This window comes from Mauremys mutica, chromosome 9 (assembly GCF_020497125.1).
Source record: "Mauremys mutica isolate MM-2020 ecotype Southern chromosome 9, ASM2049712v1, whole genome shotgun sequence".
In the NCBI taxonomy this organism is placed as follows: domain Eukaryota; kingdom Metazoa; phylum Chordata; order Testudines; family Geoemydidae; genus Mauremys; species Mauremys mutica.
In genome coordinates this window covers 8,530,959-8,603,047 of record NC_059080.1, presented here as the reverse complement: position 1 = coordinate 8,603,047, position 72,089 = coordinate 8,530,959, and the positions used below count along the sequence as shown (strand labels likewise).

The 72,089-nt window shown below is 41.4% G+C and overlaps 1 long non-coding RNA gene across 1 annotated transcript; it reads right to left on the bottom strand.

Annotated features, from left to right (window-relative positions):
• Window positions 1–37,558: 37,558 nt before the first annotated feature.
• LOC123376872 lies at window positions 37,559–55,072 on the bottom strand. Its single transcript, XR_006581977.1, has 3 exons — window positions 54,644–55,072; window positions 52,817–52,903; window positions 37,559–37,660 (listed from the first exon to the last, which is right to left on the bottom strand). It is a non-coding gene; the product is annotated as an uncharacterized LOC123376872 (long non-coding RNA).
• Between the last annotated feature and the right edge of the window lie 17,017 nt (window positions 55,073–72,089).

Sequence of the window (72,089 nt, the reverse complement as noted above, 5' to 3'; positions counted from 1 at the left end):
GCTAGCTAATATTATCTCAAGTTAAGCAATCATGTCATGAGCATCAGATAATTTTTAAATTGTGTTTAAATGAAGACTGAACAGAGATGAAAAAAAATTAAGAATCGGTAAATGAGGAAACTCAGAACTTTTTTTTAGAAAAACATAACAGATTAAAATTGTTGCTTTTTAAAGCATCATAGGACCTAACCACATCAGCCACACCATCAGGGCTTGTTCACCTGCACATCTACCAATGTGATATATGCCATCATGTGCCAGCAATGCCCCTCTGCCATGTACATTGGACAAACCAGACATACGAATAAATGGCCAAAATCAGACATCAAGAAATTGTAACATTCAAAAAACAGTAGGAGAGCACTTCAATCTCCCTGGATACTCAATAACAGATTTAAAAGTGGCAATTCTTCAACAAAAAAAACTTCAAAAACAGACTTCAATGAGAAACTGCAGAACTGGAATTAATTTGCAAACTTTACACCATCAAATTAGGCCTGAATAAAGACTGGAAGTGGTTGGGTCACTACAAAAAATAATTTCCCCTCTATTGATACTTACGCTTTCTTGTCAACTGTTGAAAATGGAACACATGCACCCTAACTGAATTTGCTTCGTTAGCACTGAGCCCCCACTCGGTAAGGCAACTCCCATCTTTTCATGTTCTGTGTATTTATACCTGCCTACTGTATTTTCCACTCCAGGCATCTGATGAAGTGGGTTTTAGCCCACAAAAGCTTATGCCCAAATTAATTTGTTAGTCTCTAAGGTGCCACAAGGACTTCTCGTTATTTTTGCTTTTTTAAAGAAGTATTTTACAATCGGTTGTTTTCCAGTAATTCAGTATACAGTCTTTTAAATAACTACCATATGTGAGTCCACCTTTATTCTTTTGAATCCCAGTAAGCCAAAACTCTCTCTCTCTCTCTCTATATATATATATATATCTCACCTGGATCGATCAGTCTTCAGTTGTTGTTAAGACTGTGCCGATCACAACACGTCCGCCATTCTTCTGGCATTCTTGCCTTTCTTCTCCATGTTCATCCAAAAACATTTTACAATGTCATCTTCCCATCTTCTTGGAGGCCGACCAGGTTGTCTTTTCTGTTCTCGCAAGTACCACTCAGTAATGATTACGGTCCACCTATTGTCCATGAACCATGCTATGTGGCCCACCCATAGTGTGTATATATACATTATATTTATATATATATATAAATATAATGGACCATTTAAGAATATTAGCTAAACATAAATCAACATGCAGTTCATTTGAATATACTGCATGTTGACTGAAAAGACATTCTAACAAAAAACACTGAAATATAGCAGTGTTGCCTGATAAATGCATTAAAAATTGGAACACACTTGGCCTTCTTGTGTGTCAAGCTAATAAATACACATCCCTATTCATGTTCTAAGACTGCTGCTATTATCAAGATTTTAAAAGTTACAAACGAACCCTATCATATGATTTGAGACTAGGCAGGCTGTGGAGACAGCAGACTGCATTGGTAGGGCACCCAAACCAGATGCCTGACCGAGCTGTTGGACCAACAGAAGGAGAGATATTCATGTGAATCCAGGTGTCACACTGAGCCCAGGGAATGTTGGAATAGGAGTTTGGGAATGATAGCCAGTTTAGGGATGTTAATACTATGCAGACTAGAGCAGTTTTTCTCTACACCCCAACAGTTCTCTTCCTAGGGGGCTTCTTTCTTTATAGGGTTTTTTGAAAATTGGGTGCAGCGGTCCTGCCTCTTTCCCTTGGAAGCTCCTCTTGGTTCTAGCTTCTAACTTCCAGGGCAGATGTTGTCTCCCTTTGTTAAGGAACCTGGAACTTAGGGAAATTAAGACCAGTATGGCCAGTGCCAACCATTTTCCATTCCATTCAATTCAGAACCCCTCCTGAGGGTCAGGTTCATTACATAGATTGCTTGGCTGCTTCACAACTTTCTGACTAGGGCTGATCAAATTACATATGAATTTATTCTATAGAAGTTTTTATTCTGTGCTTATCGCCATAATATCTAAGTGCCTTTCACTAGTGCATTAAGTGATGTGACTATCATCAGTCACGTGTTGTTTGTTCTTTCATCCTATCCCCACAGGGGAGAGGCATGTGCAGTAGAGTGCCTTGTTTTGGTAGAGCAAAGAGACAAAGTGGCTTCATTATTCAAACAGTTCGACATGAACCCATTCCATTACCTGTGAATGGATTTGCTAAGTAGTTTCTGGGAACACATTTCAGGCACTGCAGTCTTTGTGACTTGTCTGTGTGTTAGTTATTTGTCACGTCTTTTTTTTTTTAATATACCAGAAAAGGCAAACATTTGAAGTTGAATAGGATCAGGGGAGGAAAATTAGTCTCCATTGACGAAAGTAAGTAGCCAGAATGACCATGTCTTGGCTGAGATTCCCTTCAGTCCTACAGAAATCATTTCCAGTGGACAAGTGAGTGTTACTGGTACTTTACCATGCATGGAAAATCAGCACCACCGGGGAGCTCAAAACTACTTTCTTTTAGGGGTAAGAGGGAAAGAGTGTAACACTCTAAGTAAATTTAAGAGTCCACTGCTGTGCTTGCCTCCTTGTCCACTTGACCATAGTTCCTGGACCAGGTTCTACAAGCTACACTCTCACCCAGAGTTGCTGCAACTATGCACCAGTTTGGCCTGGTTTCCTCTCTGTGCTGTGACTGTGGGGCAGCTTTATAGACAATAACTCATGTGGTAGAAGAGTGCCCAACTCGACATATGGAGAGTGATTTACAACACCTAGTCTTCCCTTGACACTAACACAATGGTACTTGGACACTGAACTCCGACATCTGCCTACAAGGAGGAGGGAAGGAAAAACTGAAGGGAATGTGGGTTGCTTTTTGCAACCAATGAAACCTTTTTTTCTTCTTCTTCCTGGTTTTCCAGGATATTCTTCATGATGACATAGAAGAGAATAAAACTAGTCTCAAATTATTTTTGAGACTGAGCTAGCAAAATAAACACAGATAATACCACAGCTTTCTATATATCAGTGAGCAACTGTGACTGATTTCACAGAATCACAGAAATGTAAGGTTGGAAGAGACCTCAGGAGGTCATCTAGTCTATCCCCCTGCACTGAGGAAGGACCCACTATACCTAGACCATCCCTGATAATGTTTTTTCTAATCTGTACTTAAAAGCCTCCAGTGATGGGAATTCCACAACCTGTCTTGGTAACCCTCTTTTTCACTTGCCTTTTACTTTGAAAGCTTTTCCTGATATCTAACCTAAGTCTCCCTTACTGCTGAATAAGTCCATTACTTCTTGTCCTACCATCCCTTTAGCCCTTAATATGTCTGAAGATCATCAGGTCTCCCCTCAATCTTTTTTTCTTTGCTGGGCTTCTAACATGGCTGAGGTGGTAGAGCTTCCCTTTTATCTCTGATCTGGTAGTAGATGTAATGAAAAAGAGTACATCTCTTGCAAATGAAAACCTTTTATTGAGACCAGAGATAGGAGGTCTTTAGATACTGTTGCACTGTAGACCTGAGGTCAGGAGCAGCTAAGGGATTCTCCCTGTTTGTAGCACCAATAAATAGATTAACAGCTGCCTAAAGGGATATAGTTTCCATTACATTTTGTCCCAAAGTCCCTCAAAACAGGCCCGTGACCGAGCAGGAGAGGGAGCAGGTTCCACAGTTGGGGATCATCAGCTACAAATGTCCAAACTCCAAACTCCAGGCATTGAAATCTAGCAACTGATTTCAATTGATCTCATCTCCTTTATTTAGTTTGGTTTCCAGAGAGAAGCTTGGATTGCAGTGAGGTATGCAGAGGTAGAATCCAGCCTTTAATCTCTGGGAAGACTACTACAGTGAAAACAAATCCATTATCCTAAAGGATCAGAGCTAAAAAACAATAAATACAGTGCCATGATGCAACTCCAAGAAAGGCAGCACAAACTTCTGTTTCTGCCTCCAGGTTCATATCACATACAATGAATGACCCCCAAGTTATGATCAATGGAAAGTATTTGCAGGACCAGCTACCTAACAGCAGAGTCATTCAGACACAATTTCCCACGACAGCTCATACTCAAGTATTAACCTAAAACTACTGAATTACATCTCTTTAATTCTTTAGAACGTCACCATGTACTTCTTCCTGTTCTCACTTTCCCTTGTGCCCTTGCATCCATTATTGTAGGTCAACATTGTGTTGTTGTTGTTTGTTTACTGCTTATTCACACTGCTCAATTGACACTCTGCATATCAAATGTCATTTCCGGGGGGTGTCTCTTAATGAAAAATACGGTTGTCTCTGCATTTCTTGTTTGTTTTTACCTGTCAAGCAAGGTTTATTTTAACTTGCTTTTACTTTATTCTAAAGTCCTAGAGTTTAAGGTCAAAGGGACTACCAGATCATCAAGTCTGATCTCCTGTATATCACGGGCTACTACCACCACCCAGCCCCTGCACCCTAAACCCAACAACTTAAATTAGACCAAGATATCACAGCCCACAGGAGATATCTGTGCAACAGGGAAAGAACAGGAGGGACCAAGTGCACCAGTTCTTGAGACTCCCACAAATGCAGGGAAATTATTAAGTGAAATATACTCAGCTAATCCTGGCCAGTGACCTGCACCCACACTGCAGAGAATGGTGAAAAAAACCCCAAGATCACTGCCAGTCTGACCTGGGGGAAAACTTCTGAACCCCACATATGGTGAACAGTTAGACCCACAGCACATGAGCAAGAACCAGCAAGCCAAGCACTTGAGCGAGAGAATGTTCAGTGCCACCTCACAGCACTGTCCTGCCCCATCCATAGTCCCATTTCCAATCATGGCCACCGCAATGACTCCAAGGAAGGAGACCAAAACCAAAATCACCAGAATACCAGGAAGTGGTGGTGAAGGAATCCCTTCCTGACCCCAAACTGCTAGCATATATTGCTTTACGTAACTTTCATAAAAGGTTGAGAGGACTGAATATTTTTCCTTCCTGTGCAGGAAAAAAGCATGAAGAAAAATGACAGCACTCAAGATTACTTTCCTGTTGCTATACTGTATGTCCGCTGGAATTTGGTTTCGTTTCCCCCACCCCCACACACTTAATTTTTCTTTTGAATTTGATGTGGTCAGCACTCAATAAAAAAACAAACAAACAACCTGCTGGCATATGCAACATTTCCAACCTCAGAAGCAAAATTTTAGTGGGGTAATCTGAGACTACATTTACCTAACTAGAAGAAAACAATTCATTGTTATATTCACCTTTGACTGCAGGGGGCAATACATAATAAGAAATGTCTAGTCTCTCTCATTTCCCCCTAACACTATCATAAAAGTTGAGAGAAACTAATGGATTTTACAATGTCAACTAGCCCAGTATGTCAGTTATGTCATCGATTGTAGATCTTTATATGTGAGCCAAGATGCTACTTCTGTTCCTAATCTAAAACAAACTAAATAAATACCTTGATTTTCCCAAATGCTTCAGATTTCCCTTAATGAATGTTCATGTTTTACCCTTTTATCTCAATACATCACTTTCTATAATGCCCAACAGATGTAATTATGGACACTGTGTATATGTATATAAATTCCACATATATATAAATAAGAGACTGCTATTTGCACACTAAAAGAGCACATCATGAAGATTGTACAATACATGCATTACACATTAATTGTCAGAAAATCCTGCACACGTGAGGGGGTGAGAGTGGGCTGCATTATGAAGACCTTCTGGTCCCATACCAAGCAGTTCACTTGCCCCACAGATATCAACAGTTCCTTTTCTAGTCAGCAGGGATTCCTAAATAACTCCTACAAATTTTCCAGGCTTATCCCTCTTCTCCTCTGTGTTATTCTCACGGCACACACAGTTAGATAAAAGCATAAAATACTCTTTCTGGAAAATTGCCATGTAACACTACTTTATTTCTTAGAATTCAGAACCCTAACACACAAGAACTCAGAGACAGAGAAAGACACAAGAACTCAGAGACAGAGAAAGCAGGTTGCTCATTAAGGCAAAGAAACAACTTGTTCCCGCTTACTCTAGACTAGCTCTCTGTTGAGTTAATGCTGAAACACCCAGATTGCTCACTCCCCTACAGAGCCCAGTAGCCTAACAAGACTAGGCAAAACTACTGAGAATTTAAAGTGATAGTTTTTAATTTTAACACAGTTTTCATTATACCACACTGTAGTTACCAGGGTACTTTGCATCCATCTTTCCAGGGTCTGTACCTAATATAACCTTTTAGCCCCAGCCCTGAAACTCCTTTTATCTATTGGTGCAAAGATCTTCACAGCTCTCTTTTTAGAAGTTGTGCTGAATTCTGGCAAGCTTCCCTCAGTCACACTCTGCCAGAAGATCAACTTCATGTTTACTTACAAGTGTGTGTGTGTGTGTGTGTGTGTGTGTGTGTGTGTGTGTGAGAGAGAGAGAGAGAGAGAGAGAGAGAGAGAGAGGGAGCTGGAAGCCCATCTTACACAGGATGTGCCACCCTCAGTCACTTAGACACAGGCACTGGCCACAGTTTAGAGCCTTACCCCTTACATCCCCAGCTCAAATAGTGACAGAAAGATGAGTGACGACTTGCAGAGGTACATAAAAGATTATGATTTCTGCCATATTTAAGGCAGAATAATAGTATGAAACACCTAAACACCTACCTCTAGCCAATTCACTGTTCTACATGCTCCCAAGGTGGACAAAAACAATACAGTGCAACAATAACTAAACAGAACTCCTTGAGTGGGAACTAGAAGGGCCATCTCCATAGAAAAAAAATCACTTAGGTAATTTTTTGGCATGTGTTAGCAATATCTTTTCCTCTACCATGAGGACTGTACATCTGGACTCATGGTAAGGAGCTTGGCTTTACAAGTGAAGAGATGCAAAATAAATAAATAAATAATGTCCTTACACAAATGTTTTAAAATTAAAAAATGTTTCTAAGCTAGTGGTTTGGTTTATTTCCTCTTCCTCCTGTAAGATACATGGCATTTGCAAAATCCATGAGAGTATGGCACGAGGTTAATTGGCATTAACAATTCACCACACGCAGTTGTTCCATGCAGGCCTCTCAAATAATGCTAATGACACCTTTATGCAAACACTCCACACACACGTTCTCTCTCATGTGTGACTATATAGAATCACACATTTATTGAATAGATATTCAATTTCGTGAATGCTCCCACTGATTTCAGCTGGAGCTGCAAATGCTAGGCATCCTGAAAATTAAGCACATTAACCTTTGTTAAAAGCATATGGATGTCTATTACTAATATATATACACACACACACACGTATAGCTATCCACACGTCTGACAAATACTCACATACAATGTAGTTTGAAAAGTGTCTTATATTAAAGAAAATATATTGTTGTATGGAAGCATTTTGTATTGAAATATCATCTGACACACGTTAGCACAGAGTTCCTGTCAGAAATCTGTGCTATTTCATTCCTAACTTTGCTCTTCCGCATGACCCAGGCAGAACCCAAAAAAGTGAATCATCCTAGATCTTTCTCTAAGTCCTGCTGCATGTAGCCAGGAAGATTTTCTCTTTAATGTTTGTGCCTGACAAATGTACGAATATTACTAGGTGAGAAGAGAAAATGAAATTCAGCGCAAGGTTTCTTTATTGGTTTTGATTGTCCCACTTGAAAGTACAAAATCCATATATGTAACTATTATAAATAACGGCAAGTTAAAAGTCTATTACTGAATTGTAGTAGGGGAAAAGATATGTGCTAGGTCCATGAATTGAAACATCAGAAGTGACTTCAATTCCCACTCATGCACAATGGTGTCCTCAAGCACAGGGAGATTGTGTTGCTAAATTCACAAGGTTGAGAAGGGTTGTGCATAGGTTTCCAAAGAATATATTTTGATTTAGATTGTACTACTCCTCAAAGGCTACTTTGTGTCATGTAAGATCAGATTTCACTGCGTAACATGGGTGGCAATATTTCTCTGTAGAGTTTCTAATGCCAGGATGTGCCTCAGAAAATCATTTATATAGTTTCTCGTCTCTCCCTAAATTTAGTATCTGCCTTTGTAAGGAAGCTGCTCTTTCCTCAGGAGAACAAAAATATATTCTTAAGTAGTCATAGGAATCACTGCATTTGTGTACCCATAAATCCCTATACCCCAATTGTACTTGACATGATGGGTTACAAAAGTCTACACATGTGAGCAAGGTGTCCCAAAAACCTACTCTGTTGCCAAATATTTTCAAAGTGCTGTATTCTGAAGTTTAAAATAAAGAAACTTTATTTAAAAAGGGCTTTTCAAAAAACCCATTAAGGCTTTTTATTTTTTTCATTCTGGCCCTAATTTCTCTTAAATTACTATGGTCCACTCTTGTGGTGATTTTTTTCTTTAAATTCTATGATTCTTTGGAAATAAAAATGGCCTTGTGGCATGTTTATGAAAGGTGCTTACATAGTTTACATGAAAATGGAGGAAGAATCATCCAGTGGTTGCAACCAGATTGGTAATTGGGAGACCTGGATTCATTTCCTGGCTCTGCCGCATACTTCCTGTGTGGCTGTGAGCAAGTCATCTAATTATCACCGCTCTCATCTATAATTGGAATAATAATTCCCTATATCACAGGGTGTTTTGAGAATAAAACCTATTAAAGATGCTGAGGTGCTCAGATACTACGGTGATAATGGTCATCTAAGTGACTAAATAGATGGAAAATTAAATGAGACATAGCCAGGTTAAAAAATAACCCATTTGTTTCATACTATACAGTCATATCAACTGGAGACTATTTGGGGTTGTATTTGAAATTTGACTATCCTCATAAGTGTGAAACAGAAACCACTGAGGATAACTGATTTTCACCAACCCAAACCCAGCGAAAGTAAGAGGAGAATCAAGTCCTATGTTTCACAAGGTATGTGATTGAATCCTTTTAAAATGCCAATGATTACTCAAGGACCAGGATTCTCTTCAACTCTTTATACATCATGCAACTCAGGAAATGAATGTTTTCCGTATGTATCACGTTTTAAACCTGTATAGATTAAACAATGGGGCTGAGGTAATATCGTTTATTAGACCCATTTCTCTTATTGAGAGTTGGTCTAATAAAAGATATTACATCACCTACCTGGGACCGACACAGCTACAACAATAATATTTCTCAGCTGAAGAATCACAAAGCTTTACAATCAATAATTAAATAAGACCCTCTTGGGATACAGCTAAGGGGTATCTATATCTATAGATTTAATTTGGCCACCACTAAAGTACAGCTACCTTCTGGAGGCAGACGACTGCTATTTTGCAACACACAGCAACACTTTGAAACAGTTTAGGATAGGAAGTTAAGGGCCATTTAAATTTAGGAAGGCGGAGTTTAGTTACATGGAATCACACATTATTGTTCCCTCACTTACAGAAAGTGTCAGGCAATCCTTAATGATCACAGATAGTCCAATCATGTGACAGATGTCACCTACTAGCATCACATTAGGGTACAGTTTCATTCCTAATACTAAAGGCAAAATGTCACAGACTGAATCAGCAACACCACTTCCCACAGAAAAACCTAAGTGTTCCTTGGGGGGACTCCCATTTAAATATAACTATCAGCTGACCCTTTAAAATCTGAAGGGGTCACAGCATTAGATGGGATAGCTGCTGGCAGAGCTTATCCTGGTTCCTCCTTTGAGCGTTCAGATGGTTAAGGCTGAAGACACTTGTAATCAGCAAGACTGGAGAAAGGAAGTCACACCATTATCGTTCTACTTCAGATCCGATCTCCCATAGATTGGGCTGAGGTGGTTGTCCTGGTTGAAGAGTAGCACTGAAACTAAGCCACAGCAGAGATAACAGCTGCAATTTGTGGCCTTGGTCCAGCAAAGCACTTAACAAGTTAGCTTCAGTGGGGCTACTCACATGCTTAAAGTTAATTTTAAGCATGTGTCTAAGTACATTGCTAGATCAGAGCCTATACTACTGTACACAGCATATTTGAGAAACTGCAAGATATTCATTAAACTTGCTCTATTGTTTAAGCCTGTTGCTTCCCATACTCTGTCAACAAGCCTCTATCTGTTTTTTCCCTTTCTTAATAGACCAGGAATAAGATTATGATACTGACCAAAGTGTTGGAAACATCACAACATATAAATTCTAATCTAGATCCTTCTGATTAAAGCATAAAAATACATGAAACCACCTGTGACGTTGCACTCCATATGCTTTATGGAAATATGCTTATGAATATGACATACCTGGAATATGCTTTACGCTAAATACCCCTTGTATGGTGTCATTAGAAAGGTTGAAATCTACTAAGTGTGTTCATCCTATTTGTTTGCATGTATTATTTCTATATCGGGAGTTAGGAGAAGAAGATATAAACTTGTATCCCTGATATAAACATATTAAGTGGAGGCCATTAAGGGTGCTCCAGAAACAATCAGTTGTAAATGGCCTTAGTTACTTGAAAGCCTTCCTGTGCACTTGTGGGCCAGCCCATGGGGAATGGAGACTAGGAGTCTTACAGTGACATGTGACCATGTCACCTGATAATGAAATCCATCTTAATCCTTGTACTTTTCCATTGATGAGGCAGGGGTGGGGACAAGTACAGACGAAAGATTGACGTCTTGTTAGGGTGACCAGATGTCCCAATTTTATAGGGACAGTCCCAATTTTGGGGTCTTTTTCTTATATAGGCTCCTAGTACTCCCCACCCCGTCCCGATTTTTCACCCTACGCATTGTGCCAAAGCTATAAAAGGGGGAGGAGCAGGACAAAGGGGGCTGCCAGTCATGAGAAAGCCCCTGCTTACCACCCGAGATGTCTGCTGGAACTAACAAGGACGGTTACAGGGGAAAGGATTGGGCCCAGACTAGGAAGGAGTCTAGTCTATGAAAGAAGCTTATTGGAACATCTCTGAGGGTGAGATGTTACCCATAATCTGTTTCTTAATGTATTAGGCTTAGACTTGCATGTTTTTGCTTTCTTTTGCTTGGTGACTTACTTTGTTCTGTTATTACTTGAAACCACTTAAATCCTACTTTTTATACTTAATAAAATCACTTTAGTTTATTAATGAACCAAAAGTAAGTGATTAATACCTGGGGTAGCAAAGAGCTGTGCATATCTCTCCATCAGTGTTATAGAGGGCGGAAAATTTATGAGTTTACCCTGTATAAGCTTTATACAGAATAAAATGGATGTAATTGGGGTTTGGATCCCATTGGGTGTCTTGGTGCTGGAGAGGTAACCTGCTGAATTGTTTTTGGTTCAAGTCTGCAGCTGTGTTGCAGCAGGCTAGCATGCCTGGCTCAATAAGGCAGGGTTCTGGAGGCCCAAGCTGGAAGGGATAATGGGCTCAGCAGTAATTTCAGCACATCAGGTGACAGTCCCAAGGGGGTCTCTCTGACCAAACCCATCACACCACCAAAACAAAACACACAGGAAAATAACTTTGTTCTGTTCCACTAAAATAATTCAGTATTAGCTAATCAAATCTGGGTATGATTTGTTATTCTAAAACTAACAAACCAAAGGGACTTGGCCCAGTCCATTTTGGACCCATCACATCAATCATTTTGATTTCAGATCAGTGGCATGCTTTCATTGGTTTAGGTTTGAGGTTTTTGGTGGGCAACATTCCATTTCCTTTAACAAACAACACCACACAGTTTCTAATTCGAGAGTGCTCTAGTCTCTTGGGGGAAAAGAAAGACACCCTAAGGACTGGAGATCAAGAAGCAAAGACAGTACAGAAGGACTACTTCATGGAGGAGAGTGACAGTAAGAAAGAAATCAACTACTGAATACAACTAACTGGAGAAGAGTTGAGACATCTTAAATCCTAATGTAATGACAGCCTAAAGTTCAGAGGTCTTTGAATCTGGGATTTCAGTTGGTTAATTACACAGGCAAGTGTAGCCGCAAAATATAAATATAGGGCTAAATGTCTTTAAATTTCAGGTGCAATCAGATCCAGGGTTTGGTTCAGGACTATACCTACCTAGAAAGAAAGATCTATGCCCAAACAGAGGCATGGTAAGAAATTTAGTCCTAAAGGCCTAGAGCCAGAGTCATTGATCTAATTTTAGGACCCCACTCTGAGAAGGCTGCCGTCAGATATGGGAGTAGGGACAAAGGACCAGATGTTCAAGGAAAAAAACCATCATAAGGATAAACCCAAACTCTGGTCTTTCTATTCAGGTTACTTTAACTAGCCATCTTTAAGTTGCTCATGTTCCAAGACTGGAGCATTTTCTTCAGTTGTATTTATAAAAATAACTATGTAATAGTTTCTGATGAGGTTTTTTATTTTTTTTTAAATAAAAAAAGCAAACATTCTATCCCTTTTTTCTGCTGCATGTGCTTCAATGCCAACTTTCTAAAAAGACATTTATTCCATATAATAAGTGTAACCCCAGAGATCTGTGTGGATCTTAGCCCTGACAAAATAGAGAGAAAAAAATCAAGTGATGTGCTGTTAGGTTCAGAAAATTGGCACACTTTACATGCTGTACCATGTTGAATCCAGGGCCCAAGCTGCCCATTGTTTGTTTTTCTCAATTTCCCCTCTTGACCGCAATGCTGTGAGGCATCATGTAGTATTTGCTTCTAATAGTGTTCAAGCTTTATGAAATCAAAGGATTACATTGTGTCTAGATTAACTGTGTCAGCCTGCACTTCTCTGTGCAACAAGTATATTGTCAGGAGTAAAGAGAAGTACAAACCATTTAACCTACAGGTGAGATGATGCAGTAAAAGACACATGTAGCTCTGGGAGAACCTTCGTAACATCTTCTTGAAAAGTGAACAAGATGGAAAATGAAGAAGCACTAACCATAGACATTTTGAGACCTTGACCGACTAAAAAGCAGAGGCATCGGACTGAACTATGTGTCTAAAAAAACCCTTGAATCTTGTCAGAGAAATACACGTCCACAGCAAAATTTTAAGAGTCAATCATAAAATGAATCTCTCTAGTTGTGATGTGCCTTGTGGTGATTAACTCACATGCCTTTGATGGTCTTTCACTGAAATGTATGAGTTCTCATTTCCATCAACTTTATTTATCATGACACCAAAGTCAAAGTTTTAATCAGTGCAGTTGGAACTAGAACTGGACTTTTTCCAGAAAACAGGAGGAAGAGGGGAAATCATGACAACTTGTTTATATTTTTTCATCTACAATTATGTTTAAAATAAATTTCCTGACCAGCTCCAGTTGGCACATGTGTGCAGAAGATTTTCTACCAGGACAGTCACATTATTAACAGAAATATTTTGGGCAAAGTTGTGGCGCTGGCAGACCAGGGCCACAGGCCAATTCACTTGAATGTTAGTACAGAGCAAAGTGTTAAATGTGTAAGTGTGTATTCAGATGTTTAAACTTAATGAAAACTAGAGGAATGTTACTGGTACTGTTTTCATGTATCTGTTCCTGTTATAATGTAATAGCAAACATTTATATTGTGTATACCCATGTAACTAAATAACCCATCAAAGAAATCTTGTGAAATGCTAATGAAGGACTTAACGACTAACAGAAAATGGTATGTTCAAAGCAAGTGGCCTTTATGCAAGATCGTTGAAGGTCAAAAGACATGGTGCATTCCTCACTCATCATCAGAGGAAAAGCTCACATGAGTAGAGACACAATCAGTTTGCTTTCTGTGTGAAGATACTATAAATATGGACTCAAAGAAAGATCCTTCATCTCTGAAGGTTTGGACTCTTACAGGGACGTGTATCAGATGGAAGGTGGAGGTCCCCAGAGACAATCTGGGTACCATGAAAAAAAAAACTTTTGGGAAACGGGCAGTTTATTACATCACCATTTGCACAGGAGATTCACAATTTGTAATTTCATATATTTTATCTGCTTCTCAGTAACTCTCATTTCCTTTTCTTAGGTAATAAATCTTTAGTTAGTTTACTAGTGAGTTGGCTGCCAGCACTGGCTTTGGTTAAGATCCAGAGTACCAATTCATCTGGGAGAAGTGACTGGGCTCTTGGGACCGGGAAAAACCTGATGTGGTGTGATTTTTTATTCAAATAACAACCTTTTATCACAAAGTCCAGTGTGTCAAGATGGCAAGTTCGGTTGGAGAGTCTCAGGGGACTGTCTGTGATGCCATGGTAAGACTGGAATGGTAATCCAGTTCACATTTGTTACTGGCTTGGCAAGATCTAATTACAGAACATATCCCCAGTTTGGGGTGTCTGCCCTTGTTTTCTGACAGTCTGCCCCGAAGTGGGCACTCACAGCAGTGAACCACTCCAGACAGTGTGACAAAAAGGAATTGATTTTTGCTCCAGCAGTGTATCGTGAGCCCTTGGGGTGGGCATGAGGCATTGAAAATTTTATCACAGTGTAAAGTAAAGTAAATCTGGCTACCCCACTCCCTGCACAGTTACCCTTCAAGGTCAAGTACTCTGTCAACCTCTCAACCCTCCCCCCCCCAATGATATAGACTTAGCATTGTTATAATTGATACATGGTTATTCTTAAATGGAGGGGGGAGAAGAGTCAAGCACAAAAAACTGTCTTCGAATAAAGGGTTGCCAACACTATGCTATGGTGTTAATTTCAATCACTTCAAAAACCAAACCAAAACAGGGAGTTACTATCCTGCTTTCCATGAACGTGGCATAGGCTTCTAGATGCTATCTTGAAAGTGGCTCCAGAGGTCCCTAGTCTCTGAATGATTATCCCTTCCCCATCCCAGACCAGCCTGGCACCGCCTTCCAGGTACACAGATAGATGAGCAACTGCAGCCTTGGTGCTGAAGCAGCCTCAGGCTGGGGGCACCTCTGCTTCCTGTCTTTGGTGATTGGAACCCCCCCCCTCCTCCACACACACACCTCGCCTCATCATTGCTGCTCACTTTTTTATTCCCCCCTCCCATCTTTCTGTCCAAAGATCTCCGTCCACACGGAGAGCTTGCACAATGGCCCCGGAAGCACTTCAACGGTGATCATTTCCCTTTCTTTTAAGATTTCCATGAATCAAACCTGGCTTTCCCAAACGTGCACGAATGAGGGAATGAAGGGGCTGTGAGCACGAGATTGGCAGGTTCTATAGACGAGCATTCCATTCTCCATGGCAACTACTTGAATCCTCGCTTGGGCCCAGGATTATACTTACAAAAAAACGAGGGTTTCTCATTATAGCTGATCTCTGCTCACCTCAGCTTACCGGCTGCCTTTGTACCACCAGGAAAATACATTTCTCAAAAATAATCATTTAAGATAAACCCCATTATCTCAATTTACCCCTCCTGCTGAAAACACCATTGAGATGGGGGAAAGTATCTTCCCTCAAAGGGAGTAGATTCATCTCAGGGACAGTATGTAGACCAGAAACTGGACACAGCTCTAATCTCTGCAAGAAAACCAGGATTTCACAGCAATAGCATGGGGAGCTAGTCCTTCTGCAGTACTCCCTGGATATCATCTCTTCCCGGTACCATGGTTTCCTAGGCAGCTATATAACCATATTCTTTCCAACTCTGCCACCAGATACACTAGAAATCTAACAGGGGCCATGCAGGGGTTAGTACTGTTTGACACAGCATTACATTTCTGATGGGTTTCCTATTGGAATTCTGCTGTTTTGGGAAGGGAGCATGCCAGACACACAAGGGAACTTCCACACACATATGCAACTTCACACCCAATCCACAAATCCTTAAAAGCCAACTATGCCTGAGTCCTGCCCCAGCCTAGCCAGTGTGTCTTACCCAGCTAGGTTCAGGAAATCTGCCGACTTTTGTTTCTGTAGAAGGAATGTGTATGTGCAACTTCATTAACTTGCCTCCAACTATGTGGCACGAACACAATAATTTGCATGCTGGCCTGTCACTATGGAACATAATCCGTGTGCTGAAAGTGCCTTTCAGTAATATATATATTTGAGCCCTCCCAGATACCAGCTAAAAGACTATTCATTTCACTGGGTTTCTTAATTTCTGGAATTTCTAATTACACTAGCAAGAATAATGTAATCAAGCCACTTTATATTGGCTGTTTAGGTACTACTTGCATCTGCAGGCAGTTAACGCTATCAATACAATTGTTAAAAGAAAGAAATTAATAATACAATAAAGTTATAAAGCCATAGATCCCACCTGGAGTGAATAAAACACTCCACTTAGTTAATGAAAGAGAGAAAAAGAAATCCACATTTGTTTCACACAATATTTTCCCTGCTAAATGGCGAAGAGATACATAGAGCATTCTGATCACACATTATTTTTTCATGAACTATTCCTTAGAGCTCCTGGTCTTTATCAATCAATAGCATCTAAATTACAAAAGATTACAAAACTGAGAAACATATCAATAAATAATGACATGGAAATTATAGTTCCCGTCATTTAAAAACGAAAAAAGAAAACTCCACAATTCTGAAGTGCTAGTGATTTAATAAATAAGTTCCAAATTCCCAAATAGTATTTCCAGTTACTTTATCATCTAAGTACTTGTTCAAAGGATACAGATATAGAGTACCAAGTTCTGCTCTGTTATAACTGTGTATCTGTTAGACAAGATTTTCAAAACTAAATGATTTGAGGCACCTAAATTGAGGCCTGATTTACAAAGGGAGGGTGCTCCACACCTTCTGAAACATCAAGCCTCTTCAAGGTGTCTCAATTTGGGCATCCAAGATCACCCAATCACTCATGAAAACCTTAGCCATTGAAGACAAAAGGGTTTATGGGAATAACTGAAGGCAGAACTGAATCAAACATATGTAAAAATGTACAAACAGAAGGATTCCCATGAGAGCTCTACACAGTATTATATTCTCCATGCACACTCTGGAAATCTGATACATGATTTCATGGGTTTGTAAACTCATCAAGAATACAGACTGTTCAAAACAAAGGGAAATCATACATTTTAAGAACCGAGAAAAAAATCATTTTTATTAGCACAACACTATAATGTGTCTGGCAGTAAGAAAAATATATATGCTTCCAATCCAAGTACCATGTTTCTGGAATCTAACATTACCTTATTATATTACCTTATTCCAGAGGTAATTGTTTCCTAACAAACAGGATTTGATAAAAGTCCTTCTTTGTCATCCTCCCAGAAGTGGGCAGTTGGATTGATTCTGGCCATTGGGCCATGCAGCCCTGACAGAAGGAGCAGCCCAACTAACTCTTACTGAGCCAGGTGGCCACCCTGAATCTGACTGTTGGACCACATGGCCCCAAGAGAGGGTGACCCTATTGATTCTGTCCATTGGGCCATGCAGCACTGAGAGCAGCCCTGAGAGAGGGCAGCCCTACTGACTCTTTCCGCTAGGCCATACTGCCTTACTGAGCCACACTGACTCTGACCACATGGTGATACACCGGCTGAACTGGGAAGCCATTTTGATTTGGGCCATTTGGCTCCATGGGAAGGAGCCATCACCCTGACTCTGGCCATTGGGCCATACAACCTAGCGAGAGAGAGTGACTATATTGATTTACCATTAGTACCCACCACCCTATGACAAAAGGTGGTCCTAAGGATGTGACTGTGGGGAAGGTATTACCCTACTCCACCCCAAAGAGGGGATGGGGGGCAGTTACCCCGTGACAGGCACCATCATTGTATACCATATTCTAGCAGAAGTTGCACCCCGGTGCCAAATACAGGAGGTAAAATAACCGATCCACTCCTACTCGAGATTCCCCTGTTTATACATCCCAGGATTGGTCACAGTGTCATATCGAGAGCTCATGTTCAACTCATTATCCACCATGACCCTCAAAATCCTTTTCAGAGTCACTGCTTCTCAGGAGAGAGTCCCTCATTCTGTAAGTACAACCTTCTTTTTTTTCCACCATGTATACATTTACATTTAACCATATTAAAACACATTGTCTTCTTGTTCCCAGTTAACAAGAGATCCAGATCATTTTGAATCAATGACCTGTCTCCTTCATGATTTACCACTTCAATTTTTATCATCTGAAAACTTGATCAGTGATGATTTTATGTTCTCTTCCAAATCACTGATAAAAATGTTAAACAGCGTAGGGCCAAAAACTGAACCCTGAAGGACCCAGCTGGAAGCCCACCTACCCAAAGACAATTCCCTGTTTACAATTACATTTTGAGACACAGTTTTTAATTCATTTAATGGGTGACATGTTAATTTTGTACTATTCTAGTTTTTTTTAAATCAAACTGTCATGCAGTACCAAGTCAAACTCCTTACAGAATTCTAAGTATATTATGTCAACACTATTATCTTTAGCAATCAAACTTGTAGTCTCATTTAAAAAAGAAAACAAGTTTGACAGGATCTATTTTCCATATTTGCATTATTTACATTACCCTCCTTTAATTCTTTATTAACCAAATCCCATAGCAGCCATCTGTTATTTTGCCCAGTATTGATGTCAGGCTGATAAGCCTAAAATAGCCTGCTTAGTCTTTTTAAATACTGCCATGACACTAGTTTTCTTGAAGTCTTTTGGAGCTTCTCCAATGCTTCAGGACTTTTTGGGGAAAAAAAAAATCAACATTAACAGGCCATCGAGCTCCTCAGCCGACTCTTTCAAAACCCTTGGAAGCAAGTTATCAGAACTTGCTGACTTTAAAATGTCTAACTTTAGCAGTTTCTGTGTAATAACCTCCAGAGATATTAGTGGAATGGAAAGAGTGTTCTTATCAACCTCTGTTGATACTATATCTGTTTGTTTCCCCAAATACTGAACAGAAATATTTATTAAATCCTTCTGCTTTTTCTACTTTTGAAAATTCTACCATTTCCCAATTAGTAATTGACCAACAATATTGGCAGGATTGTTTTGATTCCTAGTATATTTTAAAATCTACCAAATTATGAGAATTATATCACCTCTTCCTTTCTCTCTGTCACTATTGACATCTGGCAGCAAAGCATGGTGAAATAGTGGAGACAAGTTCATGTCCAGTAGGTCTCGCTGAAAGCAGCTTGTTCCAGTTGACCTGTGGATACTGTGCTGCAGTGTGAAGGGACATTAACTGTTTGTCCCATCAGCAGCAATGGGACATAAGTTACAACTTCACTGGCAAAGGTGGAAAATATTTTGCTTTTTTATATTTTACATATACATATCTAACTATAGTCATTAATTCTATCTTGATAGAACAGTGGGACAAGTGATAGGAGAAATGGACATCTCTTCATTTTAACCCCGTATCAAGGTTATATTCTACATGTTCCGACACAGTTTAACAGGTGGCAGTCCTTCAAGGCATGGAGAACAATGACTCAGAGGTGTGTTGCCAAGACACCACTCCTTGCTCAAAGCTGTGGGTGCAGTTTTCAAAAGCACATGTGACTTCTGAAAATTGGAACTGAGAGCCTAAGTCACCAAAGGTCAGATTAAAAAAAAAAAAGTTATTTAGATGCCAAGCAGGATTTTCAAAAGCACCTGAAGTCTCAGTCTAGCCAAAGTGACAGCACAAGTCACCTGCATAATTCCACAGAGGCCTATGGGAAATTTAGTGATTACACCACTAAACAGCTAGTGAAATGATTGTGTCAATAATGGCACTATTGTAGTGTATTCTCCAAAGTGAGGATTTTATTTATATGCACTAATGTGCTTTGTGGGTTCCCAATGTTATAATTCTATTTGGACTGTTTAGCTCTCCTTGAAATGATAATATTTCCAGTAAGACAAAGTGTGATTTTTTTTTTTCTGTTTTGCTCTATGGCTTTTTCATTCCTCCCTATAGAGATAGAAAAGTACAGAATATATATTTTGGCTTCTTCTGCAGAAACATTTTACTCTTGGCAGATATTCCCAACAGTTGTTTTATCAGCTTTGGTGATACTTTTTGATTTTACCTATATATTTACAAACACACTTAAGTGAAAGATTCTCATTGACTTCAATGATTTTTCATTGGCTCCTGTATAATCTCATACCTCTGAATGACTTTTTCCTTCTTCTTTGACCTTCCTTCACAGTCTGTGTATCAGTACTTTGCCATCTTAGACTAATATGAATCATACTCAGAGAAAAACATTAGTGTCTTCCTTTCTAAGAGTGTGTGTGTTGAGCCTATTTCTATTAAGAAGCAAGTATTCTGTACCTCTGGCAATGAATTCTCAAAGTTCAGATTTAATGCAATGATTTCCCACTTATAATTAGTTGGATGCTATCAGTTTCTGTCTTAGCTGCTGTTATTTTTCATTATTTCCTTGGCTGTAACTCCTCTCACATTATATGGGATTTCATTTTCTAATCCAGTTTTTATAATCCCACCCTATACTATGGTTTTACCAGAATCCATCAAAATCCAATCAATTATCTTGTTTTATGTTAATTGGTTGGGCCAATGTTTTCTCTAGCTCCAGTTCTTTAATGTTTGAATGATCAACTTTGCAAGAATAGCATTCAGGAAGTTGTTTTTATCCCTTGTGGGACACAGGTGCCTACGACCCTTTTTAAAAATAAAATAAAATAAAAACCCTTATTCTGTGTGAAGCATCTCTGCTGTATCTCTCTCATATGACTTTCTGATTTCCTTTACAATAGACTGATAGACATAATACAAGTGCCTTTTATATAGCAGTTTTCAGCAGTAGGTCTCAAAGTCCTTTACCAAGGAGATCGGTATTATCCCCAAATGTAAAAACTGGGAAATAGATACGGAAAGTGGAAGTGATGATTTATTAGTTATATCAGAGTCATACCTAGAGGCTCCAAGTCAGATCAAGGCCTCATTGTGCCGAGCTCTGTACAGACATGCAGTAAAGGTACATCTACTAGCATGTAGAGTACAGACAATGCACACCCAGCTAGCATGGGTAAAAATAGGAGTGTAGATAGTAATGCAGAGCTTAGGCAAATGACCTGAGCCCTAAGTACCTGAATCCCCAGGATATATCCCCTACGTGGTCTTTATACACACCCACACAGTGGCTCCCACATCTACATTGCAGTGTATGAAGTGTATAGCTAAATCTGGAGAAAAAGCTACTAAACAAGCCATTTAAAGCTAATGGACAGCATGTCTCAGCGGTCACCATCAAAACAAAAATCATCTCTCCCTTCAAGTAGGGTAAACTGTCCAGTGGTTAGCTCACAGGACTGGATGTTTTGCTTTTCCACAGGGTAACAACAAATATAACCTTTCAGCAAGGATAACTTGCAAAAGGCCTCTCACATAATGGTGAAAGAACAGGTTAAGGACTATTTATAAAAGTTGGACGTGCACAAGTCCATGGGGCCAGATCTAATGCATCCAAAAGGTGCTGAGAGCCACTGGCCATTATCATTGAAAACTTGTGGAGACTGGGGGAGGTCTCTGATGATTAGGAAAAGGCAAATATAGTGCCCATCTTCAAAAAAGGGAAGGAGTAATATCCGGGAAACTACAGACCAGTCAGCCTCACCTCAGTCCCTGAACAAATCATGGAGCAGGTCCTCAAGGAATTCATTTTGGAGGAGAGGAAGGTGATCAGGAACAGTCAACATGGATTCACCAAAGGCAAGTCATTCTTGACCAACCTGATTGCCTTCTATGTAGAGATAACTGGCTCTGTGGATATGGGGAAAGCAATGGACATAATATATTTTGACTTTAGCAAAGCTTTTGATATGGTCTCTCACAGTATTCTTGCCAGCAAGTTTAAAAAGTATGGATTGGATTAATGGACTATAAGGTGGCTAGAAAGCTGGCTAGATCATCAAGCTAAACAGGTAGTGATCAACGGCTCGATGTCTAGTTGGCAGCCGGTATCAAGCGGAGTGCTCCAGGGGTCGGGTCTGGGGCCAGTTTTATTCAACATCTTCATTAATAATCTGGATGATGGTATGGATTGCAAATTCGCAAATTACACTAAGATGGGGGGAGAGGTAGATACGCTGGAGGGTAGGGATAGGATCCAGAGTGACCTAGACAAATTGGAGGATTGGGCCAAAAGAAATCTGATGAGATTCAATAAGGACAAGTGCAGAATCCTTAGGATGGAAGAATCCCATGCACTGCTACAGGCTGGGGACCAACTGACTAAGCAGAAGATCTGCAGAAAAGGACCTGGGGATTACAGTGGGCGAGAAGTTGGATATGAGTCAACAGTGTTCCCTTGTTGCCAAGCAGGCTAACAGCATATTGGGCTGCATTAGTAGGAGCATTGCCAACAGATCGAGGGAAGTGATTATTCCCTTCTATTCAGCAGTGGTGAGGCCAAATCTGGAGCATTGCTTCCAGTTTTGGTCACTCCACTATAGAAAGGCTGTGGACAAATTGGAGAGAGTCCAGCAGAGGGCAATGGAAATGATTAAGGGGCTGGGACACATGACTTATGAGGAGAGACTGAGGAAACTGGGCTTATTTAGTCTGCAGAAGAGAAGAGTGAGGGGGATTTGAAAGTAGCCTTCAACTACCTGAAGGGGGGTTCCAAAGAAGATGGAGCTAGGCTGTTCTCAGTGGTGGCAGATGACTGAACAAGGAGCAATTGTGTCAAGTAGCAGTGAGGGGAAGTCTAGGTTGGATATTAGGAAACTATTTCACTAGGAGAGTGGTGAAGCACCGGAATGGGTTACCTAGGGAGATGGTGGAAACTCCATCATTAGAGGGTTTTAAGGCCTGGTCTGACAAAGCCCTGACTGGGATGATTTATTTGGGGTTGGCCCTGCTTTGAGCAGGGAGTTGGACAAGATGACCTCCTGAGGTCTCTTCCAACCCTGATATTCTGTGATTTTATGACATCCAGGCCATAGAAAATAACACACCCTTATAATTGCATAGAATAGATAGCACACTGGGAGTCAGGAGTTCTGAGGTCCCCCCCACAGTGCTGCCATTTTTGTGCGGCCTTGGTCAATCATGTTACCTCTCGTTAATTCTGCTTCCATCTTTAAAAATAGGAATATTAATGTTCACTGATCTCACACGGATGTCATGAGGCATAATTCCTTAATGCATATTCATCACAGATCTCAGATGAAAGTCCCCATATGCATGATTATTGCACTCAGATGGGTTTTTGGTTACCATCTAAAATCATCAGCAGCAATGATTTTGCCTGTGGAGTAGCTGGGATCTGGCCCCTTTGAAAATGAATAAGAAAATATAATCCAAATAAATTGACATTGACCTCAAATTATGCTTAAGTCACAGCAGTTAAATTAACAGCACAGTGCTTCTGTCTTCCTGATGATGGATCCACACAAAGCCATATCCTGCCGCTCTCTGACTGCATATTCCAGGAGGCAGCAACAGAGCCAACATCTTCATGGCTTTAAGGATGGGCCCAGAAAAATCACCAAACCACTGGACAGCTACAGCAAAGTATTGAGGGACATTTTGAATGTGTCCTTAATTAGGGACTGATTCTGAATGTCATAGGAGTTGGGGGAAGTTTAGCATCTCACTAAATTTCCATTCACTTCAACTGGAATTGTATCAGACCCATCACAACAAACAAGGTCGCAGTCCCTCTTAAAACAGAAGGCATTTATTAACTAAAACAAGGAAACCATCTTCCACACAGCTTGAATTCCAGCTGTCTCATTGTTTAACAGAGACCATATCCACCCTGGAACTCTGACACACAAAGAAATCTAGTAGCTGGACCATATATTTCAAACAAACATACTATTTACAAGGCCCTTAATGAGAACATGTGCCCCAGAAAACACAGACAGATAGATAATCAGTAAGAAACTTTGACTACCATTTTTTCCATGGTGAGTAATTTCCCCTTGAAGACAACCAATAATACAACTATTTTAGCTGCAGTTTTCTGGAGTAGTACTGGATAATGATTTTTTTTTTTTTTTACAAACAGGATATTACCAGGGGAAGCAATCCTACACATTAGAATAATGGCTCTCAGCTAGGGGTATACATACCCCTGGGGGTATGCAGAGGTCTTCCAGAAGGTACATCAGCACATCTAGATATTTGCCTAGTTTTACAACAAACTACATAAAAAGCACTAGCAGAGTCAGTAAAAACTAAAATTTCATACAACAATTTGTTTATACTGCTCTATATACTATACACAGAAATTTAAATACAATATTTATATTCCAATTGATTTATTTTATCATATGGTAAAAATGCAAAAGCAAGCAATTTTCAGTAATAATGTGTTGTGACACTTGTATTTTTATGTCTGATTTTGAAAGCAAGCAATTTTAAGTGAGGTGAAATGAGAGAGTACACAAGACAAAACAGACTCCTGAAAGGGGTAGAGTAGTCTGGAAAGGTTGAGAACCACTGCCTTAGAGGCCATACACAAAATTGGGGTCAGATTTTCAGAAGCGCTCTGTGCTCATTTTCAGAAGTGCTCAGGCAAGCCACTCATACAAGTGGACAGTTTTTCAAAAAGAGTTCAGGATGTTGAGCATTGAGCTCTACTGAAAATCTGACTGAGTCACCACAATGGGAGCTTCTGGGTACTCAGTATTTTCAAAAATCTGGACTTTTTTTAGGTGCCTAAATAGGAGCGGAGTGCTTTTTAAAAATCTGGTGCTGCTTGTAAATTGAATTCTTTAAAATCCAACCTTAGACTCTTTTGAAAAATCTCAGGTGAAATCATGGTGCCATTGAAGTCAATGGGAGATTTGTCAATGGCTTCAAAGAAGCTAATATTTCATCCCTCTTTTTAATACTGCTTCTGAGGACATGGTATCACAATAGAATAGGAACAATTGCACTGTGATTCTTGTCCACCAATACCCAGAGAGCTACAACAGTGACAATTTGTTGTTAGTCTAATAGTACATGTACTTCTGAGGAGTTCCACAGAGGAAGCTCAAACAGCCCCCAGGGAGCACGGTCTATAATTTAAATGTGACGCTTTGGGAATTGAACACACATCACTCATTAACAAGAATGCAAGTTATAGGCTTAATTCCTCTCACCCTCTGTGCTGAAAATGTGCACCTCAATATCATTCTATAACAAAGCGTGTTAGGAGTGTTCAGCCAATCAGATCAATGGAGTGGCTCAACGCTCACGGTAATTATACATTTAATTGGTTATCATGCTGAGGCACTAGCTTCTCTTAGATTGTTTCATTTTAAGAACTGGACTGTCCTCTTAGTGGCAAAAGTAAGATCCTGTTATTTCATCAGTCATTTGTATTTCAAATAGCTGTTCTTCAGGGTGCCCTATTATCCTGATTTAGTCACACCAATTCACACGAGCTGAGGAACGAGCCTTTAAAGACAAAGTCGGAACTGAGATAGCTCAGTAGAAATATGCAGCTTTAGGGCATCAGGTAAATGAAATATATTGATACACTTCCTGTACCACATGTGAGAAACATGTCACCATGATTCGGATGCTAGTCAATTTTTCTTTTCTATATCCCTGTATACTGCACTTTCTATGTTCCAGCAGATACATTCTAAGAGATGTTGGTAGTGATAAAACTTTTAGAGACACCCCGATGTAATCCATCTAAACAAGATTTTTATCTTATTTATGGTTCTGATTATTGACTATGATAATGAAAGCCCGATTAGCTGAGTAGAGATCACTATCAAGCCAAGTCAGTTTATCAAAGTAGTGAAGAGTCTCCGTTAATGAATGAATCACATTAAATTGATTTCACCCAGTCAAAACACTTTGATCCCCTTCTCCTCCCCTCCATACCCCTTCTTTCTATTAAGACATAAGATGAAGAAAATCAGATCATGCATCTTTATTTCACTTAGCCCTGGTCTACACTAAGCTCGGGGGTCGAACTAGGGTACGCGAATTCAGCTACGTGAATAACGTAGCTGAATTCGAACTACCCTAGTTCGACTTACTTACCCGTCCAGACGCCGCGGAAGCGAACTCCGCGGCTCGAAGGTCGACTCCGGCAACTCCTCCTGCCGCGGTGGAGTACCGGAGTTCGAACTAGCGCTTCCGGGGTTCGAACTATCGCGTCTAGATCAGACGCGATAGTTCGAACTCCGAGAAGTCGAACTCGCCGCGTCGACCGTCCTGGTAAGTGTAAACGTGGCCTTAGAGAATATTACACCAACTTGACAGACATGGTTGACCCCCAACCTGTTCAAAGTATTATTCACCATTCTCCAATATTCTAGAAGACACTTGTGACAGGCAAAAATAAACTCTGAATTATTTGATGTAATATTGTTAGGATGCAACTGTCAGGATTGTAATAGGAGAGTGCAGACTACATCCACAGATGGGCAGTGAAGCAGGTAAGGGACATAACTGCGTTCTAGCTTAAGCTTTACGGCAGAAGTCTTGCCACAAACTCCAGCAGGATATTATGTAGTACCACACTGGTCCTACGGACACTCATGTACTGAAAGAGGGGTCAGTTGTGGAGATTGAGACAGCCAGGCTAGTGCACAACTAGAACTGGTTCCACAGGAAATTCCATCATTTAAAAAAAGTTCCAAATGGGAACAAAAAGTTGAAATGTTGAAGTTTCCTGCAAAATGAGATTTTTGGGGGGGAGAAACCCTCATTTGTGGCTAATTGAAATGTTTTGTTGGATAGAGTCAAAATGTTTCATTTTGTTTTGTTTTATTTATATTATACCAAATACATCTCAAAATGAAATGCAGTAAAAAAAAATAAGGGTCCCATTTTCTCAAAACAAAATGTTGTCAGAATTGACGGGCTGCTGTGGGCTATGTGCATTTTGAGAAATAGGCAATGGGGGGAAAAAAAGTGTCCCATTGGGAAATTTTCCATCGGCTTTAATTGCAGCAGCGTAAGTGCTGCATGTTTGTTTTTCTATGGGTTATTTCTTGTTAAGTAAATAAAACCCAACAACTCAATCGTCAGTGAAATACTACAGACTAGGTTCGCTCTTTAGTAATTGTAGAAGAAAAAGGGGGAAGATTGACTCCAAAGAGCTGAACACCACCACAAAACATTTCAATAGGAGAGGGCAGGATGGCAAGACCTAAACTCTTCAGCAAATTACATACATCAACAGGGTTTTGGCAGATTCCCATGGACATAATGCATTTCCAGTGCATCCTTAGGCAGATATTGTTTCCCGAGGTTCCCTTTGAGAATATGTTCTATACCAGACGTATTTCACCAAACTGGGTCCCAGATGCTCGAAAGGTCTGTGAAACTGTACCTTGATGATCCAGTCATCTAGGGCAACACCACTACTGAATACTGGAAATTGCAAGAAGAAACCACCAATCTTAAAATTGAACAAGGAAAAGTATCAGCTTTGAACAACTGAAACTCAGAAATTAACCACAAAACAATCTTGGTTTAATATAGTTCCCATCACTGTAACATCTGTCACCTAGGGGGAATAACAACTGATGATAATTAGAGTGACCAGATGTCCCGATTTTATAGGGACAGTTCTGATTTTTGGGTCTTTTTCTTATATAGGATCCTATTACTCCCCACCCCCTGTCCTGATTTTTCACATATGCTGTCTGGTCACCCTAGATGAGATTAAAGGAATATTTAAAATGCAGATTCTTGAAAAAAAAGGGCATTTTCAGATTGCAAGGTGTGTTGCAATTTGTAGGTAAATTCATATTCAACTATGTGGAAAACTCAGCCTCAGAAAACTCCTTCCCAAATACAGAGAATGGACATGAATGCCAGAACATAAGGGAGGGAAACTTAAAATGAATTCACTTAACTTCTAGGTCTATATTTAGAGACAAACTTAGCTCTCAGTTACACTGATGTAAAATCAGATCAATTATCCTGAAGTTGTGATACAAGTGAAATCACTGGGGTTTCTCCAGATTTACACCACTATGACTGAATGCAAAAATTTTATTCTCTAAGGAAATTTAAGAAGGTGGATGGGAAAGGGAAATTTGAACTTTCCTAGGTGGAATACTTTCCCCTCCCCTGCAATTATTTCAGTATATAATTCTAAAACACTGATTTTATTGACAGCATTTTTTCTTAGTGCCACAAGGCATAATGCAAACCTGTCCTTAAGAGCTGAAAATATTAATTCTTTCTCAAAAGAGTCTAATTTTGTCTATAGGAATCTCCAACCCTTATGACAGGTCTGCACTATGCTTGGTGACAGAAATAAGAGACACAGACTGTAGCATGAGGATTTTTTAAAAATAAAGGCAAATTACAAAAAATGCTCTTCTAAATGAGTTGAGATAGTCTCTTTAAAGAAGAAGGACATTAATTAAGTCGGTAAATATATCATAATAGACCCTGTTACTTTCTGTTTAGATGGGAAATAGGATGAATCAGGGACCCCATAAAGTACTTTCAGGGACTTTCCCATATTGTGAAACAAGCTGTTCTACATTTTGGATGAACTAGGATAAAGTATTTTGGACTTAATCATCCATTTATACTGATTTTACAGTGGTGTAACTCCAGGGAGACAGTAGAATTACATTGGTGTAAGAATGACATAATGATCCTTAACCTTCACCCTAGATTACATGGAGTGGCAAACATTCAGCCAAGTAGGGACAAAAGCCCTATAAAGACAGATACAGCTTGGGACAGTGTTGTCTCCCCATCCACTCCCACATAAAAAAAAGTGGGTGTATTTGTATATTTATGTGTGTGCATGCATATATTTTAAGGTTTTGCAAAAAATCCACTTATGTCAAAAAAAGCTGTTTTTCATTGAAAAAAAAAGTTTCAACTAAAATGTTTGAGCAGTTCTTATGGTAGGGTACTACACAACTCCCATAAAATTAGATCCTGTACCACTGAGGTCAATGGAGTTCTGAAACTGATTTCAGTAGATGCAGAATTTAGCTGTTCGTACATACAGTAGATCCCCAGAAATTTAGCGAGAAAGTGGGTGAGGTAATATTTTTTAATTGGCCCAACTTCTGTTGGTGAGAGAGAAGCTTTACACAGAGGACCCATGTAAGTCAGTGTGTGTGTGTGTGTGTGTGTGTGTGTGTGTGTGTGTGTGTCTCAACAACAGAAGCTAGACCAATAAAAGATATTTCCTCACCCACCTCTTCTGTCTACCATCCTGGGACCAACAAGGCTATTCCACAGCAAACAACAAATTTTTCTAAAATGAGATGCCTTTATTTGCCATGTGATTTATGAGGATTTAAAGAATGTTTAATATTTTAATTGTCATTTATCAGAGGGGTAGCCGTGTTAGTCTGGATCTGTAAAAGCAGCAAAGAGTCCTGTGGCACCTATAGACTAACAGACATTTTGGAGCATGAGCTTTCGTGGGTGAATACTGATATGCATCCGACGAAGTGGGTATTCACCCACGAAAGCTCATGCTCCAAAACGTCTGTTAGTCTATAGGTGCCACAGGATTCTTTGCTGCTTTTAATTGTCATTGTGTGTGTATGTGTTGAGATTATATATACATATATAAATTTTAAATCCTAATATTGAGAAATATATTATATATATATATATATATATATATATATATATATAGATATATATAGATATATATATATATATATAGATATATATATAGATATATATAGATATATAAATCCTAATAAATAGTCTATATCTAAAATATAAATCTAAATAAACATTCTTTAAATCCTAACTATATATTAATATATCTTTTAATATTTGAACTACCCATGAATTACTAATTTGTTTTAATTCATCGTCTGGTGCATTTGTAACAATTATTTCATCATATCATTAGCCAGAATCAGGACCTTTTTTCTTAACAGCACATAGCTTTTACCCAACTACACTATAGTAGAAGAGTGATTCTACTGATTAGGTAAAGGAATAAGACCTTGTACTACCCGGAGCAACAGAAGCTTATTTGTTATGACTCCTCTGTTTTTCTCCATTTTAAAAGTGACAAATTACATCACTGATAATGAAATGTGATGAGCATAGAAAAATATTACTCAGCCATTTAAACATATAGAGCTTTTAAGGTAGATAACAACTTTAATTATTCATACTACCAATGCCTTACCTGAACCAGATGCATGGAGACATATGCGTCTCTATTAATTTTTTTTTTTTAGATAACCGAAGCTTTGATTTTCCTTATGGTTAAAGAAACTCAGGAATATTAACAGCCCTTGATATTGCTTACACCCTACAAACAACCAAAGAGCCCAAATAAGCTGGGCTCATCATCCATAACCACAGAACCACTGAGGAGGGGTGGACTGGCCCCTTTAAGAGGGAATTGTTCCAATCCACTTGTGCCTCATTAACAGCCTTTTGATGGCCTGATAGAGGATAGCTGGTCTGTACAAAGAGACTAACTCAGATTAAGAATGGTCCAGGAGATGGATACATTTATCATAGAATATCAGGGTTGGAAGGGACCTCAGGAGGTCATCTAGTCCAACCCCCTGCTTAAAGCAGGACCAATCCCCAGACAGATTTTTACCCCAGATCCCTAAATGGCCTCCTCAAGGATTGAATTCACAACCCTGGGTTGAGCAGGCCAATGCTCAAATCACTGAGCTATCCCTCCCCCCCCCCAAAGGGGGAAATGTTCCTACGGCCTCTTCTGCAGATGAATGCCATAGAGAAATTGTGACAAATATTTAGTCATCCAAAATATGTCTCATACTGGAATTATTTTCTCATGAAATTCTTCAGTCACAGCAGATTGTGTCATTCCCTAATAAATGAATACCATTATATAGCCGATAGATCCTCAACTGAATCAGCATGGTTGCTATAGTACATATAGTCTGTAATGCAGCCCCAAACACTCAGTCATGCGATTGTTGTAGGTCATATATTACATTAATTCCTTTCTATGACGTAGTGTTTTATCCTTTTAAAGCAGAAAGGAGATTTACAACTTTCCAACATTTTATGAATTCTGGATCTTCCTTTTCTTGGAGGCTCAGGCTAACAACACTTAGAGATAAGGTTCTAAGGGACAGCCGGGTTATCTTAAATGGACTTTGCAGAGCATCGTTTCAGAAAGTCACTTAAGTTATTACTCTGCCACCTCAGAAATAAATCTTATTAATTTGTCCATTTTTTAAACTCTATCCTGGCCATGTGCCAAAGCAAAACCACCGTACCATTCTGTCACAGAGTAAAAAAGTACTCAGAGTTGGATCCTCAGCTAGTGAAAACTTACATAGCTGCATGGTCTTCAATGGCACTGTGCTAATTTATACCAGATGAAAATGACCATTACCGTACTGAGTCATTCATCGACGGCATCAGTAGCTCATTTGATTGTATTTAAATCACTCAGAAGTCATACGGTTTAGTGAATCTGAACATGCATAAATAAACCAATGCCATTTATATGACATTGCTGTGAATGAAGCTAATCTTAAAATTGGGACATCTGAAAAGAATTACAGTAAGTCATGGGCAGAGCTGAGCCTGCTTTATATTCAACTTGTTTAAACAAAGATATCATGGTTCTTGACATGAATATGGAATAATTGCTCTGAATTTCATCAATTCTGGTCATGAAAGCACTTCATGAAATTTGGTAGAAGACATATAAAAGAGGAATAATCGCTTCATCCTCCTTAATCCACTTGAGGCAAGCTGCTGATGTCAGGTTTTTTGAGGGTCTAGATGTAATTGAAAAAAAAAAAAAGATTTTGATCAATATTAGTGGGAGCAGAAAAGTGAGATTTTAAATATAGAAAATATTAGGTCTCCTGCAAAAATGAACTGCTACTGACTGTGCTCTTATCTATGAGCTGAATTTCCCCCTACTTTCCAGAAAGCCAATTTAAAGGATTTATTTCCACAATAAAAATAAAAATCCCACACCATTTATATAATAAATATTGTAAAGCTGAAAGAATTCTCTTAGATACCTGAGAACATGAACATTTTGAATTAACTTAGATATGACATTGTAGATAGAGCACATTAAATATTAAACACTATGCAATAAAGCAACACAAATCAATTCAAATTACTTGGAAGCAGCAGTAGCCCATCAGTTTGTATGTGCAAAAGTTGTAATTTTGTTTGGCTGAAAAGCAAAGGTCATGAGTTGGTGACAGTAATGGGGGAAATGCTGGTTTTATTTAGAGATTATTTAATATTTATAGTACAGCAGTGCCCACAGGTCCTGATTGGGTTCAGGCTCGATTGTGCTAGATACTGTACAAACATTAGCTCAGCCTTGAAGTCCCACCGATTTCTTATCCTTACATGACAGGCATTTCAGAGAAATGGGTCTTTTTCACTGGAAAACAGCAATGATTATGGATGGATTCTTCAAAGGAGAATGTCTGATAGTAGTGCCTACAAAAATTGCATTATAATTCTGAGCTGTGTTTACAATAACAAGACAGATTCTCCGATAATGTCCATCAGTGCCATACAATTGAAGTCAATGGAGTTAACACCAATTGACTCCTGCTGAGGATCTGGCTAGCGCTTCTCAGGCAACAGTTGTCCTTTCCCGGAAAACAAAAATTGAAAAATTGTTCCCATCCTGTACTGGGATGAAAAGGCAAACTCTCAAAGATATACGCAAATGGAATAACCAACATTTAGGGGGATGGGTTGGCTCAATCAAAAAGTTTCACTTTTGATACTGGTCTTTTTAGTCTAATTAGCTTACATTTTGAAACATAAAAGTAATTTTTGTGGTTGGTAGTATATTTAATACCCTGCTATTACTGTGTCCCACTAATTATTCTTCCACCACATTTCTATGATGTCTATTATATTAATATCTTCATTTCTTTCTTATGCTCCAGTTCGCCCATTTTAGTATTTAGACTTGTAGCATTTGTATACAATACTTATAAAATTTGTCAATATTTACTTGTCTGTCTTCATGTGAAGAAATTGAATGGGACTCTTTCATTTGACTGTTTCTCTTCAATTCCTACCTGTACTTTATCAATGTGCAGCCTATTCTCACTAATAAATCCTCCTCTAAGGGATCTCTCTGTCTGGACTGCATGCACATCTGCACCTGTCAGTTTTCCCCCCATGCCCTTAGTTTAAAAAACTCCTCTATGACCTTTTTAATTTTACATGCCAGCAATCTGGTTCTGTTTTGGTTTAGATGGAGCCCATCATTCCTGTATAGACTCTTCCTTTCCTAAAAGGTTCCCCATTTCCTAATAAACCTAAATCCCTCCTCCGAGTACCATCATCCCATCCATGCATTGAGACCCTGCACATGGAACTGGAAGTTTCAAAGAATGCTACACTGGAGGTCCTGGACTTTAATCTCTTACCTAGCAATCTAAATTCCAGAACCTCTCTCCTACCTTATCCCTGTGTCATTGGTACCTATGTATACCACGATCACCAACTCCTCCCCAGCACTGCACGAAAGTCTGACTAGATGTCTCAAGAAGCCTCCAACCTTCGACCTAGCCGGAAATTCACCATGCAGTTCTCCCAGTGATAACACACACAACTATCTATATTTTCTAACAGTCAAATCCCCCATTGCTATTCCTGTCTTTTCCTAATAATGGGTCCCCACCCCTGGAGAGGAATCCTTGGCACGAGAGGATACCATGACTTCACTTGGTACGAGGGTCCCAACTATGGTATTGTTTCTCTTCATTCCATCTTTATGTTCTCCTTCCCCAATATTTTTTCCCCTCCTCAATGCCACAGAGGCTGTCAAACTAGGGGTGGGATCTAGGGGTGTCCTGGAAAGTCTCATCTATGTACCTCTCTTAGCTCAGTTCAGCCACTCTGGTCTCAAAACCCCATACTCTATCTCTGAGTGCCATGAACTTCTTGCACCGAAGGCAGGCCTATGACACCTACTCACTAGGCAGGTAATCACATATGCTACATTCAGTACAATACACTGGATAGCCCACATTCTGCTGCTGGACTTCTGCCTGCATTATTTTCACTCTTGCAGCATTTTTTGTTTGTTTTTCTTTTTCTTGGGGGAAGAGGGATAGAAAATGTTTATTAGGTGTACACAGTGGAGCTCCACTGATTTATACCAATGAAGAGATGGCTGTATATCTCTAAAAGAACAAAAGTCAACCTGCTTCTGTTTGTTAGGATGTTTAAGCATGCTGTAGCATTGGTGATATTAGAATGAATAAGTACACCATGGGAATAGCAGTTTTTAATTAATTATTGCTCCACCTCCATCCAGGGAAACTCAATTTGTTTTTAGTATACTTCCTAAAATTTTTATACACTTAACAAATGCACAGTTATTTTGTGAAACAGACAGTGTCAAATTATACTTTCTGTAGGATGGCGAAATAAAGATAAAATATACAAATGTAAAGGTAGACACAAAAACGGTTGTAACACCAGGCTTCAAGAGCAGATAACAAATAGAAGCAATATAAATAAACATTAAAAATGTGAAAGTAAAATCAAACCACAGAGATTCATCTTTTCACAGAATCAAGGGGGAAATACATGTATCATACACTGGATCAGAACTAGACCAAACTGAGAATTGTTAGATAAAATGTTAGTGGTCAAAACATAGCAATTTGTCAAAACGAAAACTGTGTATGAAACTGGTTTGGTTTCCACAAATTTCCCAGCTACGAAACACACTGAGAAAAACTTTCAAAATTGTCCAAACATCTTGTTTTGATGATTGCAAAACAAAATTCCAGTTATTAGAATTTTTTTAACATGAACAAAGGTGATCCAGTGGATATAGAGTACTTGGACTTTCAGAAAGCTTTCAACAAGGTCCCTCACCAAGGGCTCTTAAAGTAGGCATTCACAGGATAAGAGGGAAGGTCCTCTCATGGATCAGTAACTGGTTAAAGAAGATAGGAAACAAAGGACAGGAATAAATGGTCAGTTTTCACAGTAGTGAGGCGTAAATAGTGGTGCCGTCCAAAAGGATGTGTACAGGGACCAGCATTGTTTGACATATCCATCAATGATCTAGAAAAAAAGGGTAAATCATGAGGTGGCAAAGGTTTCACATGATACAAAATTACTCAAGACAGTCCAAAGCAGACTGGAAAGAGTTACCAGGGTCATCACAAAACTAGGTGACTAGGCAACAAAATGGCAGATGAAATCCAGTGTTGATAAATACAAAGTAATATACATTAGAAAGCATAATCCCAACTATACATGCAAAATGATGGGATCTAAATTAGCTGATACCACTCAAAGAGATCTCGAAGTTGTCATATCTGTTCAATGTGCAGCGACAGTCAAAAAAGCTAACTAAATGTTAGGAAAGGGATAGATAAGACAGAAAATGTCATAATGCTACTATATAAATTCATGGTAAAACCACACCTTGAATACTGTGTGAAGTTTTGGTTGCCTCATCTCAAGGAAAGATAGATTAGAGTTGGAAAAAATACAGAAAAACGATAACAAAAACAATTAGGGACCAGCTTTCCTTTGAGGAGAGCTTGAAAAGATGGACTGTTCATCTTAGAAAGGGGATAACTAGGGAAGGGATATGATAGACATGTATATAAAATCATGGATGGCTTGGTGAAACTGAAAACAGATGTGTTATTTACCCCTTCGCATAACATAAGAACCTGGGGTCACCCAATTAAATGAATACGCAGCAAAACAAACAAACAAGGAACAATTTCTTCAGCAATGCACTGTCAACCTGTGGAACTCATTGTCAAGCGATGTTGTGAAGACCAAAAATATACGTGTTTAAAAAAAATAGACAATTGATGGAGCAAACCGCAGCCACTGGGAGCCGCGGTCGGCCAAACTTGCGGACACAGCAGGTAAACAAACCGGCTCGGCCCGCCAGGGGCTTTCCCTGCACAAGTGGCGGAACAAGTTTGGGAACCAATACCCTACAGAAATGCATCTACTGTATAAAGCATCTTGATACTGCTACAACTGCATCCCAACAAGGAGAGGGTGTACCAGTATAGTTACAGTGGTACAACTTTCTAGCATGTTCAGGGAAAACATCTTACAGCACTGTCTACAAGAAACAGCACAATTAGTGAAAGAGTATTTTCTTTTGTAACCCACAATCATAGAATGAACTAGTTATCAAAATATTTCAAATGATAATAAAATTTGTTTTTAATGTATTTTCATCTTCTTTCATCCAGTTTCTCTTTTATCAGCATGAAGAGAAATTCTAGTCACTTTTGGGAGCAGCACTAACTCCTATAACAACCACTTAAAAAGGTTCATAATCTAGACAGAATGTCTTTCCCCAAAAGCTAGATAACCTTGTATGAAGGCACTGCCCAATGGACTGTTGCAGAGGTTGGAATCATTGGCTAGAAATACTGTTCACCTGAAATATCCACATCCCAGCATATCTGAACAAGGACCAACAGAATTCTGTAGACCTTCCTTGATTCATCAGAGTTCCAGCCATTTGGTAAAGGACAAGAATTACCCTTCAATATAAGCCAAATTCTCATACACTTGCTCTCGCTGAGCATCACCTTTTAGCTAGTCAGTAAGGCTGCCTGCAGAGTAAGGTCTACTACTCCACATGAACAAGAATGTAAGGTCATGTTCTAAGGGTCTATATGCAGGTTTCTGTTCCAAAGATGGTCCTTGGACTATGTTGATTAACTTCATCATCATTCTCTCATTCTCTTCCAGATTCTCAAACACTTTCTCCCTGATGCCCGTAACATTCTTCCAATCAGCTTTCGTTTAGCAAGGGGTAGTGAAACAGAATTATTTGTTGGCCACCAGAGAACTGTTTTCTCTGGTTTGTACAATGGCAGGATTTTATAGGAATAAAGACAGGGTGGAGAAGATACTGTTTTAGTGTAAACATGTTTGACGCCTTAAACAGTGCTAGAGCTACTGCAAGGACCATATTTCCCTATCCTCAGTGAACAGGCACCTCATAAACATGTGGTATAATTGTTCACCAGTATTTTGTCTTTCAATACAATTGGAAACCTGGTAATGAGCATTAGCACTGTTCAGTTCAAGTACCAAGTAATTAATGACTAGGCATACCATTTACTTACTTAAGGAAATCTACAATGATTTGTTATTACCAAGATAACAAAAGTTTGCAATTTCTGTTGACAATTGCCTTGCATTTCCTTCTCTTTTCCTCGTTTGTAAATCTCAGGAGCATTTCATTTTGGTTTTGGATGGGCGATCCTACAGCTGTTGAATAGCCACCATGGGTGCCCCTAACCTCTACTGGTTTCACATCTTTAAGTGTTGTAGGATACATTCTCAAATATATTCTGAGAGATTACTCACAGTATTTGCAGGCAAACTTGTTAATGCTTGAAAACACCTTCAAGCGTGCATTCAAATAGCATTTCCTTGCCTAATAACCTGATTTGCACACGACTTAAATACACAGCTGTACTTACAAGTACACATTTCCCATTTCAAAGCCACGTGGAATCATTTAATGGAGCCCATTAAAAATATGGCCCTTAAAATAGAAGCAAGCTATGGGGAACTTAAATTTCTGCTCCAAAACCTTTAGGGTTATTAGCTTTAAGAAACAGGGATAGAAGACTATGGACATCCAATTCAAGATAGAAAAGAATGACTTTTGGAAAGAAAACTAATTAGAACAAATGTTTTATTAAAAAAATCTGCAGTTTTAATTTAATTTTTGGAACAAGTGCCAGGCACAATATTTTGTCTGAGCATGCATGATTGCTGTAGGAAAAAAAACAAGGCAATTCAGGCAGTTGGATCTTTGAGCAGTATGAATAAGACTTTTCCAGTACACTTATTCATAATCTGGCAGTATGCATTAGATATTTCAAAAGTCCTCTTTTTGGCACTGCGTGACTCGTTTGTTTTGAAGCTGCTTCTTCATTTGCATAACTGGAAGATGCACCTTTATGCCAAAGGAAAACATATTCTTCATATAAAGAGCACTTCACACTTTTTAGCATAAATAAAATGGTTTTTGTTCCTAAGTAACCCAAAATATTTTTTTATGACTAAGGCAGAAAAAACCCTCATCCTCCAAAATGCTAACATTTGTGATTATGAAATTGACAAACACATAGACAAAAGGAAAAAATGGTCACATTCAGGATGATTAAAGAGGCATGATTTATTGTCACCAAGTGGAGTCATTCAGCTGAAGCCTGACAGTGCTTTGCAAGTGTATCCCAGGTTCTCAGATCAGGGGCGGCTCCAGGCCCCAGCACGCCAAGCGCGTGCTTGGGGCGGCATGCCACGGGGGACGCTCTGCCGGTCGCCGGGAGGGCAGCAGGCGGCTCCGGTGGGCCTCCCGCGGCATGCCGCCGTGCTTGGGGTTGGCGAAATGTCTAGAGCCACCCCTGTCTCAGATGAATCTAATTAAACTCCCACTGAAGTCCATTGTAATCTGGGGACTGCTAGTAATTCCCACCAATTTCAAGGGGAATTGGATCATGCCCTAGACCTGTCAGGGGAATTCAAAACAGAATGTTTACTTACCATCGGAAGTGTCACAGCTTTGTTAGTGAACCCCTCACCTGCCCTGGCTGTACCGACAAAGGAAAGACATTTTCCTTAAAGCCTGTGCCATTGTGTGGGAGCAATGATGATTATGTAGTTGATCTTTGGGCTTGGGGCAGCCATTTTGGCACCCTAGTGCTTTTGCATGCAAAAACACGCAGTCATACTATACTGCAATCTTTGAGTATGGAATTTAGCCTATGCAGAGGCAGGACCTATGTTTAAATGTAAACGTTGTACAGTCCTGATGTAACAGAGGTTGGGAAGAGTTTATCGCAAGCATCAATGGGAAGTGTGCCTTGACTTTTTTGTCCTGTTTTATACACTAAGTGTATATACGATTAATAACTTTTAAACCAGTAACTGATTTATCAGACTTCTTCAGGATGCCAGCACAAAGCGCAGGCACCAGGTAAACTCTGTTTTGAAGGTGCACATAGGACTTAATAGTTTATGAGCTTTGGCTTACTGCATGGGGCGAATTTCATCCTGAATACCTACCATACAGGAGTAGATGGGAACTATGGGTAACATTTTCAAAATCCTCAATGATTTAGGCACCTATGTCTCATTTAAAGTCAGACTTGAGGACTTCCAGTTTACCTGATATACTTATTTTTTCTTAATTACTACTACATGTACCTGTAATTAATGCAGAATTACTGGGCATTAAATTGTTATTCCAACATGAGAAAACGGAACTATGTAAATCTGTATATCTACTGTAGCTTCTCATGTTAATTCATGTTTTCACTAATGATGACAAACTGCCGTGGCATAAATACTCGTTGCTTGAGAAAAAGCATGTAAAGATCTGTTTATTGGGAGGCTGTTGAATTAGAATTTTGCTAATCACATTCACAATATTAGATCAAGAAATTATTCTAATAGTGTTTTATTGATCTATTCCTTTGTTATTGGAGAATGATAAAAATTACAAACTACTGGTGAACATCTGCACCAAGCAAATTACACATGGGGTTCATTTTGACTCTCTGTAAACTGACCAGGCCCTTTTCTCTCTCATTGAAGCCCACACTCCTCTCCTTTTCTCTAATCCTCATGCATATTCCGTTTTTAAAAGGATGTCTCAGACTGAGATGAACTCTGCTCTCTGATCTTCCAGATATACAGCAGTGACCTCTTTCATTATGCACACATTCTCCTGGATAAAAATACAGCCAAAACATTGGGGGTTTTGTGGTAATTTTAAGAGAAATTATATATCGCAGACGGTTTGTTCTCCTATATCTCATCGTAATGAATAGAAAAAAAAGCAGCAAAGCATAAAAAAGGTGGGTGTGGGTTTGTGGCATTAGGAAAACAGTGAGAGGCCAAGAAAAAGAAAGGGGAGAAACAAAACAAAGAGAGACAATGTATAAAGAAGATGGAGGCAGAAGAATAGTGCCACCAGAAGACGCGCCATGATAAAATTAAATGAAAGTGAACATTAAAACAAAGACAATATAGCTAAACAAGTGAATATTGATTCAGCAGGGGGAATGGACACTGCTGCAACCAAGTTGGTTGGGGAGCATTCCTCACCCAAGGAAGGCAAAAGAGAAGCAGCTCTACGTTGGCTTTTAGCAGAAGAGGGGGAATTTCACCCTCTGCTTCCCCCTTGCATTAGGTCAGAGGTGGGAAAACTACAGATCTGGCCCACAGGACCATCCTTCCCAGTCCCCAAGCTCCTGGCCCTGGAGGCTCAATCCGGCCCCTCCCCTATGGTCCCCACTCCCCCGCAGCCTTAGCTCGCTCGCTCTGCCGCTGGCGCAATGCTCTGGGCGGCGGGGCTATGAGCTCTTGGGGCAGTGCAGCTGCAGAGCCCGGCCTGACCCGGTGCTCTGTGCTGCAGGTGGCAGCGGGGGTGTGGCCTGGCTCTAGCTGGGAGTTCGGGGAGGTGGTCAGGGAGTGGGGGTGTGGAGAGGGGTCGAGGCAGTCGGGGGTGCAGAACAGGGGTTTGAATGGGGGTAGGGGTCCCAGGGGGGCATCAGGAAGAAGGGGGGTTGGATGGGCAGCAGGGAACAGGGAGAAGGGGTGGTTGGATGGGGCAGGGGTCTGGGGGGGCAATCAGGATTGAGAGGAGGGGTTGGATGGGGCGGCGGAGGTTCGGGGGCGGTTAGGGGCCAGGAAGCGGGGTGGTGGTGGATGGGGCAGGGATCCCAGGGGGCCGTCAGGGAACAGGAGGGGTTGGATGGGGCAGGATTCCCGGGGTGAGGGGTCAGATAGGGGGTGGGGGCCAGGCCACGATCCCTTCTCCTAACTGGCCCTCCATATAATTTACAAAACCCTATGCTGCCCTCAGGCCAAAAAGTTTGCCTGCCCCTGAATTAGACCCTGGTACAGGGATGGGGCGGGGTGGAAATCTAGAAAGGTGGAATGGATCCTGGGGAAAATCTAGAGAGATACTCAACAAAGGACAATGGAAGTTGTCTGGAGTTACGTGTTTATCACTCCATTAGCCTTTGGTAGAGCATCTGTTGGAGAAACACCCCTCAGATAATCCCATTTTATGGAGGTCCTCATACTGCACTCATCAACATAGCATTTGAGCACCTGCTGGAGCTTGAGTGGTGTGGCTGGCATCTCTCATCTATCTTTCTCCCTTCCTTTCCCTGGGGGTAACTAGCTTGTGGATTTGTTTATTTATGAGTACAGGCAGACTGAAAAGAGCAGAGAAAGGTGTAGGGTGGTTCTTAGACCTTGTAGGAGGTTGTTCTATATTCCTGCACCCTCCTTTAAGTTTTATCTCTGCAAAAAGTCAGGCAGATAAATAAGTGGTGAATACATTGATTTAGTGCCATGGAAACTAAAACATACCTTGTAATAAGAAAGTAAAGAAATGCAGTTTACTTAGTTTACGCAGAGAATACTAAGAAGTAATTTGATCACAATCTACAAGTACCTACACGGGGAAGAAGTTTGATAGAGGGCTAGCAGAAAAGGCATAATGAGATCCAGTGGTTGCAAGCTGAAGTTAGACAAAGTCAGAATAGAAATAAGGTATGATTACCCTCACAGGTTAGACAATTACCTCACCGAATAAGGGACCTGGTGGATTCTCCATCACTTGATGGTAAAGACTTCAAGATTGGATGTCTTTCTAAAGGGTTTGGCATAGTGCAAACAGAAGTTATGAGTTTGATGCAGAAGTTGCTGGGGGGATGGAGGCTCTATGGTCTATGTTATGCAGGAGATCAGACTAGATAATTCCAAAAGGTTGTGGTGGTAGTGGAACATAAAAGAGGAATGCCCACCTTCTTTTCTGGGAGATCAAATGGGTGACTAATAGGGGACCATGAGAAGGGCTTTGGCCCCCCTGCCTAGGATGGCGGGGCTCGCCCCTCCCACACTCAGGGTTCAGGCTTTGGTTCCCCCTCCTGGCGTCATATAGTATTTTTTGTTGTCAGAAGGGGGTTGCAGTGCAATGAAGTTTGAGAAACCCTGGTCTATGTACCTATTACAAATGTTGTGTTTACACCTGGGGGATGCCCCCTAGACAGAATGCAATCAGTCTAGATTGCTAGTTGGAAAGGACCATTAGAAAAAATAGGTCTTTGAAGATGTTAATCTCCTACCTTCCTGGAAAGCCTTCCTGTGGACTCTGCAAATAGACTTTGAGTTATGGTTGCAGGGTTATGTGATCAGGTCACCTAATACTGGACTGTATGATAAAATTAGTACTTTTCCACTTATCAGGGGTGGGACTCACACTGGAAGACAAAGGTTCCTGCCATATGTAAAACCTATTTAAGGCAGGGGAGTGACATAATCAGGATTTTGGTTCTTCACTGAATCCCTGCCCAAGATGATGGTTGTAAACATCTAAGAAACAAAGACGAAGGGGGGGAGAAGGTCTGAGCCCAGGCTGGAAGGGTGTCTGCCTGTGAATGAAATATCTGAAGTTTCAAGCTGCAAGCCAGTGAATCTCTGCAATCTGCCTAAAACAACATTTAGGGTGAGAATGTGCTACTTGTAACCAGTTACTTTATTATTTTAAGCTTAGCTTGTATGTTTGTTTTATTTGCTAAGTAATCTGCTTTGATCTGTTTGCTATCCCTTCTAATGACTTCAAATCTATTGTTTTTGGCAGTTAATAAACTTGTTTTTGTTTTCTCTAAAACAATTTGTGGAATTAATAACTGGCGGAGGGGCACAAAAAGCTGTTCATATCTTCCTCCACTTGAGGGAGGGAGCAAATTGCAATGAGTTTACGCTGTATAGTTCTCTGTGCAGCACAAGACAAGACAATTTTGGGTTTACCCTCTGGGGGGGGGTGCATTTGAGTGCTGGGCAATCCCTTAGCTGAGCTTTCCCATGCAGAGCTCTCAGCATCTGTGTGAAACTGCAGCTGGGCGTGTCCCTACCTGTGTGCGCGCTGGTAAAGTGCAGTCAGAAACCTGAGGGAGGGTTTGGCTGGCTTGCCTCAGCAGTACAGTGTAAAGGGAACACAGGCTGCCAGTACAGGTGAGTTCAATGGGACCCCGTGTCAAATGGCACCCCGGGGGGAACCTGTCACAATATCCTTTATGTCTCACTTTGCCCGCATGTCCATTAACCTCCTTGTGTCTCAGTTTGCTCACTTATAAAGAAAGAATAATGTTTCTTTTGTGAGTAGTGAGAATTAACAGATGGAAAACAGCACTGGTTTCGAAGAGTAAAGTTCTCTGGTCTATAAGTACTGAGTATTATTATATCAAAGCTATTTTCTCATAGTTTTTCAATAGCTGTTTATACACCACCAAATAACCACTCTCTCATTTTCTGAGATTCTATTTTGTTGGAAAAGCTACAGTATCACTGCCTGGAAACTATGCCAAAAAAATAAAGAATCCTGACAGTCTGCCTACTTCTATGGCATTGAGAACCAGAGTTGTGAAATACCAATCTCAAAGAGACAAGCAACCAGCTTGGAACAGCCAATGACTAGGGCCGCCGAGTCTGGCACTGTGAAGAGTTCTACTTGTCTTTTCCTCTGACTGTATTGTCTCTGGCATGAGGCTTCTGTGGCAATTTCAATGGGACATTTATCCAAATAGTTTAAACTTTGAGTCTGAAGAAATGCCATGAAATTCCAGTTCCAAAAAATCTATTTTTGTGTCTTCCATACAAGTAGACTCAGCTCTGCTTCCCTATGAAGAAATATTCCTCTGTTTTCCTAGTATCGCCCAGTGATACAGGAAGACAGGAGAGTGCCTAAATCAACAGGATGTTAATACCCAGAAGCCTTTTGATGCATCTTTTTTCCAAATAAAAACTTGGCTAAGAACAGTATGAAGTGATAATGACCTGGGAATATCAGCCAGCAGCAATGAACCTGCAGAACTGCATCCATAATGGAAAAAACTTGATCTCTTCAGACTCTTGCACCCACTCTGAAAGTGATGTAGAGGACAGCTGATCTAGGCCAAAACTACTACAAGCCTCCCTGGGAATCAATGGGGAAACTCATTAAGATCCCCTGGCAGAGTTTTTCTGGGTCAATTTGGGGGGATTCCACACACACAGAGTGTAACAGGCAGTAATTATGCCTTAAACACCAGAGACCCTGGAGCCTTTAAATATGATCTGAGACCCCCTTCCTCAAGCTGCCTTACACTTCAACTGGAGCCAAGCCACACAGGGTTGCCTCAGTTACCTCCGAACCCAGGACTCTTCTTTAAAGGTACCTAACTCCCATATAAATCAATTATTGAAAATTAGTGAGGTGATCTGATTACTCCATACTACATGTATTTTTTCCCCACTCCCCAATGAAGATGTTAGGATTGCCAGTTCAAAGCACTGTGGTGTTGCTGACAATTCTCAAGCAGACTAAGGCAAAGCATTAAGAGAGCTTTTTTCAGACTCAATGAGATTATGGTTCAAATGGCAGATGACAAGTCTGATCATGAATTTGGTCTTCCTGAAAACTCATGGTAATGAAGAATGTGGTGATGAATTACAGGAGTTCTATTCTATTTAAGTTCTTATACTGCCCTCATTACTGTATTATCCAAGCATCTTCCAGTAGTGCATTACGCAAGTTGACTAGCGTCAGTCACAAATGGACTAGCATGCCCTGTGAGAACATTGTTGTGGATAAATAGTCTTAACAGGGAGACAAGGTAGGTGAGATAATAGCTTTTATTGGACCAACTTGTGCTGGAAAGAAAGAGAGAGAGAGGCTTTCAGGCGTACACAGGCCCAGACCTGAAGAAAAACTCTGTAAGCCCAAAAGCTTGTCTCTCTCTCCCTCCAACAGAAGTTGGTCCAATAAAAGTCATTACCTCACCCACCTTGTCTCTCTTGTTAGACCATTGTCAGGGTGGAGAACATGGAAGGATAGACACTGACCGGTATTAATTGTAGGAATTACAGTTGAAAATCTAGAAGGTGGAAATTGTAGAATCAACCATGTACATTTCCCAGTACTGCACTGTTACATTACTGTTCCCTAAATTGAACTTTTCAAGTACAAAGCACTGATGTAGTGGTAAAGAAATAAGCTGAAGAGTTCTAGATAATACTCATTAATAGGCTGATTATCTGAGGCACAGCCATGGCTATAGAATGACAAAGTAGCAGATGTGGGTTATTTAACAGGATGACCCTATAATTGGTTATTTTGTCTAAAAAAATGGTTTCCATTGCTTTTCAGCTGATTTCAAGGTTTGTGATAAGCTTTACAAGTTATTAGTGAATAGATGCCTAATGCAATTAGTTTTTGTTCTAGTGAAGGTTTCTTGTCTAACATTGGCCTTGATATGTAAAAATGCAGCAGTGATGTATTCATCAAAATGTCTTGGTCAGCATCAAGACATAAGCAATTTCTCATTGTAATTAAAATGCCATAGCATAGTTATCTTGGTTTATTTGTGGTTTGATATGATCAAGAAAGATACAAAAAGAAAAACAAAATGAGTTTAGGGAATACAATTCCAATTCCACAAGAATTTAAACTAGACATTTTCCCCCAAAAACATTTTAATATCCTATTTAAACAGTGCTAAACCATGGCTTTATTAAAACCAATAGTAAAAAAATCATTTACTGAAGGTTTGGCCCTAAAAGAAAAATGTATCCTTGTTCTAAAGGGTAACACAGGATTTACCCACCTCTTAAGCTCTCAAACTAGAATTTAAGTGGGTCTTAAATCAGTCAAAAGGTCAATTAATTTAGATTTTTTAATTACTACAATATAATCATAATTTTACTTTCTACAATTTCTTATTTATCTAAGTTATATTTTGATTATAATTTATGTATTTGTAAAAAATTTCCCCAGCCTTTACTTTAGCTACACAACCTAAAATTTAACTAATTAATGAAAAAAGGGTGTGGATTAATGCTTAATTAAAATTTACTTAACCACACATGTTGACACTGAACCTACCAAATGTTCTCACAAAATACCAGGAGGAAAAAATTCTCATTAAGCACTTAAGTCCCATTTTCAAAAGTAACTTAGGCCCAGATTTTTTTTTTTTTTAATGTCTCAGTGCCTAAGTCACTTTCGAAAATGGGATTTTAGGTCACTTGAAAATTTTATCCAACTGGTTCCATGTAAAGTGCCACCTGTCATGACTTTTGTCATGGAAGCATGGCTATGACAAACACACACAGCCTTCATACATATTCCCATTTCTAACACTTAAGTTATCCTGGGCATCATTCAACATCTCTTCTTTGGTTTTCTTATCTTTAAAATGGGAATAAGCATCCTTCCTTCCCTCTCAGGAATGTTCTGAGGGTCTAAAATGCTTTATACGAGTTCATTAAGTCTCAAAGTACACATGTGAAAGAGTTAGGGATGAGTAGTTTCTTCTACATTCTTATTAGTCCTTTGCCTCTACTAAAACTGCCATCAGTCATGCCAATTAGATCCAGTCAATGGTGGATTTTTAAATATGGATGTCTGTGCCCTGGGAGCTAGAAAGAGCCTTCCAAATTATTTCCTATACGCTATTACAGATAGTAACAATATTTCTAATGTCATGCTTATATTGAGGGGTTGGATAGATAATGACAAATGAATTTGCAAATTTGCAGTAGTTATATTTTAATTTGACATACTACTTCAAATTCCTTATCACAGGATTACTGTACATACAAAGGGGGATTTCTCTACTTGTGGGACACTTGGCTTCTCTTAAAGAGATTCCATGAACAAAGTAACACTAAATATATTTAAGTTACCCAGCCCAAACAATCCTCCAAGCTCTTTTGCTATAAATATATAGCCAATTATAGATCTTCTTAGTTATTACTAATAAGACCTACAGACCAACCAGGATCAGGCTTCCCATGCTAGGCATGGTACAAATGGAGTAGATCAGGGTTTCTCAAACAGGAGTTGCCACTTGTGTAGGGAAAGCCCCTGGTGGGCCAGGCCAGTTCGTTTACCTGCCCCGTCCGCAGGTCCAGCCAATCACGGCTCCCAGTGGCCACGGATCGCTGCTCTGGGACAATGGGGGCTGCTGGAAGTGGCGGGGGCCGACTGACGTACTGGCCGCTGCTTCCAGCAGCCCCCATTGGCCCGGAGCAGTGATCCGCAGCCACTGGGAGCCGCGATCGGCCGGACTGTGGACGGGGCAGGAAAATGAACTGGCCCAGCCTGCCAAGGGCTTTCCCTACACAAGCGGAGACCCCTGTTTGAGAAACCCTGGAGTAGACAGTTTTGACCCTAATAATTTACAAGTAAAATAGATAAGATGGACAAAGGGTTGGGGAAAGGGATAAAACATACAGAGAACAATGGGATGGTGGCAAAAATCATGTTAGTTTCATGATTTTTTTGGCGGGGAAGTCAGGGGGTGGGGCAGAAGGGAGTGTTCATTTAGAGTGATTAGCTAAATTGAAAGCTAAGGAAATGGAAGAGGCGAGGGACATACAGGTGAGAAGGAGGGGAGGGAGGCACATATATTTATATATACACAAGTAACAGGTATAGTTATAATATTAGTACATGCATATACATTAACCTTGTTTTAGCAATGTTTTTGGTTTAAAATGATCCAACAATGAGAATTCCATACACAGACCTAAAGCAAATTGTTGTTGTTTTGAAAAGGGTAAACAACGTTACAGATAGTTACTTGAGAAATAGGGAGATAAACTCACATCTTATTGGAGATAAGGATATAAAAGCCATATGTATCAAAATTGTATAATAAACAAAATAGAAGTAAATTGTAATTGCTACAGAAAGCAACTGATAACATGGCTTGAGGATATACTTGATGTCCTAAAGAGTAGGCAGAGAGACATACAAGAGAACAGATTTCATTTGTATTAGTGGAGTAATTTTCCAGTCAAACTCAATGTCAAAGTGAACTGTAGTGCTAGGTAATCTTTACACTGTTTTAACACTGCTCCATGCCAACTTTAGCAAGTAAGCTCTGAAGTGGAGGCCTCAGCATCCAAATGGTTCCAATATTACAATGATTTTTTTAATTGCTCAAGACAGCTCAGCCGTATCTGTTATGCTCATAGAATGCTAGGACTGGAAGGGGCCTAGAGAGGTCCTCTAGTCCAGTCCCCTGCACCCGAGGCAGGACTAAGTAATATCTAGACCATCCCTGACAAGCGATGGTCTAACCTATTCTTAAAAACTGCCAGTTATGGAGATTCCACAACCTCCCTAGGCAATTTATTCCAGTGCTTAAACACCCTGACAGTTAGGAAGTTATTCCTAACGTCCAATTTAAACCGCCCTTGCTGCAGTTTAAGCCAATGGGTTCTCGGCCTATCCTCAGAGGTTAAGGAGAACAATTTCTCTCTCCCCCTTCTAAAAACCTTTTATGTACTTGGAAACTTATTTCCCCTCTGTCTTCTCTTCTCCAGACTAAGCAAAGTCAATTTTCCCTAATCTTTCCTCATAGGTCATGTTTTCTAGACCTTTAATCATTTTTGTTGCTCTCATTGCTCTTCTCTGGACTGCCTCCAACTTGTCCACATCTTTCCTGAAATGTGCCCAGAAGAGGCCACGCTGCTCCAGTTGAGGCCTAATCAGTGCAGAGTAGAGCACAAGAATGACTTCTCATGTCTTGCATACAACACTCCTGCTAATACATCCAGAAAGGTGTATACTTTTTGCGTAGTTACACTGTTCGTTCATATTTTGCTCGTGATCCATTATGACCCCTAGATCCCTTTCTGCAGTACTCCTTCCTAGGCAGTCATTTCTCATATGTGCAATTGATTGTTCCTTCCTAAAGTGGAGTACTTCGCATTTCTCCTTATTGAATGTCATTCTATTTACTTCAGGCCATTTCTCCAGTTTGTCTGGATCATTTTGAATTGTATTTCTATTCTCCAATGCACTTGCAACCCCTCCCAGCTTGGTATCATCCACAAACGTCATACGTGTACACTCTATGCCATTGTCTAAATCATTGATGAAGGTATTGAACAGATATGGGCCAAGAAGTCATCCCTGCAGGACACCACTTAATATGCCCTTCCATCTTGAATGTGAGCCACTGATAACTGGTTGGAAAACCATTCCCAGAAAATAGTTATGCAACCACGCTATAGGAGCTCTGTTACATTGTATTTCCCTAATTTGTTTATGAGAAGGTCATGCAAGACAATATCAAAAGCCTTATAAATGTCAAGATATACCACATCTACCATTCTCCCTCCTTTTCCCTCAATCCACAAGGCTTGTTACCTTTCAAAGAAAGCAATTAGGTTTGTTTGACGTGATTTGTTCCTGACAAATCCATGCTGACTATTACTTATTATTATCTTCTAGGTGTTTGTAAATTGATTGCTTATTTATTTGCCCCATTATCTTTCCGGGTTCTAAAGTTAAGGTGACTAGTCTGTAATTCCCCTTATTTTAGGGGAGGGAATATAGTGCCTTTTTCCAGTACTCTTTGATCTCTCTCATCTTCCATGACTTTTCAAAGATAATTGCTAATGGCTCAGAAATCTCCTCCTTGTGTATTCTAGGATGTATTTCATCAGGCCCTGGTGACTTGAAGACCTCTAACTCATCTAGAGTAATTTTTTAATGTTTTTCCTCTGTTTTAACCTCTAATCTTACCTCATTTTCACTGGTAGGCACTATGTTAGAGGTCCAATTGTTACTGAGCATTTTGCTGAAAACCGAAACAATTTTTTTTTTTAGCACTTGTGCCATTTCCACATTTTCTGTTATTGTCCCCTCCCCCCTTAAGTAACAGGCCTACCCTGTCCTTGGTCTTCCTCTTGCTTCTAATGCAGGGGTAGGCAACCTATGGCACGCGTGCCAAAGGTGGCACACAAGCTGATTTTCAGTGGCACTCACACTGCCCGGGTCCTGGCCACCAATCCGGGGGGGCTCTGCATTTTAATTTAATTTTAAATGAAGCTTCTTAAACATTTTAAAAACCTTATTTACTTTACATGCAATAGTTTAATTATATATTATAGACTTATAGAAAGAGACCTTTTAAAAACATTAAAATGTATTATTGGCACACAAAACCTTAAATTAGAGTGAATAAATGAAGACTTGGCACATCATTTCTGAAAGGTTGCTGACCCCTGTTCTAATGTATCAGAGTAACAGGAAACCATTCTACATGTCTCTAGTTAAATAAATCTCATTTTTTGTCTTGCCTGATTCCTCATGTTTATACACATTCTTCATAGTTTGACCTAGTTTCCACTTTTTGTAGGACTCTTTTGAGCTTCAGATCATTGAAGATCTCCTGATTAAGCCAAGGTGGTCACTTTCTATCTTTCCTATGCAGTGGGATAGTTCACTCGTGCTCTTAATAATGTCTCTTTGAAAATAGCCAACTCTCTTGAACTCCCCCCCCCTTAGACTTGTGTCCCATGGGATCTTACCTACGAACTCCCTGAGTTTGGTAACATCTGGAATCTATTATCATACATGTTTTCCACTCGTTTCAAAGGCTGGCATGTTTTCATCTTTACCTATCAAGTCTTTAGCAATGTACCACTACCACTTTAAATTCCATGGTGATTGATGTACTTGAAATACATAGATAGAAAAGATTCCTCTTATGTTGTTTTGATTCTCCTTAATGAGTTCTGGTCGCATTTCTGACAACTGGCAAAGTTATACCCATGCCCTTCATTTCAAGTACTGCCAATCAGACTTTGCTCTCTTGATTATTCTAACAGCCCATTTTATGGATGTCTTGCTCCCTGCCCTGTTGTAATGCTGCATCTTTATGCTGCTGCTCTCTCCTCAATGAGGATCTTTCCTAATTGCATGATCCCTTCCCACATCAACTTTATGATCCAAGGTAGCTAGTTGTGCCCAAGGAGCATGCCAAGATACATACATTCAGAGCACTTTGGAAATGAAATGGAGATGGCAAAGGAAAAAAGTCCAGCTGCTCATAGTACAGCTGTCAGAAGCCATCCCTATGTCCTTGTAGAAAAACGGGAGGAGGAGTGTTTGTAATGGTCTCTTTCCTGTGCCTAGCACTGTGGAGTCATGGATTTTAGGGTAGTTCCAGTGCAGGGATTACTGCCTTCCCAGGAAGGTGTGCCAGAGTCCATCCATGTTTATGTCAGGATGGAACATTAGCGCCTAGCCCTGTGTAAGCTGTCCTTCCCTGGAAAAGAACCAGAGCCGCACAATTACTATCCTCCAGAAGCAAGCAGGAAGCATGGAAAGAATCTACTACTGGTCCTGACTAGCATCATTACTGCCCTCCCTTTCTCTGCTCAGCTGTTGTAGGAACACAGTCAAGGTTCCACCCAATCCCCCCTCCTCCTGACCTCTACGCGAGGGGGTGAGAAGGCAATCCCATGAGCTGTCGCCTACTGTCCACTTGTGCTGAGAACAGCATCTGTACAGGATAGTGAGGGAATTTTAGGCCCTTTTATGCCCTGGTGTGGCTGTGTAGGGCTATGCCACAAGCTGTCCCTTAAGGGACAAATATGAGGGTCAGCATTGGCAAGTGAACATACGCAGTTAACAACAAGAGTTCTAGCCATAGCAGAAATGTTTTCACCTCAGACCCATTACTTTCTGCCTAGCGTTGAGGAGATTTGACAAGTCTCACAGTGATAGTCAATCGTCATGTTAAGAGGACAGGTCATCTTGAGCATGCTATGCTAGGCTTGCCAATCAGACCCATCTCTGGGACTCACACCACGCAAATAATCCTATTAGCCTCTTTGCAGGAAGAGTAACCGCACACACTTGGCTCCCAAAATGTGCATTCTCAAGAGGACGGTTGTTTATTGGCCAAGAGATTCACTTAGATCCGGTTATAAACAAAATAATGCAAGCTTGATCATTGCCTGTTAGGTTCACTCCCTCTGGGGCACCTGGCATTGGCCACTGTCGGCAGACAGGATGCGGGGCTGGGTGGACGTTTGGTCTGACCCGGTATGGCCATTCTTATGTTAAGCTGTTGTCTTTTCTGCAACACATGTAATACGATATCCTGGCTACATTCCTTCAATTGTGAAAGATGGTCCTAACACTCCTGTTTATTGGGATCCAGGTAAAATTTCTTTTAGATCCACCAGGGACATAAAAGTGTGCTCTCTCTCACATTCTCTCCATTGTCCAGGATTGCCTACATATGTTCTTTTATAAATGTAATCTATGTACTAACGCACAGCTGGAAGCAACTTTGTTACCTTCTCCAGCCTACACAGCCAGTTAGTTTCCTAGTCTGTTCTAAAAAGGAGATCTCAAGCTACTGGATAAGTGATAGCAGTGCATTATCTTCACTTCCCTCTCCTTTTCTGCTCCACTTTTAACTTTGGACCACAAACTAGACTTCGGGTGAAGAGGTGCAACTCCATTTGGCTCTGTTTTCTTAACTTCCTTCTGTGCTTTATGTGATTTTGTGCCTCATCTCTTTATTACGTCTCCTGAAAAACTACTTGTAGCTGCAACAGTGCATACTGCAGCCATTTGTTTGCTTTATGGTGTTAGTCCCAGACAGCCTATTATACCGGAGCTACACAGAGCATATGCTGGTTCTATTTACTTCTAGTTTATTGATATTGATCTACATGGATTGGCTCCTTGGCCCTTGAGAAAGTTTCTCCTTCCTATGCCTCTTGCAGCTGTTGAGATCAGCTAATATGCTTTCACTGTCAGCAGGAGCCAATCATAAGAGTTTTGCTGCACAAGGTGGAAAAATGCTTTGGGTGCCCTCATCCTCTCCAAGCACACTGGGAGAGCAGAAATAACCATCACACCACAAGCACATACATACCACTGAGCGATGTGCCATCCCTGCTCCTGGATGATTTGGTGTCCCCAGAAATTGGCACCCCACTCTGATCACCTGTCCCTAAGGATGGTTCTGACTGCCAGTACCGAGATTTGTATAAGAGGAACAAGGTGGTTTTTTGCAAGGGTGGAAGGGAGAAAATTTCCCATTTACTAACATATAGATAAAAGATAAATAGCTCCTGTATGAACACAGTTTCTGCCAGCCTCAGATAATGGACTTTCCTTTCTCTGCTACTAACAGGTTTTTAAAAACTCATCCTATCTTTCAAAATAATCTAACCCCATTATTCACCCTCTGTCCTTCACTATTCGTATTTAAAAAATAGTGAACATCTCTACCTGGTCAATGTGCTCACTTCTCCAGGACTTGGTTTTCAGATGATGAAATTCATCCCTTTGGCGATACCTATCACTTCCATGGGCCTGCTGCAGAATCACATATGTCACCCTCAGAGAAGCAAGGCTTTAAGGAGGCTCTAGTTACTAAGGAATGAAATTCCAGCCCCAGTTAAGTCAACAGGAGGTTAGGTGTCCAGCGTTCAGCTGGAAATGTGTTTCTTCCAGCTAGTTGGTAGCCACTTAAAAAAAAAAGGCTATTTTTTGGCATTATGCTACTTTTGAAAAAAAGGAAAGAGAGTAAATGGCAGTCAGCCTATGATTTCAAGTGAAAAATAATGGTTTACATTTCCAAAAGAAGTAGGTGGGCATGCAGGACTGCAAGCCATGGACCCAAACCACAAAAAAACAAAACAAAACAAAAACCATACCACAGAATGCAGCAGAGTCCTAGGGAAGTTTAACTGCTGGGAAGCAAATTTCATTCTCTTTTCAGTCTAGAATCTTAAGTCACAAAACTTGGAATGGCCAAAATTAGTAGTTGTTACTAGGTGAAAGAGGATAATAGAAAGGGGTGGAGGGGGTGAAGAGATCTGATTCCAACGGATTTGCTATAACATTTTAAATCGGGAAAATCAATGAGAAGGCTTCAGATTTTCAACACATTTTTAATCCCCTAATGTTGAAAACAAACAAAAATAGCTGCTCTCGTCTGAGCCCAGAACGTTTTGCTCTTTTGCACTGTTTTCTGCCAACTCATTAGCAGCAAATTCTAGGCCAAATTCCAGTGCCAGCTGCACACAAGCAGCTCACATCTATTTCAAATGGGAACTACCTGTATCTGAAGCAACATTTGGCCCACTCTGTTCATTGTTATGGGAAGAATCATGGAAGTTTCATTTCAGAAATAGAAACCTTTTTTAATGTCAGTGGAAAAAACCCTCAGTTTCTGCTACTCTAAAAGCAGGACATCAAAAACAACGCATGTTTTCATACCATAGTTCCAAGAAGTTATTACAAATAAAGGTACATTCTGTGTTTATTTTAAGAAAAACACCACACCACACCTCACATTAAAAACCAAAATCCTATGCTTCTCAAAAAGGATTAGTGACAGGAGGAAACTTGCAAGTGGTGAGAGATCTCATTTTCCCCACTTATTTAAAATTAGCAAACAACTAGGTTGTTTTCTTGGGCATCATTCAAATCTGATTTTCGAGTATTCTAACAGGCAACTTCTGAGTCTGTACTGACCGCAATGTCCCAATCATCAAGCAAACAAAAAATAAACCCAACATACTGCTAAGATTTGTACTTTACTTTTCTTGCAGAACTTCAGATGGATGAATCTCCCTCCCTTTCACAGGTGCAAAAAATACTTAATCTTTCAAAAGCCAGGGAACAGAGGTTATTGGGCCTTGATTTTCTACATCTGAAGCCTGCAGCATTGGAACCACGGATGTTCTATTTCATCACCCATCTATAGGTGGTCTCCTGGAGAAACTTGAGTGGTGCATAACTATTGTGTCAACCTTCTGACCAGAGGTGAATTTCACCCATAATGAAGAACACAAAATATTTAAACATTACCTGTAGCAGTTAAATTCCCCAGATTCTGACCTTATACATTTCCACAACTGACTAGAAATCAAGGAAGCATAAAAATATGTTTAAGCCTAATCATTTTAGTTGTAAAACTTGAAATTTTACAGGCAAACTTTTTTCCAACTTCTATAATTTGGTAAGCCCTATTATATCTTCCTATCCATCTCCATGCAAACGTAGGGATTTTCACCTACAGGACAATTTCTGGTGATTTGAATACCCTACCTTTGGGAAATATTATGGTCACAGGGCACACCACTGGTCTGTCACCTCCTCCTGGTTGCTCTGGGGATTAGCTCTAGAGGTCAATGCCCCCTTAAGCGGTGTGTATGCCATCACTCTGTCTCTTCCTCTGGTCTGCAGCCCCTCTCTCACTCCAGAAACCACAGTGTCCTCTTCATGACTCAGCCAGGTCACTCAGTGTTTTCCCCTTCTGGGGTAGCAAAGTCCTCTCTCCCTAGCAGTCCTAGGCAGCCTTCCCTTCCACTGTCTCAGTGGCTGGTAGGGGAACCCAGGCCTGCCCTCTAATCTGGGTTCCAGTCCAGGGACTCTCAGCTCAGCAGTTCTGGATTTTCCACTCTCATCACTCCTTTCCTGGGCTGCTTCCTATCACATCTGGTCCCCAGCTCCAAAGCCCTCTTCCCAGAGAATGACTATTACCAGCAGCCCTCATTTTAATGCTCAGAACCTGTGGGCTTTATGCAGGCCCCTGCTGTTCCTGCACAACTGAACCTGCTTCCAATTAGTTCCCTGCTCCCTAGCTCCTCCTTCAGGTGCAGCCTGGCGAGTTAATTGGCCTGCCTGGCCACTTTTAACTCTTTTTGAATCCTGTCCTCCTGTTGGGTGGTTACCTCAATCACAATTCCTTTTGCCAGTGAGCAAAATTTTTTGCTGCAACTATGATGAAAATTTGCAACTATTCATTTTGCTGGAATTCTTCCTAGTGCAAAATTTTTGTCATGTTCACAGCAACAAGCTTATTCTTGGGCTCCCCATGACAACTGTTAAAAACAACCCTCCTAACCCCAATGGGACTGTCTCAAAATTTGTGCTAACAGGAGGTATTTGAGTTTCTCAGAAACAATAAAAGTACATTTTTCTGCAGTTTGTCTGCAGTAAGAATTACTCTCACAGCCTTGTTCTGATGCTCCATTTATAGCAAGCGCTTGGAATATACCAAACACAGCAGCTAGGGTTTCTTATAACAATATAAAGAGACTTATTTACCATTGTACGTGCAGAGTGTATTTTAATTATTACCTTTCTTACCCTGTGTGGACACGATCACATTAGACTCAGGGGTGAGCTGCAGACGGTTCGCAACGGTTCGCGCGAACCGTTTGCTAAAATTAGACGCCGGACAGCGAACCGCTTGCTAAAGTTCTCTGTCCGGCATCTAATTTTAGCAAACAGTTCGCGCGAACAGTTGAAAATTCTGCCTCCACCTCCTGCCATGAAGCTCCTCCTTGCTTCTCCTCCCCCACGGCTTCCCATGAATCAGCTGTTCGCGCGGGAAGCCTGGGAGGGCTGAGAAGCAGGCAGGCTTCCCCGGCCCAGGAAGATGACCCTAAGGTAGGAAACGGGGGCGTGTGCCCCGGCCGGTCCCTGGCCGCGGCCCGTCCCCGTCTCCCCGGCCGCGACCCTGCCCGGCCCGCGTCCCCGACTCCCCCCAAACCCCTCCCCGGCCGCCCGGCTCCGGCCGCACCCCCCACCCCCCCGCCCTGCCGTGCCCCCACCTACCGTCCCCGGGTACCCCCCCCCCGCCCCGAGTCCCCGCCCGACCCTCCCTAGCCGCGTCCTCCTCCCCCCCCCCCTGTTCCCGGCCCCGCGTTCGCGGCTGTTCGCGGCCCCGCCCGGCCCCCCCCCCGTCCCCGGGTCCCCGCCCGACCCTCACCGGCCGCCCTGGCCGCGCTGCCCCCCGCGCGGTTCCGGCCGCGGCCCTGCCCGGCCCCCCCCCCGGCCCCGGGTCCCCGCCCGACCCTCCCTGGCCGCGTCCTCCCACCCCCCCTGTTCCCGGCCCCGCGTTCGCGGCTGTTCGCGGCCCTGCCCGGCCCCCCCCCCCGGCCCCGGGTCCCCGCCCGACCCTCACCGGCCTCCCTGGCCGCGTCCCCCCCACCGCGTTCCCGGCCGCGACCTGGCCGCATCCCCCCTCCGCGGCCCCGCCCGGCCCCCCCCGGCCCCGGGTCCCCGCCCGACCCTCCCTGGCCGCGTCCCCCCCCCCCGCGTTCGCGGCCCTGCCCGGCCCCCCCCCGGCCCCGGGTCCCCGCCCGACCCTCACCGGCTGCGGCACGGCCCCGCGTCCCCGACCCCCCCCAACCCCTCCCCGGCCGCCCGCCTCCGGCCGCACCCCCCCCCGCCCTGCCGTGCCCCCACCTACCGGGATGCTCGGCTCTGGACACGGCCCCCCACCTCCAGCCCGGCCTGGCCCCGTGGCTCCAGCCGCCCCTGCTGTTTTGCCAGGGGGCCGGGCTCCGGCAGCGCGTGGCGGGGGCCCCGGCTGCCCGGCTCCAGCTCTGGCCGCAGCCCTCCCTGGCTCCACCTGGCCAGCCACCTGGCTCCGGCCGCTGGGCTCCCGCCGCATTCTCCGGCCGCGCGACTCCTGTCCTGGCCCGGCCACGTCCAGGCAGCGCGGTAAGGGGGCAGGGAGGGGGTGTTGGAGAGAGGGTAGGGGAGTTTGGGGTGGGGGGGTCAGAGGGCAGAGAACAGGGGGATTGAATGGGGGCAAGGGTCCCGGGGAGCAGTCAGGAAAGAACAGGGTTGGATGAGGTGGTGGGGGCACTCAGGGACAGAGAGAAGGGGTAGTTGTATGGGGTAGGGGTTCTGGGGGGCCATTGAGAATGAGAGGAGGGGTTGGGTGGGGCGGCAAGGGGTTAGTCAGGGGACAGGGAAGGGGGGGATGGGTCAGGGGTCCCGGGGGAGGGTGTCAAGGAACATGAGGGGTTGGATGGGGAACGACCCCCCCCCCCAGAGGGGGGGGGGGAAGGAGGGAACCCGTTGTTAAAATTTTGGAGGGAGGAGGGAACCCGTTGTTAAAAATTTGGCAGCTCATCACTGATTAGACTCCTCAAGTTCAAAAGCCATTTTTTAAAAACCCATTTACTGAGCTGAATATTTCTGCACATGTTGTCCCACTAACCTATTGTTGCCCAAACCATTGACATTAGTTACTATGGAAACCGTATTTCAAAGAAGGAAAAGTGAAGTGAGATTGAAAGAAAGACAAAGTGAAGGATAAGGCAAATGTGGGCATTAGCAAAGCACGTGCTGGTATGTGGTATGTCACTGGTTGGGATTACTTAATACCATATTATGTTTGTCACAATGTTTATCAAATTAGTGCTCATTTCTCCTGTACTGCAAACTCTAGAATCATACATAAACTTTTGTCCAAGCTTCCACCATCTCCTTCCCTCTAGCCTCGATACCTTCAAACTTTCCCCCTTCAAGTCCATTCAAAATGCTTCCACTAAGATTATCTTCCTGGCTTTTTTCACTCACTATATCACCTCCACCCTAAATTAGCTCCTCCTAACTGTATCAAAACACACAGTTCTCTGACTTACAGAGCCCTTCACGGCCTTGCTCTGCTCTGTCTAGCACAAAGTCATCTCCCATCGTCACTCTGCCAACAAGGCCAGCCTTGAATACCCTGTTGTTCACCTCTCCCACTACTATCTTCATGAATTATCTCATACCCCCCCACCCCCTTATGAGGGAGGGATAGCTCAGTGGTTTGAGCATTGGCCTGCTAAACCCAGGACTGTGAGTTCAATCTTTGAGGGGGCCACTTAGGGATCTGGGGCAAAAATCAGTACTTGGTCCTGCTAATGAAGGCAGGGGGCTGGACTCAATGACCTTTCAAGCTCCCTTCCAGTTCTAGGCGATAGTTGTATATCTCCTATTATTATGAGTGGGAGACACTCCCTATCAAAAATCCATTAAGCCACTGCCTTATTGCCCTCAAAACTCACTTCTGTCTAATGCATACAGAAAACTGACCTCTGCTACCAACAGGGCAGGTGGCCAGTTGCAATTGTTGCTAACAATCAGCTAGGAACTGTGCACGCAGTTCAGCAATGATAAAACATATTATACTTTCCCTCCCTACACTCACTGGTTTGTTTCAGCCACCTTTTGTCTTTTATGGCAGGAACTATAATTAATTGTGTGTTCATACAGTGTCTTGCACCATGGGGCCTGACCTGCATGAGGAATTCAGGCACTGCTGCAGTACAAGTTAAACAAAAGACAACTGATAAATGCAGATGTTTAAGAGGAGTAATATTTGCTAGAGTCCATGTCTGTCTCTAAGGCAACTGGCAACAGGAGAATAACAGACCTATTGCAGAGGGGAAAGGAGGAAAGGCTACAACAGCCAAAAATCACTGCTTCGCTTCACTGTGATTGAGAGAGCAGGAGACTTGGATAAGAATTGTTTAGTGTCATTCTTCCATCAGTTTATTTTGTGGAGAAGGAGATGTGATAACCTACACCAAATTCATCCAAACATCATCAAGTTTAATTTAATCATCAAGAGGGGGAAATGGCCTTTTTGAGAAGTAGCCTGCAACTGGGTTCTCTCATTTTTCATTTAAAAGTGAAGAGCTCTGATTCCCTTTTAAAGGAAAAGCAGGACTGATCTGGATTTTATATGATTAGAACTACACCTCTACTCTGATATAACGCTGTCCCCAGGAGCCAAAAATCTTACCACATTATAGGTGAATTAGGTCAAACTCTTTTTTGTGGATTAAAAATTCCTTTTTTTTTAAATTTAGAAACATCAAAATGACTTTAAATGGAGTATTGCATTTCAATTCTGAGTTGTGTTTGAATTTTTTTCCATCAAAGTCAACGTATTCATGGGAAATTTTGTCATTGATGAAAGTATTTTCTGGTGGAAAACTCTTCAGCTGAAAAAGCATTTCAATCAGTTCTAACACATCATGTGTGCTACTCAGCTTGCAGTGGAAGCAGCGTGGTCCAGACTGACCAATGCCTCTTTTGGATTCTCCAGTCACTTTGTTAGACAAAAGTAAGCTCCTTTTTCGGTCTTTGAATAAAATATAGGAACAAACTGGATCTGATGCATCTTTTTCTGATGCTCTAATTTGGAGTAGTTCAGAATTTAGTTCTTAGTCTTTTATGATCTGTTTTAGACATTACATGGTGAACCTGTGTTGTGCATTGTTGTATCAAGCAGGCAAGGTACTAAAAAGCTTCCACAGGACTTTATTTTTACAGTGGGATCCTCGTTACCAAGCTGCTGTTGCACCCTCTGTAACTCTCACTCTGCCTCCTCAAATCCTCCCCCCTCCTTCCTGTTTCCTGTCCTTTCAGACTCCCAACAGCCAGTGCTCCCAGTTCTAATAATTACAAGCACATCTAAACACCACAGGCATATATGGTTGTGGTTAGGAATTTAGAATAAAAGGATGCTATATATTCCTTGTGGACACAGAGAAGCTACTATGGGCAATTTATTCCATCTGAGCTAGCGTCGAGGCAGGAGCTCCATGCAAGTCCAGAGGTCTGCCCTTGTGGAACAATTTATATGACTGAGGCTTATGATTGCATAGACAATTTCTCCTTTAAAAGACATTTCTAAGTAAATTAAAGTAACCCTTATATGAAAGGGAAAATCCCATCAGTGCTGTAGTTTGAAATATTGCTTCTAAAAAAGCAAACTTTGGAACCACATTGTCACCACTACCATTAGCTGTTAGACTCACGTTTAGCCCACTGTGAGGACAGGAGTAATATACCCCACACTTTGTGTCAGATTGCCTGTTACTCAGCACACGTGCTTCATAATATGATGGATTGAGCTTTTTGCTTTAGACTTGATTTGTATTGATTTTTTATGCTTATTACGAAATTTCATATTTGCAGTTAACAAGGGTAGATGAACTCTTGTCAGGAAGAAAAAAAAAACCCAAAACAAAAACAAAAACAAAAAAACCTTCCACCACAGTGCCAAATCTAGCACAACAGAAGACAGTTTTAGGAAGTTCCAAATGGGTAAGAAATGCTGAGGTTGTTGGGTTTCAGAAGCCCAGTGCTGGGATAGAGTAGGCTGATCCTTGATAGGGCTCAATATCCAAAGTCATCCCCCTTGACTGCATAATCAAAGATAATATTTCCAAGGGGGGAAAGGAGGTTGTCACTGCTTTTTCTGTTGCTGCTGCCACCTAGGCAGAATACTGAAGTGAATAACTCCCATTGTTCAATATGATCAAGCTGAATGTGATGATTCCTGTTCCACCTCCCCCAAACTACTAACTGATATTAGATTTTAAATATGTTGTCCATGCAAACTGTAAAAAGAATCGAATGGTCATCCTCATGACCCTTAAATAAGTGAGTCAATTATTCAAAGATGTCTGGAATATTTATTTCTTTGCAATGTCTAGCCAACATTTTTACAGCTTTTTATTTTATCGGACAATTCTTCGCGGGGAAGCTGCACACTTTGCGTAATGGGTCTCTGACACAAGTTTTCATGATACATATCCAGGAAAAAAAGCTTAAAAACAAACAAACAAAACCCTCAACATTACTAAGCAGCAAGATGAAAGGCCTGGTTGTAGTGTTACATAGTTTCATTTATTCTATGCAACCACTAGATGTCTAAACTGCATTGAGCAGGAAGGGGAGTGGTCTTAAAAAAGAGAAAGATGGCAACTATCTTGTTATCTGTAATAAATAACAAACAAAAAGACTGTAGCAGTGATGCCACTGTAAAAAATTTATTATGAGTCTTGAGATATTAGGTGTTTTTGTTTAAGGCCACAGCTCTTGCAGACTAATTAGAGGAATTTCAACTTTCATTTTAAAATAAATGAATGAGAGTAAAACCTTAGCCCTTGTAGTTGTGGAGATAAGCTTGCAAATTTGACCTACATGTAACCTAAAGGCTCCAGGACTGAAAGTTGAGAATACTCAAATTTAATATTTAAAAAAAATCATCAGGATTTTAGCGTTGCCAAATCATGATTTTATTGTGACTCAAAATAGCTGGTATTTTTCCTAAGGCTCCAAATTCTGGAAATCAAGAATTTGCATCAGGAACTCAGCTTTTACTTAAAAAAAATGCAAATCTGTTCTTAACCAAAACCCTCATTATTAATTATAAGTGAATACCTGTGTATGAGGGTTTTTTTTCCTTTAACTGAGAGGACCATTGCATGAGGGCAATCACACTCCCTGAGCTGCTGAATTTGAAGACCGGTGGAACGCATGGTCATAATCACTAGGAGCTTTGTTAGCTGCCATGGATAGCCACTGACATCTTTTTGCTTTGTCAGGCCTTACATATTCCAGGACATGTCACTGCAGTGCCTTTCCAGCCACCATACCAAGAGGTCTCCTCTGCCCCCTCCTCCAAAGTAGACTTAGTATGTTGGAGATAGAGGAGCTGGAGGGGCCAGGGGGAGCCTCTCATGAGTTTAGCCTGCCAGTTGGATGTGTGCATACCAGCAGCAACTTGGAGCCACAGGTGACAGATGTTTGTGATATGAGGACTAATGAAAGAACCATTCAATGAGTGCAACTATCCTTAGTGTCAGAGGTGTTATTTGTCTTTCTACCCACCACCCCTCTTCTCTCCAGAGTTCAAGAAAAGGAAACACAACCAGAGGCTGAGTAGGATGGAGGCAGCAGCCTGGTTGCTGGTTGTAGGAACAAGACCTAGCTGTTTGGAAGCTGGGATTAAACCTTTGCTTCCCAGCCCAGCTCTCAGCCTCTCACTGGCAAGAGGGCTAGCAGCAGCTATCAGTATGTCATCACTTGTTCTCCTAATCTGACTATAAAACGTTGTTGATTATATTGCATGTTTGCTGGGGGCCAGTCATTAGTGGCTAGACACCCTTCCCCCAAAATTCAGCTCCTAAACCAAGCAGAACAGCAACTTCTAATGGCTTTTTTCTCCTTTTACAAGAGAGCTTGGAATCTTCTGCTGTGTTTACATTTCCAGAAGCCCAATGAAAAGCATGCTCCTGAGAGCAGATGAGATATGCCCACTTTAAGGCAACTCTGTGCATAGCCATATAATCATGCAAGTTCTTATCCAAGGCTATGGAGCAAAATTTTAAGAGAGTTAGACTCAGCGGTCAATAGTGCTGTTTATGTGAATAAAGCAATACAAATGCTTTAGCATCCTTTTCTTAAGCCTGGTTTGTTTTAAGTTTAATTCACCCAAGCATGGAGGCATTGGACACCACTTAAGTAAACCCTAAATTGGGGTGGATCAGATGCAGCTTGGTATGTTGCCGAATGTTGCTCTGTGGTAGGTGTAGTAAAACTGGTGTGGGAACAGGGATGATGAGACAGGTTAAGGGACACCGAATCCATTGAGGTAGAACCAGCAGCAAGGAATCAGTGAGAGATTTAGGGATGAGTAACCACAGCAAAAAAAGATAGTGCCACATTCCCAGAGCTTGCTTGTGTAGTGGTGGGATGAATGGATTTTATTCCCCAGGAAGGTCCCTGCATGAATCCTGAATATTTCCTCCCTGTGCAGTGAGGGATGAATTTCAATCTGAAACCCTATTGCTCTAAAGGAAGGTTTCCTAAAACAACGTGCTTATTCTAGTTTTTGAATGCTTGACAGGGTCATACAGAAAATTAATATTGCCATCATTAACAAAGCAGATGAATTTCTAACTCCTGCAACTACATTTCAAAACCCAGTATCAAATATTTCCATCCCATAAGAAGAGATCCTGTTTTTTTTGTTTTTTTTTTAAATTTGCAGTGGATGCCTTTGGTCTCCATAGAAACTGCTCAGCAAAGAGGTTTGAAGTGTTACATATTATTTAATATATCTTATATTCACATAAATGTTGCCAGAAGATCTGTCATATCTGTTCAAGTGTAAAGTACCATGGGAGTTAAGCAAAGGAATGCATTAAATTGAAACTCATTGTAGCCCATCATTGTTGACACTGCTGGCCTTGAAAAGAACTTCACTGAGAATCCTGAGAACAATCCTGAAAAAAATCAATAATTTCACTAAAAAAATACATCAATTATTATAGTCAGCAGGCTCATAATAAAAAATACATATCATTCCATTATATAAGCCTATTGTATTTCGGGTAGTTTTAAACATAATCTTACCATGATGCACCTATCAGTATAACTTTACATTAATATAGCTTGTTTGGATCAATATTATTTGATTATTAATGCAGATTATATACATTAAATATATAAATATGCTTCTGTTTCTTCTCTCATTGTCAAGGCATGAGAGCTAGCTGAAATACTCAGACATAAAAAATTGTCAAAGAACTCAACTTAGTGTGTAATCAAATTCAAATTCGCACATGATTTAATATTAAAGAATGGAGAACATTATACCATTTCCATTTGTAGTCAAATGCTTATACTAAATGGTTGCTTGAAAGTGTTTGAAACTCTACACTGAATTCTCATGGATCTGAGTTCTCTGCAATAAGATACAATGATTTGTACATTGTAACAACACATCACTCTATGAAAAATGTAAAGTTCCTCTGATGGCCTAGTAGTCTAAATAAGAACTAGACACCTGAGGTCCTGTTAAAGGGCACATGCAGTTGAATTGCTTGATAAAGAAAGATCTACTGTGCTACTTTACACTATTTTCCCATTTTATGAATGTGGCAGTGACAATGACAAAGCTATGATGGCATCATGACAACTATGAAGGCATCAGTGACCCCTAGTGAGCTACTGACCTGATCGCATGACCTTGTCACTAAACCTCTGTGTTAGCCCAGCTGTAAAAATTGTGCAAAGAGAAGGGGATCTCACTACGAGGGAAAAAAATCAAATGCTGCTTCTTAGCTGAGATATATTTGGGTCAAGCAAATTGCTAGGGGAGAAAAAAAAGAAGAGAAAACCACAAACGCTATTGTGAGTGACATAGGCTTTAAAGAGGATACTGGACTAGATCTTGATGTTGCCATGACAGAGAGAGGGATTGTAGATTCATCTGTATAGTAAGGAGGCAAGCAATTTGCAAAGAGCCCCCAACACCCACCTTTGAAGTCTGATGGCCCTCCCCAATAGATTGCATTATTTTACTTTCTCATCTCTTCCAGGGGCTCTGTTGAGACAATTAATTCTCAAAGAAACAAAGATGATGCAAATAAACCAACATCCAGTGAAATTGTTTAACACACAAACAAGCAAGAAAACCCACATGAAAGATCCAACACAAAGCGAGGATACACTAAAAGAAATAGAGAGAGACAAGGCAGTTGAGGCAATACCTTTTACTGGATCCACTGCTGTTGGCGAAAGAGACTAGCTTTCAAGTTACACAGAGCTCTTCTTCCAGTCTGATTTACAGGAGTACCGAACACTCACAGTTGCAACTGCTGTCAAGGGGAGCTGTGCTTTGACCATATAAAGAGCTGTCATGCTCAGTACTGTGAAAATTCAAGTTCTATACACCCAAAATTAGTGGTTACTTTTGACCCTAGTCTCTGTGCCTCTGCTTCCCAACTGTAAATAGCACCTTCCTGCCTCACATGACATTCACATTGCTAAAGCACCCCTCGTACTACCAGTCCATTTAGAAAAATCACCTATTCTGTCTACAGAGCAGCATGTGAATAGTGTGCAGTAAGTGTCACCTCCTTGTTCAGCATGTGGTCCCAGAAAACAAAACATTGAACAGCTGCTCATTAAGTGAGCACCATCCATTCTGGGCACCAAATGAGGCAGGGGTCCTGGTGGGGGAAGGGAGATTATGTGATCATGTAATGAAAGACTGTACCCTAATGCATACACCCAGCAGGATATATAGGCAGCCTTAATTCTGGCATTTCCTAATTTATGAGTGCTTGATTTTACCACCCTAACATTTTAGTGTAGGGGTGTGTGTGTAATTTCTTAGCTTTTGGAAACAAGACAAAAAAACCCAAAAACCTAAATTCCATCATGTAGCAGCATATTCACATTCACATTCACATTTACACACACACACACACACGTCAGCATGGTTGAAGCCTTTAGATTCTCTGCACAGGACTCTGCCACTTGAGCTGGTGGAGCAATTGATAGCAGCAGTAGGATGTCATCTTCTATGCGGAGTAGTATGGGGGCGGAGGGGAGGATGGGACACTTTGTTAGTGGGTTTCACAGATTTGCTGACAGCAGAGGAATGTGAGACTCGGGAAAATTGGGTTCTATCCCAGGTTTTAGAGGGGAATGTGCTCTAGGGTACAGATTCTTCTGACCACTCCCAGACAAGTGTGACAAGGTTCCAACCCAGCCCCACAAAACATGTCCTTGTCGTAGTCCCAACCTCTTCATCGAGTCAATTGCAGGCTGCCCTTCCAGTCTCCTTACCCAGCCACTCCTAGTCTCACTCCTCCAGATTCCTCCCCACTACCAGACTCTTTGTGTAGCTATTCTCAATTCAACATCCTCCCTTGTCCCTAGTCTCATTGGCAAGCTAGTCCCAGTTCTCCCCCAGCTCCTTGTCAGGTCTGTCCTCTCATGTCTTCACCTCCCACCCCAATGGTTTTCACTCTGAGTCTTCCCCTCCTCATCCCTGACAGTTCTGAACCAGCAGATCCCTTTTATGCTGAGCTAACAGGTTGACTTACACTTCTGAATATCTCACCCCCCCCAAAAAAAATCACTTGTCATTTGACAATCTTGGCCAACGAGTCAGTCATTTTAAAGATGGGCTCCTGCCACAAAAAAACCATAACCAAAACAAACAAACAAAAATAACTATGGCCTCTCTCAAGTCCAGATCATAGGCACAGACCAGAACCTCTTCCGAGTTCCAGGGTGTTCAGTCCAGATTTTCAGTACAAACCCTTCTCAGTTTGATGTTCACAATGCTTTTAGGACAAAACCTGATAAGTAGCTTTCTGTTAGAAAATGCTGTTTGGTTGAAGCCAAAACTTTTTACAGGAATGCCCATTTTAAAACAAAAAATTGTCAAACTTCAAAAGCATATCAATGAGGTAAAAACACTGGCAGTTTCAAGTTGGAACAATTTGGCATTGTTTTGAAGATTCTTCTACAGAATAAATTTTAAGAATAAAACAAAGTGTTTCAGTTGGCTTGAAATGAATTTCTCCAAAATTTTACTCTGTGGGAAATGGAGTTTTGTTTTCATTCCAATGTGGAACAAAGACAAGTTTCAAAATCACTGAGTCTCCAGCAAAAGGGAAGTGCCAGTTCTTGCACTGCTCTACTGCTATGTAAAACTAATGGCTTGAGTTAACCAAAATTTCCCCAAACTGGGGAATCTAAACACCACAATACAACTATCTTATCAAAATAATCATATTTGTAAACTGTTACACCTAGGGTGACTAGATGTCCCGATTTCATAGGGACAGTCCTGATTTTGGGGGCTTTTTTCTTACATAGGCACCTATTACCCCCTACCCCCATCCCGGTTTTTTACACTTGCTGTCTGGTCACCCTAGTTACACCCAACATGCGTGTAAGGGGCTTGAGTGATAGTTTTAATTAAATCTCAACCTCTTTATCTATATACAGAGATGATAAAAATGTTCTGGGAGTTCTCTAGTCATATCCCTTTTTAACATGATTTTCATTTGTGGCTATTCTTTGCCTCTGTACACAGACTGTTTTCTATTCAGCACCCTATTTTATCTCCTATTCCATGGCATTCTAACTAAGCCATTGATAGCAGATGTGAAACACTTTTTGAAAATCTAAGTGCGTCATATCCACCAAATTTACTTTATCTATAATGGCAGTAATATCTTCAAAGAACTTCAGCAGTTTAGTTGGCCATGACATCCTCTCCCCCAGGTCCAGGCTCACTTAGTCAAACTGCTTTTCTGTAGAAGTGTATGAAATAATGTCACAGATTGACATGTAGCATCAGCCCTTTCCTCTTCCCAAAACTGTGTGTACTCCAAGGCTTGTAAGTGATGGTGTTCACATCTAGAGGGTAGTTTAACTAGTCTCCCTCCACCCTACCCCTTGGTACTTGGGATGTAATCCAGCACTCCTATCCTGGGATAATTACTAATGACTTTAGAAGGAGTTCTGCCAGAGTAAGGCAAACAGGCCCATACTGTATTAAATACTGCAACACTTGCATCTAGAGGAATCCTCGTTACATTTTAAATTCTGTTTGGGAGTGTGAATAAAGCTGGGCAGATCTCAGCATGTTCAGTGCTCTTGTCTCCATTTAAGACATGTAATACCTACCTGTCTTTTCTCACCACCTGCAAGCCTTTCCTTTGCCAATCAATGAATACTTGTGTTATTATTAATCTCCAGGTCTAATTTAGGAAGTATTGGCTATATAGATTCCAAGCTGGGCTTTGGTCCTTTGAAGAACAGTTAGCTGATTATATTTAAATTAATTTTCTTGGCTCTGCCTTTATTTTCTGACTTCATACAGGATGTTTTCCCCATAATGATAACACCTTACAATCTCATTTGTGAGGTCTTCCATTCTTTAACAATTGTAAGCCTCACAATATCTCCCGATTACATCTAGCACCCTAGTGAGAACTTCTGTCATCTTGTTACAGCGTCTGCCATCTCAGCATGCAGATTATGTAACTTAACCTTCTAGATCTTTCCATTTCTGTTTGGAATTGATATTTAGCCTGGCTTTCACAGAAGATTACTGACCCTGTTAATGTTTGAGGCCTGTAGCTGTAACATCACCAACAAAAATTAAGGTAGAGATGGTACGCAGTCAATCATCTTCCAGCAGGTGTCACATGATGGATTATCCTTCAACACTTCAAGGAACCTTCCAGAATACTCAGGGCCTGATACAACTAGAGAGTATCTTCTTGACTTTTATAGGCTTTAGATAAGTCTTGTTTGCTGCACTTCTTAGCTAAGCTCCTGACACCTAACCAGTGCTGCCAAGGTCCAAAACAATTCAGAGTGTTTTATGTGAACACTTCTCTAAGGTACTCTTATGTTCTTCCATTACTGTAGTCTGACCATCATCCTCTGCTGACAGGGCCTGTGTGAGACATCCCTAAACAAACCCTAATGTATGTGGGTTTCTCACTGTGTCAGGATTCTCTGACTCAGGAATTACCAGAGAAAGTTGAGGATGGGAGTGTGACTCCTGCCTGGAGAAGAAGCATTTTTGCAGCAGTGGGGGAGCTGCCTCTATCTTCTCGTAATAGCAATACACGTTCTGTTTATGTATCTTGTTCCCGTTTTGTCATTACAGGGACTCTGCCTGCTGTGCTAATGGGGCCGTGAGGTCACACAGAAGTACTCTCCCATCTCTTTGCTCCTTCACTAGTAGGGAGGTACAAGATCCTGCCTATCTGGTATTTGCACAAATGGAATTTTGTGTTTAAGTCCAGGACACCCTATTAACACTGGGTCAGGCAAGTTGAAGCCAGCTGAGAAAAGAAGAAAAATAAAGACTAGAGGGAGTGCATAGATTTTAAAGCCAGAAGGACTACTATGATTATCTACTCTAACCTCCTGCATAGCAGATCGATTTAGGAGGAGAGATTGAGCAAAATATGTATAGCTTGGCTATACGATGACTAACAATAGACAGTAGTTTACCACTGAGTGAACACCAAGTAGTGAGAAGTTATGTAGGGCCCAACCCTGCAAACTCTTGTCCGCAGAAACAGCTTTGTTCATGAAAGTTAACACACTGAAGTCAAATGTGTCAACTTGTAGGATCAATACTTTGGTCTGGTGCATGGGGATATAGCTACAAGTAATTGGAGGACATTAAGGAAAGGAACATTTGAGCTGCCCGGAGAGAGAGTGGCAGCAGAGTCTGCTTGGCTGTGAATGATTGATGTCCCTATTGATTAGAATTTTTAGAACTAGAAAGAAAAGATACTAGATGTACTGACAGGAATAATCCTGCATTGGGAGGAGATGGATGACCCAACAGCATTGTCATCCTGCTTTTGGTAATGCCATGAGTCCCCTCCTGCTTTGAACTCCTTCCCTCTCCTTCTGTGCCAATCATGTTTTCAGTAACTACTCACTGTATTAGACTTGTATGTTTAGATGGGAGTTAAGGGCTGAAATGCTTAAAGGGGGCTGTATTTGGCTTCTTGTGACTAGCGTGGTATTACACAAGTTGCTTTATTACTGGCTTGAATCTAATTAAAGAATAAACTATCAGTTTGGGGAATTTTCTGGGGCAAAAGTGGATGGGAACCTGGGAGGCAGTGACCATGAGATGGTTGAGTTCAGAGTCCTGACACAAGAAAGAAAAGAGCAGTAGAATACGGACCCTGGACTTCAGAAAAGCAGACTTTGACTCCCTCAGGGAACTGATGGGCAGGATCCCCTGGGAGAACAACATGAGGGGGAAAAAGAGTCCAGGAGAGCTGGCTGTATTTTAAAGAATCCTTATTGAGGTTGCAGGAACAAACCATCCTGATGTGTAGAAAGAATAGTAAATACGGCAGGCAACCAGCTTGGGTTAACAGTGAAATCCCTGCTGATCTTAAACACAAAAAATAAGCTTACAAGAAGTGGAAGTTTGGACAAATGACCAGGGAGGGGTATAAAAATATTGCTCAGGCATGCAGGAGTGAAATCAGGAAGGCCAAATCACACTTGGAGTTGCAGCTAGCAAGGGATGTTAAGAGTAACAAGAAGGGTTTCTTCAGGTATGTTAGCAACAAGAAGAAAGTCAAGGAAAGTGTGCGCCCCTTACTGAATGTGGGAGGCAACCTAGTGACAGAGGATGTGGAAAAAGCTAATGTACTCAATGCTTTTTTTGCCTCTGTCTTCATGAATAAGGTCAGCTCCCAGACTGCTGCATTGGGCAGCAGCATGGGAAGGAGGTGAACAGCCCTGGAAAAAGAAGTGGTTCAGGCTTGAAGCAGGGTGGACCCCTGCTTCTGCCCTGAAGGGTTTAAAAGCAGCCTGGCAGGGCTTGAGAACTGCTGCTCCAGGCTGGGCTGATTGGGGAAGTGGCTGCAGCTGGGGCCACGCCCCAAACTGAGCCAAGGGCCTTATAAGAAGGCCAGGGAAGCTAGAAGCCCAGACAGTCTCTCTCTGCCTTCAGAGAGAGAGAAGGGCCTGGCTGCAGGGAGCTAGAGACCGGATACCTGAGTGAAGCAGGGCTGGGAAAGGCTGAGGAGCTGGGGAGCTCCAGCCTAGAAAGCCCCAGGCTGCGGCCTAGCAGTGGGCCAACAGGTACTGGGGGTTGCAGAGGGCAGCCCAGGGGTAGGCGAAGGCAACAGGTCCAAACCCTCCTTGCCAGTGATTAGTAGGCTGATACTGCAGTCTGCCCCAGGGCGTGGGGCTAGACAATGACTGGCAGTAGCCAATACTGAGGCAAGGTGGGGATAGAGGGTGGGGGTTCCCCAAGGAGGGGAGACCCTAAGAGAAAGGGGTTACTGCCAGGGGGCAGCACCCCATGTGAAAGGGCACCGGGTCCAGGGAGGGACACGGGGGCCAGAAGACAGGCAGATCACCAGCCTGCAGAGGGCGCTCCAGCGCTGGAATAGAGCTAATTCCCGGAGTCACCAGCAGGAGGCGCCGCATGGGTGAGTCTGACCCGTCTACAAGGACCATTTAGAAAAGCTGGACGAGCACAAGTCCATGAGGCTGGATGCGCTGCATCCGAGGGTGCTAAAGGAATTAGCGGGTGTGATTGCAGAGCCATTGGCCATTCTCTTTGAAAACTCATGGTGATTGGGGGAGGTCCCAGATGACTGGAAAAAGGCTAATGTAGTGCCCATCTTTAAAAAAGGGAAGAAGGAGCATCTAGGGAACTACAGGCCAGTCAGCATCAACTCAGTCCCTGGAAAAATCATGAAGCAGGTCCTCAAGGAATCAATTCTGAAGCACTTAGAGGAGAGAAAAGTGATCAGGAACAGTCAGCATGGATTCACCAAGAGCAAGTCATGCCTGACTAACCTAATTGCCTTCTATGAGGAGATAACTGGCTCAGTGGATGAGGGGAAAGCAGTGGACATGTTATTCCTTGACTTTAGCCAAGCTTTTGATATGGTGTCCCACAGTATTCTTGCCAGCAAGTTAAAGAGGTATGGACTGGATGAATGGACTATAAGGTGGGTAGAAATCTGGCTAGATCGTTGGGCTCAATAGGTAGTGATCAATGGCTCCATGTCTAGTTGGCAGTCGGTATCAAGTGGAGTGCCCCAAGGGTCAGTCCTGGAGCCGGTTTTGTTCAATATCTTCATTAATGATCTGGACGATGGCGTGGACTGCACCCTCAGTGAGTTTGCAGATGACACTAAGCTGGGAGGAGTGGTTGATATACTGGAGGGTAGGGATAGGATACAGAGGGACCTAGACAAATTAGAGAATTGGGCAAAAATAAATCTGATGAGGTTCAACAAGGACAAGTGCAGAGTCCTGGACTTAGGACAGAAGAATCCCATGCACTTGCTACAGACTAGGGACCAAATGGCTAGGAAGCAGCTCTGCAGAAAAGGACCTAGGGGTTACAGTGGACGAGAAGCTGGATATGAGTCAACAGTGTGCCCTTGTTGCCAAGAAGGCTAATGGCATTTTGGGCTGTATAAGTAGGGGCATTGCCAGCAGATCGAGGGACGTGATCAATCTGGATGGAGTACATGTATTCCTGCTCTATCTGTGTGGAGAGCAGAGCAATTGTGGGGCATGAAATGCACTTGATGACCCTGGGCTAGGGTGTGGGCTGCAGTGATAGTGCCTCCTACTCTGCCAT